The following is a 72,089-nucleotide window of genomic DNA, read 5'->3' on the forward strand; positions in this document are numbered from 1 at the left end:
AACTGCCTTGCTCACCATTGCAATTTACATTAAAACTATTAGCCTAGCTTAATCATATAACTATTAGATCTATTGTGTGCCCTAGCTCCCTGTGAATTCGATCTCTAAGTACTACAACTCGACCTCTTATTTGAGAGAGTATAAATCACTCCTTAGGGTAATTTGAGTGATATCAAATTTGGCGCCGTTGCCCGGGAGCTTTGATCGCCATTAGATCTTGTTTAGTTAGATTTAGTTTAGGTTTTACAATTGTTCGAAAAAACTCATAAATTTTTTTATTATGTTTCAGGTACATACATATGAGTACCTTATATGGACTTTTCAAGGGTCCAAGGTTCAAATCATTGTAGTATTTTAGATGTCAATCCATTTCTAAGTGTTTCAATTCAATGAGAATATATGTTCATAGTTAAGCTAAGTGCATTCAATGTAGCGAAGTGATTAGATCAAACTAATAAGACTAACACAATTAACTAGCAAACTTTCAAGCAAATGGATAAAGGAGGAATCATGGGTATAGGAATTTGATTTCAAATGACTAAGATTCAATCTAAAAAGGCAAGGTTTCAATCAACACATTTCCCTAAGTCTAGATAACAATCCTAAGCAAGTTCTTTGCCAAGACAAATGCTCATTTACTCTTATTGATCAAACATCAAATGTCTTTTGTTTGTGTCAATCAAGCAATCATTAAGAACATATCATTCAACTATCAAAACTCCCCTAACATCAAATGTCTTTGGTAGGGAAAGTTAAGAGCATGTTGAGTTGACTCAGACATTTCATCGAACGCCTCTCGGGCAATGAAATGTCTAGATTTTTAATCTAAAATGGGCAACTCTAGATTAGCATTAAGATCACTCAATCAAGCAAGAAAACATATTAATCTACTCTAAACATTCTAGATCATCACTTAATCATCTTAATCATCCTAACCCATGAACCCAAAGATGACTACTCACTCATTATCATGGTAGACACTAAATCATTAGTTGATCTAACTATAAACATGATTAATTATCAAAGCAATCAAGCAATCACAAAAGATAATGATCAAGATTAGATCTTTCACTCCAAAGTGGTTTTTGATTTGATAGATAATAAGATAAGTCACAACTTTGGGATAACAATGGTATTTATACAATCCCTGGAAAACCTAATGGTTTCTATTAAAAAGTCTAAAAAGCCTTTTAAAAACACTAAAATTCGACCAAGAGAAAAAATGCCACGGGTAGAGGTCGGGTCGCCCAACCCGCGGAGGTCTACCTGCGCTGGGTCGTCCTGGGTCGTCCGCACGGGTCGTCCAACCCGCGCTGGTCTACCTACGCTGAGCTTCTGCCGTCCAGCCTTCTTCGCCCGTGTGGGTAAGGAAACCCGCGGCCTCGACCCCGCGTCAGCTTCTGTCGTCCAGCCTTCTTCGCCCGCGCGGGTAAGGGGACCCGCGGTGGTCTACCCGGGTTCGACCCGGGTTGATATGCCTCTAGTAAATCGATAATAACTCCTCCAGTACAGCTTTAAATGATTTTAAACCACTTCCATTAGAAAGCTAACTCAATTTACTATGTCTTCCCAAAATAATAGCAACAGAAGATATCTTTAAGACTTCCATCCATGTTCATCTTTCACCCTTTTGCACCAGAAATGTCTCTAAACACCTCCAAGAACTCCATAGCACATTCCAGCCCCTAATAAAGACTCATGTATGCAAAATGCAACCTAAATATGACTAAATTCTAGTCTATATGATCAAAATGTACAAGGATAAATGGCTAAAATCATGCAAATTCATAAGATATCAATTCCCCCACACTAGTCATTTACTTGTCCTCAAGTAAACTTTTCAAAAACTCAAGAAGGAGAGATATAAAGATGGGAGCTTATAACCAAAAGAAACACTTTCTAGCACTCAACTTGACATCCTAAAGAAACATAGCAAAAAGCATGAGCAAACTCTCTTATTGTACTCTAGCTTCTCTAGGCCTATCAATACTCTTAAACCTCTACACAAGTTGCAATGCTTATCAACCAACAAATATTTTTTAACCAACCCTCACATTGATTCACACACACACACAAGGTGAATTCTCACAAATGGGCTCATGATCTCAATCATTTGTCTAGGTAAACAAATGGTCTAATGTGAATGAAGAGAAGGGTTCAAATGCATCATTTCAAGGTGGTTATCACTCAAGAACAAGGAGCTTGATCATTATGCAGAATTTATCTAAGACTATAATAAATTCATGCATATATAGATCCATTCTCATCATTCTACCATTTTCCTAAGTGATTACAAGCTCTACCCTTTTCATCCCCATCCCAAAACCAAAATAGCACCCACTCACATCACTCACCCAATGAACAACTCTCTTTTTCTTTTGACTCAACCAACTAGGGACTTTTACTCACTTTTTACAACACTTAGTTCTAACTCTTTCTCATTTCCCTTCCCACCTTGTCATTGATTCTCTTTTTTTTTTTTTTTTTTTTTTTATAAGGGGGAAAGGATCCTTTGTACACAATGTAGAGCTTTATTCTTTTCTTTTGTTCCTAGGGTTTTTCTTTTCTCATGACACTCTTTTGTTCATCTTTCTCATCTTTCTCACACCCCAAACCCAAGATATTAACATTTAGAACACACAAACCCACTCACCATCTCAAATGCTAGCTCAAATGAAGTTATTATGCTAGCAAGAGATGAGAACAAATCTATGTCGCCTCCAATACTCTCAAAATTTTGCACATGACAAGCTATCAAAAGAGACCTCACTCATGGATATCAATGTTTGGTCTCCAAGAATGGCTAGGGTTCAAAGGTGGAAGTGACATCTGGGTTAACAAGGATAATGAATGGAAGAGATAACCCAAATGTGTATGAGATCCATGATCAAGTATGCAAGTGCCCATATGCAAGAGAGATTAAGTTCATTCAAGTCTAGATTCAGGTTGGAGCTGATTTCAAAAACAATGCCAATATCAAGCAGGCAAACATGTTTCAAGAAGAGTTTTCAAGGCTCGAAGCATGCAAAGCTTTCAAGAGATGTTTAAGCTACTTGATATGTTTAGCTAGGGTGTCAATTTCAGTGCAAGACAAATGTTCTTTACAAGGCATTTTCAACTGTTGTTCCATATGCAAGTGAATGCAACCTATGCTCTAGATTCAATCCTAAGAATGCAAGTGATGCAACTACATGCTTCTTTTTGTGTTTTTCAATTTTTTTTTTTTTTGGTTTTTCTAATCAAATATGTATGTACAATGCTAGACTCAATGCAATATCATCAAAGCAAACATGATAAAATACTTGGTACCTCCCCCAAACTTAGTTCACACAGTCTCTGTGTTAGTAAGTTGAAAGAGATACCCAAAAGAAAGAATAAATGCAAAGAAAAACTGGTATATACAATGGAAAGGTTGGAGTGGTATCTCAAGCGGAGAGTGGAGAAGGAGGATCCTTCCCACTTTCAAGAGTGATGGTGAGGACCTGAGAGAGGAGCTCTTGAAGCTTGAGTGGATCATCTTGGAGCTGAGAAGTTATGATGGCCCTTGCACCTGAGAATGACTTAGACCTTCCCTTGCACCTGATCTTGTACTGAATCACTCCATCTTTGAACTTTATTGGGTGAAGAGTGAGAATGTGTGAAGATTTCTCAACAGAAGTAGGGTGAGGTTCTTTCATCATCTTCTTCTTGTCATGAGCAGCCAAGTGCTCATCACACATCTCTTTAGAGGACTCTCCATCAAGACTTTCTTTTCCACTAACAACCACTTCATCCTTGATCTTTTCAATGGAAGGTTCTCCACAAGTGATGGTTCCACAATACCCAACATTCATGATTGGAGACTTGATTGGGTAGGAGACAGCTTTGTTCACATTGTGGAGTGTGACCTTCTTGTTGGCAAAGTCAATGCAAGCTCCTACTGTTGTGAGAAATGGTGTTCCAAGGATCAATGGGACTCTCTTCCCAGTTGCCATCTTCAAAACAGTGAGGTCAATAGGAATGGTGCAAGCTCCAATCTTCAAAGGAAAGTCCTTGATGAGACCAATTGGGGTTGTAGAAAAAGAATCCCCAAACATTAGTGAAGATGTGTCTGGCTCCATGTTCTCAATCCCAAGACTCTTCACCATCTCCATGGAAATCACATTCACACTTGCACCAGAATCAACAAGAGAATCATCAAAAGTGAAGTTACCAAGTGAGCAAGACAAGGTGAATTTCCCTTTGGTTTCTAGTTTTGGAATAGACTTTGGTTTGACAGGTGGATCAAGCTGCAAAGTAGAGATGTCAAGAAGCTCTGCTATTTCTTCTTTGTGAGCTAGAATGTCCTTGATGAGCATCATTTGGACATGAGCATCACGCATATGTTAGATCTCTCGAAGCTTTACTCCTACAGCACTCATGTCCTTTCTGAACTTGGAGATCACCTTCTTTTGAACTTTGGTGAGGACCCTGTGTGGAAATGAGAGCTTATCATAAGGTGACTGCTCAACCTCAGTGGTTTCTTCAAACTTAACTTCCTTTAGCCTCTGCACAGCCTTTCTTTCAACTTGCTTCTCAGCCATGTGCTCATCTCTCTTCAGAATCTCTGCTGCAACCTTCAGTTCAGCTTGTGCCTTAACCCTCTCCATAGCCTTGTGTTCAGTCTTATCCACAATTTGTGCTGCAGCTTGGGAAACAAATTATGTTCCATACAAGAGGCTTTCAATCTTATCCACCTTTTTCTCATGATCATGCAAATCAATCTAAGAAGAAGTAGTAGAGAGGATAACATTGCAATACTCTTTGAAATTCTGGTCTGATTTCCCTGGTAGAGATCCCATTGGGCGCTTGGAGGTTGAAGGCATAGAGGCAAACTGATTCTCCAAAGCCTTGAATAGGAACTTGTTGTTGAGGTCATTGTAGTTCCCATCAATCTTGGTGTGGAGAATCTTCAATTCATCTCCAATGTTCTTTGCAGTGTTATTCTGAGACTCCAAGATTTGCTATAACATAGTGTTGGTGCTACCTCTTGAGGGGCAGAAGTGGAAGACCCAGCTTGGCCATGTGTAGACTGGTAACCACCTTGTTGGTTGTTGTAGAAGGGCTTTTGCTGGTAGTTGTTGTGGTACTGAAATTTAGGCTCCTTCTTGTACCATGTCCCATTAGCATTCACAAAGCACAACTCTTCTTGACCTTCTAGACCATCAACTTCATCAACCACAACAATCCCCTCTTGTTTCTGCTCACCAATAGAGTTCACCTTCTCTTGGTTAGCTCTATCTAAGAGAAGCTTATCCAACTTGTCTTGTAGAGCCTTCAACTCTTTCCTTGTGTTCTGATCATCTCCTCCACTGCCTCTGTTGCTTCTATCATGCTTATCATTGTAGACTGAATCACTCTGAGCCATGTTATCTACAAGTTTTTCAGCATCTTCTTCAGTTCTCCCCAAGAAGAACCCATTGCTAGCAGTATCCAGTTGGCTTCTGAACTTAGGTAAAACTCCTCTATAGAAGGTACTGAGCAGACTCTCCTTGGTGAAACCATAATGTGGACATTGAGACCAGTAGCTTCTGAACCATTCCCATGCTTCACTAAAACCTTCAAGATTCCTCTGTTGAAACCAAGAGATCTCATTCCTAAGCTTGGCAGTCCTTGGGCTAGAGAAGAATTTGTTGAGGAAGGCTGTTTTGCATTCATTCCAAGTGGTGATAGAGTCACTTGGAAGGTTCTTCTCCCATGTGTGAGCTTTGTCTCCCAAAGAGAATGGAAACAATCTCAGCTTGAAGGCATCTTCAGAGACTCCATTTGTTTTTGACAAGCCACAGTACTGGTCAAATTGATCCAGGTGATCAAGTGGATCCTCCAAAGCAAGACCATGATACTTGTTGTTCTCTATCATGTTGATCAACTCTAGATTAGCATTAAGATCACTCAATCAAGCAAGGAAACATATTAATCTACTCTAAACATTCTAGATCATCACTTAATCATCCTAATCATCCTAACCCATGAACCCAAAGATGACTACTCACTCATTATCATGGTAGAATCTAAGTATAAACATGATTAATGATCAAAGCAATCAAGCAATCACAAAAGATAATGATTGAGATTAGATCTTTCACTCCAAAGTGGTCTTTGATTTGATAGATAATAAGATAAGTCCCAACTTTGGGATAACAAAGGTATTTATACAATCCCTGGAAAACCTAATGGTTTCCATTAAAAAGTCTAGAAAGACTTTTAAAAACACTAAAATTCGACCCAGAGAAAAAACGCCCCGGGTAGAGGTCGGGTCGCCCAACCCGCGGTGGTCTACCCGCGCTGGGTCGCCCTGGGTCGTCCGCGCGGGTCGTCCAACCCGCGCTGGTCTACCCGCGCTGAGCTTATGTCGTCCAGCCTTCTTCGCCCGCGCGGATAAGAAACCCGTGGCCTCGACCCCGCGTCAGCTTCTGTCGTCCAGCCTTCTTCGCCTGCGCGGGTAAGGGAACCCGCGGTGGTCTACCCGGGTTCGACCATGGTTGATATGCCTCTAGTAAATCGATCATAACTCATCCAGTACAGCTTCAAATCACTTGAAACCCCTTCCATTAGAAAGCTAACTCAATTTACTATTTTTTCCCGAAATATTAGCAACATAAGATATCTTTAAGACTTACATCCATGTTCATCTTTCACCCTTTTGCACCAGAAATGTCTCTAAACACCTCCAAGAACTCCATAGCACATTCCAGCCCCTAATAAAGACTCATGTATGCAAAATGCAACCTAAAGATGACTAAATCCTAGTCTATATGATCAAAATGTACAAGGATGAATGGCTAAAATCATGCAAATTCATAAGATATCAGTACCAAAAGCAGCAAGGGAATAGGGTTCTTACTAATAGAGCCACTGGATTTGGACACTATTCATCCCGCGTCGATCGACATTATTCATCCCGCGTCGATCGATACTATTCACCCGACGTCGATCGGTACTGTTTATCTTGCGTCGATCGACACTGTTCATCCAGGTAATGTTGACCTCAACACTGTTCATCCGGGTACTGATGCCTCAATGTTGTTCATCAACCGTCGATCGACACTGCCCATCCACCGTCGATCGACACTGCCCATCCACCGTCGATCGACATTGTCCATCTACTATCGATCGACATTGTTCATCCGATGTCGATCGACAGTGTTCATCGCGACATTGTTCATTGTGACACTGTTCATCGCGATACTGTTCATCCAGACACTATTTATCGAGAAACTGTTAACTGCGGCATTGTTCATCATGGTACTGTTCATCATGTTATTGTTCATCCGATGACCGACACCACTTATGTGAAAACATAGATGGTCGAAGTGCATATACTTAAGGTCGATGAAGATGAGAGACAAAGAAGGTCGCCCTCGCAACAGAGCAGGACAATTGATTATTGCAGAGGGTTCTGTAATCCCTGATGTGATTAATGTTTCTGGGACAAACGACTTTGATCTGAACCACGAATGGTATGATTGGGGAAGTGAGGATCTTCCTCTTGAGGATCCCAAAGACCTTATCAAAGAACTTGAGGAGATAGCCTCTGCAAGCGACATCCAGACATTGACTGACCAAATGAGCAATCATAATCCAGGGCAGTTGGTTGGTTTACCTCACCAACGTCATCAGGGATTTCCGGCCTAACCTCCTCCGAGTTAGGAGACACAGGGATCGGAGACCACAGACCCCAAATCCTCCCTTCGATACATGGAATCCATGTTCGCTTTCCCATCCATGTGACGGGTCTGTTTAGCCAACTCTGTCTTGTAAGAATACTTGGGAGATTGGGTAAGATATAACCCACCAACAGCACCACGACACTTGCAATAATCGCCAACATACTTGTACGTCTTGCTGAGCTCCCCAAACTCGTTCGAAAACTCAGTAAATGATTCTTCACGATGTCAACAACCTATCTTTTCCCTTTCCGATAGGTTCTGCGAGCTTCCTTCCTGGCCAACTCCTTCTCAGGAAGGGAGTTCGCTGCAGCCTCCTCTTTCAAACGGGCAAGCTCTTTCTCCACCACCTCGGCCTTGAACAAGGCCGTACGCGCTTTCGTACTATTTGCCTTAAGAGCCTCAGTTACAAGGTGAAGTCCCTACACAAGATTTATGGTGTTAGCAAAGTCTATAAAGAGATATATATAATGGTAAAATTTTTACGAAGACAAAAACTAACCCCGTTGCGCATCCGATACGCCTTCAACTCGACAGAATCGCCTACATTCGAGGGCATCCCAAAGTCGAAAAAGCTGTTGAGATCGAGGGCGAAATTGTTGAATCCCAGGGGATCAGTTTAATCAGAGCCACTCCAGCTGGCCTGGCCATCAAGGAAGTTACAGAATAACTCATCCGACGGATACTCCAGCCTATCGACATCACCATTGTCATAGTCTTCTACAACAATTAGCTTGTTCTTACGAGATCTTGACCTCTCCCTTTCACCAGGAATGTCATAGGGAACAAACTCCTCCATATCCGTTTCCGACTCCCCATCAAACGGCAAATCGGGCTGAAGTTGAGAGCAATTGTAAGCCACTGCACGGAGAACTCGTTCGGGGGAAAAGTGGCCCCAAAAGTACGGTCCACCCCGGAGAATGTGTCGACGGTGAGTAGATCCTCGGGAAACGGAGGAAGGATGTTGGTCTCTGCAAAAGAAAGAAGAAAAATGATACAAAGTTAGATGTCTTATAAACAAAAACTAACAATCATCCGGTCAAGGTACCCTTTCGACCCCATTGACTCTGAAATAATGGGATGCAGCTCTCCTCGACGGATACACTGTCAATGCGCACAAAGAAATAGTGTTTCCGAAACGAATGCGCGTTGGAAGCGAATCCCTTGATTATCCCCATACGCGGCCGTGGGCCAAACGGCACATTCGCGACTTCAGAACTGCCACTGGCGCCAACAGAGCTTCGAGATAGTCAGCTTTAAGAGTCATTCCCCGCTCATAGCTCAGAACCAAGATCCCAACAAGGTGCTGCACACCAGTATGCGTAAGCTGGCTTATTGACAATCCAAATCGATTCAGGACTTGAACGATTATCTCCGGGATGGGGAACCACAAGTGGTAGCGCAGCATGTGAGCTTCATAACATGTGAAGTAACCATCCGGAGGAGCGTCAGCACGTTCCCCAGCCTGTGGAAGTTGAAACTCCACCGAGTCTGGAACACGGCAGAAGCGTCGAACGATTTTGAGGTACGAAGGAGAGCAATAGCTCGGACAGCCAGCAAAGCAACTCTATCGTTATTGGCTTAGGAGCAGGCCACGAATCGGTTGGGGGAATCACCTTGCCACACGTAATCATCCAGTACATGTCGGCTTCTTTAGGATCAACCGAATGCGCCACGAACTCGGTATTTATGATGGTTTGGCCATCTGGAGTTTTAAGGCTCTTAGGATCGAAGCAGAAAGGCAAAACATGGTCTGAAGCTCGCTGGTTTTGAGACATAATAAAAAATCAAAGGGAAAGAGAGGGAAAGAAAGAATTTTCTTCCTTAAGAAATTCTTGTGGAAATGAGCAAGTAAAGATTTTAAAAACTTACTCCACATACATATAGGAAAAGAAAATCTACTATTCAACCTCGGACTTTCGGCCATTGATCCCTCCTAACTTTCTTAACTTACCTAACCGCACGCAAGAATCAAGTTCGAAACTTGTGAGCTGGGAGGCTAACTGTTGGGGTCAAAATCGGTAACAAGTAAATCAATGTCGGAAAGTTCTCGAGAAACCTTTGAAAATGGAAAATAAGAATACGAAAAACTAAAACATCGTATTCCTAAGACTATTACCCGACAAGTGACCATTTAAACCATCTAACGAACAATTCCCGCGCATCGGAACTACCAAACCAGCAACTACCAAATGGCGAGTTGGACCGACCGATCTAACTCGTCGCTGGGCGAGTTGGACGAGATTCATCCAACTCTCCCAATAGCGATTTGGATCGGACAATCCAACTCGCTCAACGGCGAATTGGATCAACCAATCCAAGTCGATGTTTGGCGAGTTAGATGATCTGTCTCCAACTCGCCCATTGGCGAGTTGGATCAGTCATGTCCAGCTTCGCCTTCGCCGAGTTGGATCTATCCAGAACCACGCACTCTCATCTTTGGAATTCCCCCCTTCGGGTCTCGGTCGGACTGTCTCTTGTTTCGTCTCGATCGGAGTTACCGTTGAAACTTTACGGAAAAAAACAACAAAAGCTTATTTTCTCGTATAAGTTCGGATCGATCGGATAAAGACGATAACAGTTAAACTTAACAACATGGTTGTCTCGACTATACGATTGATTCGGACTATCTCGTAAAACCGGCGTCGTACCGAAGGTTACTTTCCAAAATGAAATCGTAAAAGCGTTTTTGTCAAAAACGGCCCGAAGGGTCTAAAAACACGGCAGAAAGCCCACTTATGATTTTTAACAAGAAATCGGCCCAAATTTGCTATGACGGTTTATCAAATATTCGCCAGAAGAGATAAATGTCAAGTTTGGAGATAAACGTTAAAATTTCAAAAGATAATCATGAAGATCGGGAAAAATGGAATTTTTCCGCCAAAGGATAAACTCAACACATAAGCAAAAAAGGAAAGCCCAAACCGACCTAGGAGGAGTATATAATGGGTGTGAAGGTGAGATACGCAAGAAGTATATAATAGGTGTGAAGGCGAGATGCGCGAGGAGAAACTTAGAACTTAGAGAAATTTAGGTAATTTTCCGTTTTTGTTATCGAGCTGCGACTCAACTAGGTTTTCAAGTCTTAGGTGGTTAGAAGTAAGATTTCGCCGACAGCTCTCACGGCCGAGGCTTTACCTTTTGTAAACGCTTATACGCTAATTCTGAATAAGATCTTCTTTGCTCTCTTTTTGATTAATCAATTTTATACTTAGCCTATTTTTCTTGTTATGATTGCTTGGCGTGTGGTTTAGCATATATCCAGGACCTATGTGAAATTTAGGGTTTCCTATTTTTCCTAATTTAACGGAAATCGACGGTGCGAATTTCGGTTCCCACATGGTTTAAGTGTTATTAGCTGTGCATTGTCCAAGAATAGAGACACTGTGAAGTATTTTAAGGCTTCGACTTCTAGGAAAATAGCGCTTTCAGAGTGTGTAGAAGGTCATGATGATGTGGTTATGTCATTGGATGTTCAACATAGATGGAACTCGCCATACTTGATGCTTGAGAAAGCCTTGAAGTACGAGCGTGGTTTAAATAAGTTTAAAGTAGTTGATAAAGCCTACAAGCATTACCTTTTTAGTCAACAATAGAAGAGGGCAAAGATTATCCATGAGATTTTGATGCCTTTTATTGTATTACCACGTCTAAATTTTATTTTGGAAATATTTGGAAGATTCAGTGTCTATTGGAAGTAAATAAGAGAAATGATGATAGTGTCATCCCATACATGATTTCTAAGATGAGAAAAAAGTTTGACAAGTATTGGAGCAATATAGTGTTATTTTTGCAATGGGTGTTGTTATGGATCCTAGGATGAAATTCAGCCTTTTGAAGCGTTGCTATGATGAACTTGATCTATTTACTTCAGAAGAAAAAATAAAACACCTCAAGAAGAAGTTTTATGATCTCTTCGAAGAATATAGGAAAAAAATTCCTTTGACTCCTGTTATGAGTTCTTCTAGAGTTGATTCCCATGTTGCAAAACGAGGAAGAGGGATCTTGGGTGTGCAAGATGTAAGTTCTTAGTTTAGTTATTGATTTAACATTTGTTTGTTGGTTAATGGTTATATACTTATATAGTAACATATCAAATTTCAAATGATGTAGGATTTGTTTGACTTAGATGATGTTCCAGATTATATAGAAGAAGGAAAGTCATCTTTAGGTATGTATCTGGAAGATCTAAAGTTAGATATGAAGAATCATCCTAATCTGAATGTTTTGCATTATTGGAAAGAAAACAGAAATCGCTTTGGTGCACTTACATACATGGCAATGGACATCCTTAGCATCCCCATAACCACTGTGGCATCTGAATCCTCATTTAGTATTGGATCTCGTGTAATAGAAAAATACCGGAGCAAGCTGTTGCCTAGTAATGTCCAAGCTCTATTGTGTACTCGTTTTTTGGATATATGATTATATGTTTGATGATGAAGGTGTACATACTTTTGTCTTATAAACTGATCATGTGTATAAAAGTGTAACACTATTGTCTTGTGAAATTGTAGATGATAATGGCGAAGGTGAGACGGTTGTTATTAGACCGGTTCCAAATGATGTGGAAGATATGATCACACGTCGACCAAAGGAGTAAGTCCTTTGATTCTTCTCAGAGTAAAGATTGACTCATTTCTTTGACTTTGCTTATTTCTGAGAAATTTGATATGCATGAGTCTTGAATATGTGATCCTCGTTGGTTTTATTGCGATTCTATGATTCTTTCTTTGGTAGTGGCTATTGTGTCTTCAATATAATTCAACAAGAAAACCAATTGTGAAAATCCTTTCTTGAAACGAGTTTCTTTTTGGATTCTTGTTATGCAAAGTGTTTTACACCTTGGATGGTAAAGGAATTGTGTAGCCAGTGATTGTTACAGTGAGTTTCATCAAGCAGAATATTCTCTATCTCTAAATTGGTTCTTTGAATGTTGTATTTCTTCTAAAAAATTCTAAGATATGAGTTTGCACTCAAATGATTGATTTTGTGTTTCAGGTGAAAACAATGGACAGGTATAACAAGAGAAGTGAACGATGAAGTGTCTCGATTGGAATTGGAGAGTTTGTGTTATGTTATCAAACAACCAGAATTCTTGTTAATGTATAATGGTGGAGGCTAGAGAGGCAATCTTGTTTTTCTTGTTTTTAATAAAGACAAAACATTTGATTTTCTATTATTTAAAATATTTTGATCAGTTCTATTATATAATTTGAAAAAAAATATATACAATTTGCTAATCTCTGATTAGCATTTTTGATTATTAAATGTTAGTAAGTTGATGGTAATTTTATTATAATATAGTAAATATTTTTAAATTACATTTTTTTGTAGTATTGTTAATGGACAACCTAATAAAACCATTAACTCATTAATTTAAATGAACTATGGTTTAACCCAATCCATTTTTTTTAAATTGAAAGTTTTCATTAACTTCCTAAATGGACATCATTACTATTACACACAAACTAAGAATTGAGCAAAATTCGGTACAACCATAAGTTTAGTAGCTTTGACTCATCGGCCACACAGACGAGTTGTGGGCACAACTCCGGAGCCTTCCATCATCACCACCTCACCAGGTTAATCTGGGAGGGACCTCTCGCATCCCACTCTCCTCTTAGCTGAAGCAATTGCAGTCTCTTAAGCTCATATAAGACAAGAACACCATACCTACAGAAGTCAGATTTGAGGTATCAGCAGCTTCAATATCTTGAATGATTCATAACCTGCACAATAAGGAACACGCAACGCCACCTCCATTTATCAAGGATAAACATCGATGATGGGATGCGTTACCCAATCATAAGGAGCCATCATCGGAGATACACGAATCGGAGACAACCCGACCTCTCAAACTCCAACGCCAAATGCCCATCTCCGAGAACCGAAAAAGAGTCCATGATGTGACAGTTAAACACAACTTTGGTGGCAAAACCGAGAAGCCATGAAGATGAAGAACCCAAATCAAGCCCTCCAACGAAAGTCGTCGCTTCCGGTAGAGAGAGAAGACAAAGAACCTCCACACATTGACATCAAACCAGAGTCACCACCACAAAGTATAAGACCAGGATCTGCACACGCCGCCGAGTTATGGAATCTCCAACGTTACCTTAAGCGGGGACGAAGAGAACTGCCCATCCAAGACGCCTCGAGACAAGCCGCTACAACATCACCCGCCGCTACACTACTCAGATCACCACCAAGATGCCTCGACTCTCAAAGAAGAGAGACAAGGAGAACACGACCGCACACAAAACCCACAAACTGAGACAGGGCTTTGCTTCCCCACTCTAGTACCAAAATATCCAAATCTGAAATAAAGAAAATAGATCTGGAAAATAAAACCTAAAAGCCAACCCCTTTCCTACTCTACTGCTGAGACAACCTCGCCTTGACTCCATGAAGAGATCTCGCCGCCGAAACAAGGGACCTCTGCAGTGGTGTAAATGAACGGCAACAAGATAAACCACCAGAAATTCACGCATATCGGAGGTCCAGAGACAGAAAAAAAAGAGTTTAAAAGGAAAACAGCTGAAAGGGAAGCGCTTCCGACGCCGGTTTAACTTGCGAACGCCAGAGCAAGAGGAACAAGCTTTTGTTTAACCCAATCCATTTAGTTAATGGGTTAGATTAACTCATGATCCATAAACTGTTCAATCCATTTGGATTTGGATTGGGTTGCATTGGTACACCTGTAGGATTGGACAACAAATTTGTGTACGCATCAAACTTCTTCTTGATTACAAAAGAAGAAGAAATATAAGACATGAAAATGTTCGGTAAGGCAAACTGGCGAGTAAAGAAAAATGATATGAGAAGAAACACGACGAAAAGTAAAAGAAAACACCAAACTACGAGTGTGATTGAAAAGCACAATGGGCGTAATTTATTACTCTTACATTTGCCAGAAGAAAACTTTTACTCTGAATTTTGCTTTTTCTTTTCCTTCATATTCCACCTAATTTTTTCACCTTTTTCCACCATTAAATACAAATAACAGCCTATAATGAAAAGAAAGGAGGAAGATGAAGATTTTGTGGTTTAAGAATCGATGAGACCAGAACTGAAACTTGTGCTTATTTACTCAATTTGTTGTTCGGAATCGATGTGGCCGAAGATATCTGGACAGTTATCCCATGATCCTCTCTCGCGGGCTTCCCAGTACCCTCCTTTGTATCGGTAAGCCTCGCTTCCTTTCTCTTTCGTGAACCACCTCGGCTTCCATCCTCTCTCCTGCATCTTTCTAGCCTGTGAAGCTCGCACACGAACCAGTTTATATAGCATATCAATTTTTTTTTGTGACTGAATCAGAACAAAACTACATATACCGAAATAAACCCAAATTGACCAATTAACAATTTTCATTAATTTAATGTTGGAAGTCAAACTTTAAAAAAAAAAAGAACAGCACATTTCATTATCCAGAAAAAATAAACCCGTAGTGAGTGAGACTTGTATTACCTGACGTTGTCGCTGTTCCAGCCGCAACTTCTCTGTGTTGGCCATTTCAAACTCACCGTTTTCCAGATACCTCTGGTCTGGTCTCAGCCTTGAATCTGTTGGTGGCAGCTTCTCCTACATCCATATCTCATTCAAGTTGGAATGTCTCACCACAATACAATTCATAGACATTATTAATTCTCTACGGCATTCACCTTCAGCCCAGGTGTTAGCTCGTTCAGCGTGATTGCGAAACGTGTTAGATTATACTTTGTTGCGTTTCCAGGGGGTTTGCTCCGTTTCCAGAGAAGTTGAGCTCCTGACATATCTTCGCTCAATTTCCCCTTCCCAGAACAATCACCCGTCACATAGTGCATGCTCTCATCCCATTTCCCAAACATCGTTGCCACTGTCTTCCCACTCTTGTCTTGAACTATACCATGAACCTGTCAAATACTCATATTCGTTATATATTGATCAGAATTAAAACCAAATGCCTACTCCTAAATTATTCATCAAGTGGTTGGTGCCATATCGAATGAACATACCTGGTGAGGATTTCGGTCAATGATCGACTGCTCTTTGAATTTAAGTTTACAAGAGTATTCAGCATTTCCTTCAATACGCATAGTACCATAGTGATCACAGTAAAGTTTACCAAGTATGAGGTTGTATATCGATGTAGTCACCTACGAGTAGAGATATGGTTATTAGTAAACAAAGAACACATACAACATCATTATCTGCTTAGTAAATTTTGACGGGTACCTTACTCCACTGAAGGATTTCTCCATCATCAAATTTCAGAGTCAACACACCAACAGGATCAAGCTGAATCGACCGACCCCAAAACTTACTCTTCAGATTGCTGTCTGCCCAGAATTTCCATCCCGTACCATCGCAATGGCATGCCACAACCATAGGATGATGACTGACCTGACACCATATAACCAGTAAGAGGTCTGAATAGCTATAGCTGATGAGTAAAATACACATAAAAATACATCTGTATGTTGTGAACCAAAACCTTTTCGGAGAAAAATCGAAGTCCTTTGTCTGGATAATCTGCCTCGTATGTTTCACCTAGCAATGGGTTAAAAGGTTTGCAGATTCTTCCTTCGGTTGATGCATACCCAGATACAGCAAAAGCAGCGACATTAAGAATCCTCATGAGGGTATTTCCCTGTTTAAAAAAGATAGGCAATGTTACCATAATGGTTTTTGAAAAATTGTAAAAGCGTCCAGATGCTTTATACCCTTTTGCCCCATTCAAATGCTCGATCAAGAAGGTATGAATATTCCAAATCCTCAAAACACTTCTGTAGGGAAGATAGTGGCTCGTTGAAGTAAACAGGTAGACAAACTTTTGTGAGATCTTTGCCTATATTGTCTTTGATCATTGACCAAAGGCTAACACTTTTCTCTTTTTCAACAGGATCAGGTAAACTCTTCCTCCTTTTGACGCGCGGATAGTTGAATCCAACAGACTTGATGGAAGGATCAATATCATCTTCTGACCCAAAGCCATCATCATCAGAAGAAAACGAAGAGGTACGAAAGCCAGAACTACTGCTCTTGAAAGAACTTGAAGAAAGAAAGTCACGTGTATCAAAAAAAGTGTGGTCTTCCTCATCCGTTTCTGCATCACCTCGTTCATTCTCATCATCAGATTCAGTGGCAGTCCCTTCTGAGATGAAACGTGAACAAAGTCTAAAAGCAGGTAGATGAAATAATTAAATGCTAAGCTAGAGAATTGTACGCTCGAGAACTCACCACTGAACTTCTCATTTCTTAAATCATTGGGACCTTCATTTTCAGTGTGTCTTTGACTCTCATCTACAACTGTGTTCTCCAGATCTACCTTTTCTGTCTGGAGATTCAAGCACAAATACAAGGAGAAACATATAAAATATCTATTACGAAAAAAACAACAGAGATAAAAAGATATACGTACCTCTAAATGTCTAAGGGTGTCAATGAGAAGCCACTGCTTCTGCTTGAGAAGCACCAACTGGCTCTGAAGTGCTGAGAACTCAGACCTCATAATTTGCTCACAGTCCTGAATAGCTAACTCACTAACTCCTTCATCAACCAACCGTTGCCGGAGCTTCTCCGTGGACATGGCCAAATTGTCGATCGGAGCCATCAATTCACTGTTAGACATCCTTGGAAACATATCTTTGATAGCTAGCAGTGCCTCAACCCATGTTGCTCGGTCCTCTCGCGTCTCTGCTCGCAAGTGGAGCCTCTTGGTGCCAGTGAATATGGAAAACCTCTTATCATCTGATCTACTCTCCCGTACCGAAGAAACCTGCACATAGCATATATCACATCCAATTCAGCTCGGCATTTACTATCAAAAAGATAAACAATTTATCACCTTGAGATGGACTTCTCCGAATGGCTTGCGACGGAGTTGTGAAGCGGCGCTGCTTCCACCATGCTTGTCGTGCCTAGAGATCATACGAGCAGACTCTTCTCCGATCACTTTGGATCCCTTTTCAGTTTCAGGACTAACAAAGATCTTATCAGGTCCATGGATTTTATAATAAGAAAGAACACCATCCTGCAAGACGAACCACCTTGGTCTCCACCCTCTACCGTAATTCACCCACTTATGCAGTATTCCAGCGATTCCATTCCCGACGATATCGTTAATCTTCACATCAACCGGCGGTTCTCTAATCGCCAACGCAGGTAGGGCTAAAACGCGTTGCCCTAACCGATTAGCGACGTCACTCTGGTGGTTGAAGGATAGACTATGGAGGACATTGCGACTGGATTGACGATTAGAACTCTGAGAAGCAGATCGACTCATAATAGGTTCGGATCGAGTCACACCGAAAGGCGGTTGTTCCGGCAACGGCATCGAAGGGGAGTGATCCGAGACGCAGCAGAAGGGGTGCATGTGGAAAGAGGTCCTAGGATGATTGGAGATCGTTTGATCCGATGAAAAAACTACCATCCATCGCGGAGCAATGAAGAGGAAGCATAGAAAGGAGGAAAGAATCGAGAGGTGGTTGTTGGAAATGGGTCAGAGAAGGCGAAAAGTTCGGTAGCACAATGAGAAAGAAAGAGTCACCTGAGAGGCGATACCACTTTTCTTCTATATTAAATTATTTTATTTATTTAATAAATTTCATTTTAGTTTTATTCAATTAGTCGAGGAAAGGGGCCAGAAAGATCGCGGTGCCGTCTTTGGAGATTATGACGTGGCGAAGAATTAAAGATGGCTCTCTTTTTTTAAGAGGTGGAAAATTTGATTCTATAACATAAAAAAAAAACAAAGTATAAAATTATTTTAAAAAACTTGTAAGATTAGTTATAAAATTTCATAAATAATTTAAATAAATTGTAATCGAAACAGTCTTAGAATCTTTAGAAAAATATGTTGGTCCATCTAAATATATAGTAAGCTTTTTATTAAACTAACCATAAATTCGTTATTAATGTTTTTCATTCTTTTTTTAAATAAAAATTACGGAATTGTCTAATGTGGTTAAAGTATATATGAAAATTAATGATTTTGAATAATAAAGATTTGAAAAAAAAATTAGTGTATCATCTATCATAATTGTTTACTTTAAATTAATAAAATAAATTAAACAACTACATTAACCATATAATAAAAATTTAAATTTTTTTGTATATGTTATATTTTGATTTTTTTTAAACGACTATAAATTACTAAAACTGTTGTTAAAAATTCTACATTCAAATTTTTGCGATCGTTTAAGGGTTACAGAGATGTAGTTGCAAGGCAAAGGTCAACTAGGTTGCTTCGCTAGGTTGCTTCGCTAGGTTGCTTCGCTAGGGACTTAAGGAGAAGTTATTTTCTGTAGCACAGAGATGACTTTAGTAAGTTGCAAGGCGAAGGCCTCAACGATTGTGGTTAATCTATCTTGGTATCTTTGTGATGAGGTATGGCTTATCTGTGCTGGGGTGTGCTTGGGGTCAAATGCTAGGGTCATGATAAAATATAAATGATTACAAAAACATATAAGTAAAAAATCTCATTAAATAAATATTAAGTGTAAAAGATATATATCAAAATTAAACTATATACCATCTAAAATATATAAATATTTTAATTTCGAAATTTGCTTTGAACAAATATTTTGGTAAATGTTATTGAACAAATATTGACAACTTAATATTTAAATTTTAAATTTAGCTTTGAATTTTTTAAAAATTACTAAAACTATTAATCACACAATGAAAATTTTGTTATCAATTATTTAAAGTTTTTCTTATAAAAAAATAAAAATGATAAAATAACCATATGAGTAGAAAACATCATTTAATATATATCAATACTAAAAATACATACTATATATATGTTAACGTCATTTAAATTTAATTATATACAATAGAAAATAGAAAAGGTAATTGTTTGGATTAATGAAATTTATTTATGTGTTCCCATTAATTTAATAATATATGTAATAGTTATTGACTTTTTAATTATTCAATATATATTTCTAATTTTATAAATATGTAAAAGAACATATACTACATAAAAATAGTATATATAATGTTCATTCCGCGCAGCTCCTAATCTAGTTTATACTATTAAAGCATGATCCTATCTATTTTTAACTCTTACGCTATCCTTTTATCTATTACATATGCCACTCATTTCCAATAGAAATCGCTAACTTCATTAAGGGCATTTCCGTTATTTTATATCTTTGCGTTTTCTCCGTTAAATTGGTTCTTGCTTATTGATGTTGGGTTTTTGAATGTAGGCCCAAACGTAGTGAAATATGACATATTGAATGTCTTTCTTCAATAGGCCCGGCTTCTTAACAAAATGTTTAACGTAAACTCACTTTCCTAACAAATTTTATTAATACGTTATATAATATATTTTACTAAATATATCGAGTGTAATCTAATGTTACTTAGTTAAAGCAAATCCCTAAAATTTGTATCTAACGATCTATCTATTATTATAAAGTAGAGTTACTCTCCTCTCCTATGCTGCTACGTCATCAATTGGTGTAAGGAGAGAGTGACGCGTGTCCATTCTCTTTTAATTTCGTTGCTTTTTGTTTGGTTTCTTTTTGGGTTTTACGGGTTTAATTGCAGAGTGGGCTTACGACATTCAATTGAAATCGATAGACACGCTCTTCGTCTTCAAGAAATCGCTAACTTCATTAAGGGCATTTCCGTTATTTTATATCTTTGCGTTTTCTCCGTTATATTGGCTCTTGCTTATTGATGTTGGGTTTTTGAATGAAGGCCCAAACGTAGTGAAATATGACATATTGAATGTCTTTCTTCAATAGGCCCGGTTTCTTAACAAAATGTTTAACGTAAACTCACTTTCCTAACAAATTTTATTAATACGTTATATAATATATTTTACTAAATATATCGAGTGTAATCTAATGTTACTTAGTTAAAGCAAATCCCTAAAATTTGTATCTAACGATCTATCTATTATTATAAAGTAGAGTTACTTTCTTCTCCTATGCTGCTACGTCATCAATTGGTGTAAGGAGAGAGTGACGCGTGTCCATTCTCTTTTAATTTCGTTGCTTTTTGTTTGGTTTCTTTTTGGGTTTTACGGGTTTAATTGCAGAGTGGGCTTACGACATTCAATTGAAATCGATAGACACTCCATTTTTAGGGTTTATATTGTTCTTCAGCCTCTAATGTGTTAAACCGATGATGGATTTTTGAGAGGGTTATGTGAGACGAATATTCACGGCCAATCTCAGGTGTGAGCTACCATTCATGTCGATTCGTATAGATTTCTTCTCGCCTGCAAAAGTAAACTGGAACCGTTACAGGGTGCATTCAAACATCATCTTTCATTCAATGCGTCTCTCCACTCCTACCACAATTCCTTATTCAATGCATCTCCTCTTTCTATTAGTCGATGAATCTCCATCTATTAAAAGGTTAGTCTTGAATCCGTGAACATCATCCTTTCATTCTTCACAACACTAAAATCTTCCTTAAAGCAAAATGCGAACTCCTCTGTCCTCCTTTCTGACTTGAAAGCCAGTCGCTGTAGCACCACCATCAGAGTCTATATACTCAGATTTTGGGAGGCCAGGAAGGTGAGCAGAGACGGCGAGCTTATGGGCGTCGATATGCTCCTCCTTGACGGAAAGGTATTTCCAGGGATTTAACAATCAAATCCTATACTTTTGCGTAGATATTTGAGCTTTGTATTGACGATAGGATAAAACATATATGTTTATATGGTTAGAAAATGAATCTATAGTGTTGCTCAAAGTTTATTGCTTTAGAGTCTTCTATAGTGTTTTACCTCTATTGGCTCTTGCAACAGCTTTTTTGTAGTTTCATCTATTATTGATGTAGTAGTTTCTTGAACGTTATTAGTCTTTAACTGCTATAGCCGACGAATGTTACACAGTACAACTAACTCTGAATCTGGTGGTTCTAATTTGCAATGCTATATTTCTGCCAGTAAATGATTTCAGATTTGTTATACAATATTGGTACGATTATGGCAAATTTGTAATGTTTAAGAATTATTAATCTTATTTGTGTGTGCAAGCAGAAGCGAAGAAGGCAGTTTCAAGAGATGATGACACGTCATTGAACAAAAGTAGCAGTAGCTTCCAGGGATCCCCTTCTCCAGCACACTCAAAAAATATATATTTCTCGGAGGGTTGGCATCATCAGTGACAGAGACTGATTTCAAGAAGTACTTTGCTCTGTTTGGGACTATCATTGATCTTGTGGTGGTGTATGACCACAAAACTCATCGTAGGAGAGGCTTTGGCTTGGTTACATACAACGAAGAGGCTGTGGACTTGCAGAAGACGTTCCATGAACTTGACGGTAAATGGTTGAGTTCAAAGTGGCTGTCTTTAAGGAAACGTCACCCAGCCCAAACCAGAATATTAGCAGCTTAAATAACTTCGAAAGCACCAGGAGAGTATGTTTTTCAACAATTACACCCATGTATTTAACATGAGTCCAAACTCAGCCCATGGTTCAAAACTTGACGTTAGGTACAGTCCATCAGTGAGCTGCCGCGCCAGCTTCTCTCCCTGTGGCCACAGTTTTGAGAAGGCTGTTTATTAGTAGAGTTAGGTACAGTCCAATGAATTTTATTGAGGGACCCATAAGCAGAGTTATATTAGTAGATCCATTGGAGTCTTTGGAAGGCTGTTTAATCCCGGAAATAATGCAAGTCATAGCAGGTACGGTTCCTAAGAAAATTGTTCTGTCAACCAAAATCAACTATGGGTGAATAATGGTGGTATAGGTTACTTATTAAAAGCTGAATTAAATGGAAGGTTCAATGGGAACTATGGAAGAGATAGCACATGAGAGAAGTCGAGAACAGTTAGTGAAAGTATTACTTATAGTAGAAGCAATGGAATGGGTCTAAGATCTACAAGAGAATGAGTTGTTCATATGAGCTGCTCGGGTTGGGGAATGTCGAGTGGAGGAGGAAAACGCCGTTTTGGATACATGAGCAACACAGAGGTAAGAACTAAAGACAGTCTTTGCTCTTGATGATTAAAACGTGTTGGATTACTAATGAACTGTATCTTTGCAGGAATTGCTTATAGCTTCAAGATTTAACGTATCTACACATAGGGACATGGAATGATTGTGGAGTGAGTCTTAGAGAGAAGTTTTATAAAGTCCCATAATTTTTAACATTTGAGCTTCTTTGGTATTTTTGTTTAGTGTCCGGTTTGGATTTTGTTTTCACTACTTTTGTCTTTGATGTAAAATGAGATATCTATCTATATATATAAAGTTGGTTTTCCCCATTCTTATGACATGTGGAATGTGGGTTTGTTGACATGTGTCCTCACCTTTTTTTTGTATTTTAAATCTTTTTTTTTTTAGATTATTGCAATTTGTTCCAACAATTTATAATTATGTACTATCTAATCTTTCTTACACTTATTAGTCCCTAAAATTCAAGAAATAAATAAAATAATAAAAATATATTTTAAATATTTAATTTATTTACAATTAAAAATAGCATAAATTTTCACCATTTTATTATTTTTACTAATTTTTATTATTTCAATTACAAATTATATATTTATTTCACTATTAATATAAGATAATCAAACTAAGAATAAGAAACTAGAGCACCAACGCAAATAACCAAGAAAGCGGGTCAGAAGGAGAATAATAATCGAAAGGCCAAAGCCACCAAGAAGCAGGAACATATATGCCTAAAGCACCGGAATCACAATCAATAGCCAAAAGATAAGAAACACCTCACAAACTAAACAAGAATATACAACACGGCAATGCAAATGAAAAACCACAAAGCTCTAGATAGAATGGACCAAAGCTCCAAGAGACTAACTCCGCACACCTATACAAAGGAAACATGGAAAGAAAAGAAACAACTCGAGGGAGAGAGAATGGAAGACAACTACCAAGAAATCAGAGACTAAACTTGAGACCAGAAATAACTCCAAGCCCATATAACATGCACGAACGAAAACATTATCCAAACCTCGAGTGGCAAACATGGTGAAAGGGAGAGCCACCAGACATGCGATGAAAGCTGCAAAGAGATGCGAGAATAGAGAGGGAAAGGGAGATGAAACGAACTCAGCAAACTATGAAGCCATCCTCGAGCTATGAAAGAGAGCATAGAAGTCAGAACACCAAAAATTAGATCTTGAAAACAAAGACGAGCAGAGACTATTGACGGTAAGCCAACGTTGAGGAATACAACATCAAAAACGACTAAACTCTGACCCAACCAAGAAGATGCAGTTCCTAACATCAGCTGAAATCTAAGGAAGAAGAGGAGCAATCAATATTGACTGGAACAACCTACAATGCCGTGAGAATCAACCGAAAAACTGAAAACTCATAAACCCGATCTACAACAAATACCATATAATAAGAAGACAAGGAAGAACAAGAGAAAGATGTAAATCTTTTTCCGGTGATGGTGAGAAGCACCGCACACCAGAAAGGTAACGAAATACATAGACGGGGATGACTCAAGGTCAAAATATAGGGAGAGGGAAAAAACATCTTACAAGTTAAAATTTTCAAAAATATGAAAAAAATATAATACAATTTTGACGCGGAACCTGCTAATCTTAGAATCAACAAAGTTATTGAAATTCAATAATCTTTTACATTAGATGCTCATTTCACTACTAACAAGTACTATACATACCACAACACATTATTCGAAAATACAAACACAAAATATATTAACATATCATCTATTACTACATAACACGCTAAAAACACCAAATAATGATCTTAACAAATAAAAACGACAACATAATTACATTATCCAAAAAATCATGTTCTTAACAATAATAAAAATAATATTCCGCACACCCTCCTAATACAGAATGAAACCAAATCAGAGAGAGTTTCGTGTCCCATTTCTTGGTATGTGTCCCATTTCTTGGTATGTGAGCACTTTGTATTTTCAATTTGGGTTGAGAAAACAGAAATAAGACATTCGAAGGAACATGGTAAAATTGAATAACTAAAGGTAGTGTTTGTTTCATTTAAATCATCTCTAATTTCAATTTTATTTTTAAGATCTGCCCAAAATGTAATTCTCCAATACCAAAACATAAAATCTAAATTTTTTATTGGTATCCTATGAAATATTAGAATTGCGTTTAATAAAATTAGTAGTATATGGAAAAAAACGTATAAAAATGCAGTATTTTTGCTGAAAAAAAGTTTAACCGAGTTTTCAAAGAATATGAAATATATAAATATAAAACATAAATAAAAATGTATTATAAACAGTGTTGATGTTATATTAGAATAAATAGACACTAATTCACGAATTATATACAAAATATCAAATTACTATATATAATTATTTTGTAATCTTTTCAGATATGATAATTTGATAATTTTATTAAAATATATTAACCTTTTGTTATTTATATGAAGGTTATGAACTAAAACTGATTGAATTTAAGTTTTTTAACATGTGAAATATTTGTGAGATATATAACTACAAGGAAAAAAATATTAAATTAAACTAATAATATTTGTGAAATATAAATTAGCTCAACGTATGAACTAATTTAAAATACAAGTGAGTTGGCATCAAATTGGCCAATATTTTTATTCTTTCTCTGATTTCTGTCCTACACGACTTCACAATGTTACTGATGATTAAGAGCTTAATTATATATAAAAATGGTGAACAAAAGAGTCGAGAAGCTTAGAAAACTCTTCCTCAAGTCTCAACACAGTCTGAAATACATTGTGATTTTTTTTTGATAAAAACACTCCATTAAGAATAATTATGTTCCATATATTTTATATCTCACATGCAGTCATGATGACATATAATGTTCTAAGAAATTAAAAAGATAGATATAACAAAAACACAATGAGAATATCCAAACATTAGAAGCAATTGTTAGATGTGAATTAGTCAAATTAAACGACCATTATACCCAAACCACAAGTAAATTAAATACCAAAACAATCCGGTGATATCCAATGACAGAAAGATTTAACAAAACTATTTAGTCTACTATAAAAATCAGTTTCGACACAAACTGAAAATAATCTAGCACGGACCGACCCTAGTAATGCATAAACTAAACCAGATCAAAACATTTCGTTAACTTCACCAAATACAATACATTAACTATAGATTATGTAATCTATACCCCCAACATACCTAAACTAAACCATAACAATAGTTTAGTGTTCGTCTCCCTAACCCTAAACCCCAACAATCCAACCCCTAAACCCTAAACTTTTTTATATCATTTACCAATTAGTAAAATTTTCACAAAATGCTACCAACAATATTTTTGAGAATATCTTATTCTTATAATATATTCCAAAATTCAGATAGTATCTGTGGTAGATGTCGATTTAAATTAGAAAAAAAATTCAATGCTTATTTTTTATTGTTTTTGACTAACAACTCGTGGATAATTTAAAAAATTCGATTCCAATGGTATATTCCAAATTTGTTACATCTGCTACATTCACTACAAAAAGAAAAAACTAAAATTTCTTTGATAATGAAAATGACATCTTCGAAAGATGTGAAACCCTTCAAAAGTGGTTGGAAAATGCATATGAAAGTGTTGCATACTTGGAACCAGTACAACGCAGTGCATGGAGACACCCTTGTGATCGTGCTATCTGATGAAAATGTGAGTTTTCTTTTTATATGTGTTACTAGATTCTGACCCGCCTTTAAAAAGGGCAAGTATATTTTTTGTTTTACATTTTAAAAAAAAAATTTAATTTTCATATTTATATTTTTCTTTATAATCATATTTATACTTTTTTTTGTAATTGTGTTTCTCTTTGTAATCCTATTTAACAAAATAAAATGGGTTTTATAAATTGTGATCCAATGTAACCACGTTACCTTTAAAACGCAAAACTAATTCTAAAATATAGAATTAGTGGGTTCGTTTACAAAAAGAAATATGGGGTTAGTGGTTTACAGTTATATTATTTACTTAATAGATAATAACTCTTTAAATAAAAAAAATAGTTGGATCCTACTTTTATTGATTGGTCATATTGTTGTTTTAATAGAATAGATAACATTTAATAAATATTTTTGATCGAATAACCTATTTCGGTCCCGTTAAACTAAATGAGTTTATATGAATGTTTATTTCTATTAAAACCGTTAAACCCTATTTTACCATCTCGTTTTTTGTTAATTGATAAACTTAATGTCTACGTAAAATATTTAAAATTTGAATAAATTAAAGTCTAGTTGAATAAATCCTAATTTTTTAGGTGAGATGTAAGTTATAATTAGTTAAAATAATTAAATATACCAAATTTTATTATTACTAAATATTATATTTTAATAGTCGGTGAAAATAATATATATCTTCTTTCATAATATTAAAGGTGAAAAAATGAAACTACAATAAGTATTTTTATTTTGTATTTCTTAACAAATATAAAGTGTCTGTGATATAAAAATTAAATTTTGTACTTTTTAACCGAGATTATAAGAAATAATTAGCATAAAATTATAAAAAGATATGTCAATAATGTAACTGTATACATAATTATATAAAATAATGTGTTCTATTAATAAAATAAAAAGTTAAAATTCTAAAAAGAAAAAGGTTTAGATTATCCAATAACACACAAATGAAAATTTTGATAGAATACTGTTGAAAGGAAGTAAGCAAACTTAGTTTTGATATAAACCCAAAAGAAAAGAATAATTATTATCATTTATATAACAGTTGCCGAATATAAATATTAGAAAGAAGTGGTGTGGCCATCGATAATTATGGAAAGGAGGTTACAAAATACATGTTTTGACCAATAGATGGTAGTTATGGAAATACAGTTTTAATTTCAATTCAGTTTAAAAGTATTATGTTTTTTTTTTTTTTAGATTTGATAACATAGAAAAACAATTATTAGACTCAACATATATCAATTGGTCATACTTGTGTTTTAATAGAATAGATTTTTTAATTAAACAATAACTTTATTCTAAATGTTGGCTCCCAAATTTTAGGTGATATGATGTGGTGGTTACAATTCTCATTGTGTAGTGGTTACATTTAAATTTCGTTTAAAAAATAAAGGCCCAACTGATTATTAAGCAAAAGAAAGGCGCAGCCGATTATTAAGGGAGAATACGTGATATAAATGAAGGGTGGTTACTGGTTACATAGCTTTATTATAAATTGATGCAGTTATACAAAAACGTAAAAAATTTAAGTTGGACCCAGTTAATATCAATTGGTCATACAGGAGTTTTAATAGAATAGATGTAAAATTTGGTATTAGAAACAAAAATTGTCTAAATTTGATATTTGCTCATCTATAAAATATGAGATATGAGATTAGCAGTCTACCTGTTTATGAGGGTCCGTTCCTCACAGCAGGACCAATGTAAACAGGTGAAAGAGACAACAGATGCTGCAGCGAAACAAGAGGCAGGAACTCTTCTGCTGCTGTTTCATTTTATAGTGACTTAACTTTTGGTATCACCATGATCTCCCTTTTGGTGATGGTAAATGTTCACTTCCTACGTGTATTTGTCTTAAATCAAATTTATCGTAGCTGTCAAATGTAAAATTCAAACACATTAATAAACTAATCATGCGATATTTATATGGAAATTAGGATTTATATTAATGTAAAAGAAGACAGTATCTAGAAGACAAAGTATCTGGAAATAACTTATCTTTTATTTTTAAAACATATTGTTCTCCATAGAAGAATGAAATCCATAATCTTTGTAGTTGGAATATGAATATTTTCTTCAAAAGTATATTATTCCTGAAAGGAAATTTTTTTAACCCTTTTTAACAAAACAAACACCTAAACACAGCTCAGTTTAGTGGAATGGGATGGGTTTGGAAGGATACAATGGAGAAGATACAGCTCATGGGGTCAAGGAACTTGCGGAGAAGAGAGACACCGCTGCACTCGGAACTGGAAGCGCTAAAGTGGGCAATGGAGAGTATGATACAACACTCGACCTGTCAGAGGTTTGGGACGGACTGCAAGGACCTGATTGCAATGATAGAACAGCCGCAAGATTGGCCCAACTTCTCAACTGAACTGGAAATCATTCAAACTCTTCGGTTATGTTTTTGGGACTTCAAGATCAGTTACTTTCCAAAGACGCAGAATGAGATTGCAGATTCGTTAGCTAGGAATGCACGTTCGTTTCATAGATCCTTATGTTTTATTGGTTGTTCTATTCCGGTCTGGCTTCCCAGACCACCTCAAGTTTGAGTAATAGAATAGCTGTTTGCCAAAAAAAAAAAACACCTAAACACAGATTCTAGAGCTGTAAATAATAACTTCAACAGTAGATAGAAATTGTCAAGAGATCTTACGCTTTCTTGCCACTGTTATTTGGCTTTTTTCCAGATTTTTTTTGAATCAATTTTAAAACAATTAGATCTTTTTTTTTTTTTTTGAACAAAAAACAATTAGATCTTTATTAACAACTATGGGTCAAAAAGAAAGATGTGAAATCAGATTTACCTTTTTGTGGTCTTTCAATTCTTCTTAGGACTTGGTCAAAGAGAGTTGAAAAGGTGAACTTCGTCAACCATCTCAAACTCATCGTTTTTCTCACGGATGCCTTCAGATCCAACATGCAAAACAAGTAAGAATTTTTTTAAGATATTTATCTCTTCTAAAATAAAAACTTAGAGAAAATCACCTAAATAAATCGTAAAAGGTGAAGTCCTCCGTGGATCTACCGAGTTTGGATCGTTAGGACGTTTTTCAGCTAATCTTAGAAAATCGGTAGTTATTTGATTTGCTACCATCGATTTTCACCTCTACAAGCAGTCGTTTCCATCTTTACCACAACAAGTAAGCCGCGGCCGTTCATATCATGAGTTCTCTAACTTCGATTAAAAGTTTCGCCATGGAAATTGTCTTCCGTAACGAAACATCGAGACAGACAATTTTGTTCTTGCCTTTTCTGTTTTTTAAAGTGAGTGGTCATCGACCACACAATTTTGTCGGTTCAGATGTTTTTACTTTGGGCCATTCGGGCCGAGATTAGTATATGTTGTATTTCCAGTTCTTATTTTTTTGAGCAGTTCGGGCCCATTTTAAATATTTTGTTTGTATTAACAAACATGATTAAACATATGATTATTAGTTTTTACTTTTCTTAATCTATGTTTAGACATTCCTAAAATATCTTAATATTACAATGAAACATGTAAATATTTATTCAAATCTTAGTATAATAGTATATTAACAAAAAAAAATTGTATTTTAAAATAACTTTAGCAAAAAAAATTCTCATCATAATAAAATTTATTGAATAGAATATACCACTTTAAATCCTTTCACAACATCAATCCAAATTTTGTAAACATCATAATTTATTAATAAAACAATAATAAAGAAAGATGATAATTTTTTGTTACAAAAATCATAAAGATAATTTTATGTTTGCTGAAAAAAATAAAAATATGAACATATTACATTTCTAATTATTTTCCAATTTTAAAAGAAAATTTTAAAAACATTTATAACTAGATTTTGAAATGCTCTTAGAAAGCGCGAGTTTATTTTTGAAATTAAATAAATTCTTCTTATATAATTTCTATATAAGATAATGTATAGGATTGATTACATTTATCCGGGTGCACAGAACCGTACCAAACTAGAAAAAAATAAGCTGAGTTTCATAAATAACCGAGCATTTTCTATATCTTTGAAACCGAAAAATAGAAACCAAATGAGTACTTAAATTTCTAAAATACAAATTATATACCTACAAATATTAATTATATTTAATTTCTAAATAACCAAATATCCTAAAAATACCATTTATAAACCAAATTATGCAAAAGAAAAATTAATGACTTGAATATTTTTTATTAAAATAATTAATAGTTAATTATTTATCCTTTATATTTTTTTTTCCAAACAATCTAAACTACCCGATTTAAAACACAATATATTTTACATTTTTGAAAATTCAATAAAACGTATCATATGCAATGTTAGAATTGTCATGTGTAAAACATGTTTGAATAATCTGTCCAATATTCATGGGGATTTATTGTTAGAATAATTATATTATTGATTATGAAACAATAATAAATTAGTTCATTTAAATTATGTAAAGTATTTATATAGTTTGTAAAATATAAGGTAAGACCAAAAAAAAAAGTAAAATCTAATAAAATGGTCCAACAACCTTGTTTAAGTAGAAATTTTAAGAATCATTCCCTTTTAATAGTATATATATAATTTTAAAACTTTTTAATCATTTACATATAAAATACTTATAACTTTTTTTTTCAAATATATTTATAAATACCTATAAACTACTTTAAATTCTTACAAATTAGTTGTAAGAGCTCAAAAACAAGGGTTTATTTATTCGCTAAAATTTTAAAATAAGGGACTTTTTTAAAAACAACCTAACATTTAAAGTAAAACTTAAAACCAATTTTTTACTTTTGTTATTGCTATTCATTCACCTATGAATTTTCCATATTCTCCCTATGTTTTTCAAATATTTACAAAATTACGAATATATTTATTTTTTTTATTATTTCAAAATTAACAAAAAAAAACAAATACACAATAAACATCATACTATTATTTGAGAACACACTTAAATAAAAACATTATAATTTGATTGGCTCACTATTTCACAATATTGACTCAGCTATTTCACATGGTGAAATGACATTAATCATTAACCTTCTTTAAATTTGTTGACATGACATGTGATTAGACAAAAGCTTTGATTTAAAATTAAAAAAATAAGAACCCACTTTCGTAGACATTCCAATATATTAGTCAAATACTATAAGTAGTCAAATCACTATGCTATTATTATATTCAATTTTATCACTATTTTTATAACATTATTAACAAACAATTTTGTACGAAAATATGATTCAATACAATTTTATCATATATATATATGCGTGTCTGTGTGTGAGAGAGAGAAATATATCAACTATATAGCTTATATCACTACAAGAAAGCATATTTTTTATGAGGGTAGTATTCGTTGTAAATTCGTCGTAAACGGGGTGTTACAACGAATTAACCTCGAAAGACGTTTCATTGTTAAACGACCGTCGTAACGGAGGTTTTGTCGTAAACGACCCGTTACGTTTATGACGAAATATATTCTTCGTAAAGCGCAGGGAAAGTATTCGTCGTAAACGACACGTAAGACTTCGGTAAAGCCCACTTAATGATTTCGATGTAAAGCACACGTAAACATTTTCGTTGTAAAGAACACATAAACATTTCGATGTAAAACCCTCGTAAATCTTTCGATGTTAATCACTCGTAAACATTCGATGTAGACTCCATGTAATGTTTACGAGGAGTTTACATCGATTCTTATTATATTATTATTAGTATATAATAAATTTGAATTTATATTTAATATTCGAAATTTAAAATATTTTAAATTTTAAAACGAAATATGAAAATGAAAAACATATTTTAAAAAAGCATTTAAAAGTCATACAATATTTAAATTCATAATACAAACAGAAATATAAAAAAACTACATATTGTCGAAGTAGTCGGTGGGGTTGCTCTGCTGTTGACGGTTTGGATCGGACTCTTCGGGATTTTGTGATGGCAACCCAAGAGCGGCTCATCTCTCACTCAACATTCTCTGCATAGTCAGGTTTCCCACCGCCATCACGTCTAGCAGATCCTCAAGAGAGTCTAAACGAACCTGCTGGCTATCCATTCGAGCTTTCATCTGAGAAGTCTCTTCATCCCGTCTCGAAGTGTATGACGAAGTTGTCCTTTCAACTTCGTTAACATAGCCTATGCCAACTATTCGTCCCTTCTTTTTAGGAGCCACCTATAAAATTAAAACATATATTAATATAGTTAGTTATGTTAAAATATTAAAAATAACGTAAACAAAAATTTTAAGTTGTACCTCTTCGAAGATTCTGTCGGCCTCTTCGGTGGTCAATGTGACCGGTAATCCATCGGGAGACTGCTGGGTTAGTTGCGTCTCCCGTTCTTCAATCCGAGCAACCACTGCATGGAAGAGTTTCTCAAATGCAGGATCCACAAAAACTCCGTCGGATGTGGCGTGAGTCATCTTGAATAGCTCAGACAGAGATGGTAAGACTCCCGTCTTCTCTAACTACAAAAAAATAATTAAATATTAAAATTAAAATTAATTGAAAATTTTAAAATAAATATTAAAAACAAAACTTACAGCTTCTAGACGGACTCCTGCATGAGGTTTTTGTCCGGTTCTGTGAACCATGGAAAAATGACCATCTTTATCCTTCGTTCTTCGAGAAGCAGAGCATGAATTGGCCTTTTTGATCGAAGAGGATAGCTTCCAATAGGCGATGAGACCATCCCACACATCCGTCGTGAGCTCAGTGGGCTTTCCCTCATACCCGTAGATCTCCCACTTGTCCTTCCACTCGGAGACTGTGTTGCAAAGGCGGGTCTTTGCCTTTGCAACGAATTCCCTCTTCACCCTCTCGGTGATTCCCAAAGACCAATGCCACCTTTACTGAAACACAAAATTTTTGAACAAATTACAATTAATAATAAATATTTTAAAATAAAAAGTAATATTTAAAAGTGATAATTTAATTAAATTTAAAAATCTTGCCGCAAAACATTTAAACCAAGTGATCTTAACGTGATTTGGTGTCATGCTCCAGTTCGAATATGCTCCGTCGTAGTAACCCTTAATCATCGCCGAAACGCTCCGGCTAACACGGTTGTTAGCCCCAAACCTGAAACAAAAAACAATTTAAATGTTAGAAAATAAAAATAATTTAAATTTTAATGTAATAAAAATTAATAACTTACCAATAAGTTCCTCGGGGTCTATCGGGGTCTAGAACTTCCAAACCCTCCCGTCCAGGCTGGGCAAGCAAATCCTCTACCGTATATCTCGCGTATGGTGCATATGAAGGCACACGCAAATCTGGATGAACTTCACCTGCTGGGGCAGGCTGAGGTGCAGCTGCTGGAGGAGGAGGAGGAGGTGGAGGAATCTGCGGTGGAGGAGGAGGACTCCAAGAAACTCTCTGAGAAGTCTGAGAGTCTGGAACTGCATCGGAAGATGATGGACCGGAAGAAGATGCACCAGAACCATCGCCAAACAACTGAGAATAAGTAGGTGCTGCTGGTTTCCTCCTAGGAGCCATCTAAAAAAAATTAAAATAAATTTAATCAATTACGACATAATTAAGAAATTATTCCGTCACCTAACTAATCATCTAAACTATTATTCTGTCACCTAACTAATCACCTAAACTAATTACCTAACTAATCACCTAAACTAATTACCTAACTAATTAATCACCTAAACTAACTTAAAAAAATAATAGAGGAGAGAGAGGGTACCTTTAGAGGGAGAGAGGAGTTTAAGAGTAATGAACGAGGCACCCTCGTTCTGGCGCGTCTCAATATATAGGGAAATACATTCGTCGTAAACTCCACGTAATATTACGACGAAGTTACCAGGCCCGTCTTTTTTCATTTACGACGAAGTTACCAGGTCCGTCTTTTTTCATTTACGACGAAGTTACCAGGCACGTCTTTTTTCATTTACGAAGAAGTTACCAGGCCCGTCTTTTTTCATTTGCGACTAAGTTATCAGGATTCGTCTTTTTCCATTTACGATGAAATTATGTGGAATCGGCCTTTTCATTCACGACGAAGTTACCAGGCCCGTGTTATTTTACAAGGATTTGACTACGCTTAACCCTAAACCCCGAGAATGAAATCCCTAAACCCCAAAGTCACATATCATCTAACATCTTCTTCTTTACTTCTTCTTACTCTTTCTCCAACTTAAACCCTAAAACTCCAAATAATTTTTTTAAATCTAAAAAAATACATATTATATAAAACAACATTTGTTACACATACATTAAGATGATATAAAAACAATATTTCTTTAAACATACATTACAATAGAGAAATACAACATTTGTTACATATATTACATCACTCTAAATCGTTTTCGTTCTCATCAATATTACATCATTCTAAATCGTTTTCGTTCTCATCACTATCATTACAATCATCATCGTCGCTTCTCTCGAACTCGTCTTCACGTGCTTCATATGTCGCATCTTCGGGAATATCTTCATATTGAAAGTTTTCCAGGTCGATCAAAAGGATTTCATCAGTTTGTTGTTCAGGTACCTCAACTTCAGTGTTAGCGTCTTCTTCTTGCAAGGGCGGTTCTTCTCCAGTGACAATGCGTCCACGAGGTGTAATTTTGATAGCAGCTAACCAGTTTATCCCGGATCAAAGCCGAGGATAAGGAATGAAGCTAACTTTCTCGGCTTGTGAAGCTAAAATGAAAGGCTCAAATTTGTTGTATCTTCTCCCAAAATTGACATCCACAACCCCAAATTTGTTATACCGAATCCCTCGGTTCACAACAGGATCGAACCATTCACATTTGAAGAGGACGCATTTTAGCTTCAATAACCCCGGAAATTCCACTTCAATAATCTCCAGCAAGATCCCGTAAAAGCCTGTTTCACCTTTCACACATATTCCATTGTTACTCGTTGCCCGATGTCTCCCATACTCGTATGTGTGAAAGGTAAATCCTCGTGTGAAATACATAGATGATGTGGTGACCATTGCAACTGGACCTTGAACCAAATCGTGAAACCATACGGGATAATATGGATCGTCATAATCAACCTGGAAAAACATATATTCTTATTTAATATTGAAGTATCAAAACACTTGCTTAATTAACCAATGTATGAGATATATTACGTACCTGTGATTTTAACCACTTGACAAAGTGCTTATCTTTCCGTATGTCCACATCAGTTGCAGATATTCCTGGTATTGCTTCTTCAACTTGAGATACAAACATGCTGAAAATTAAACAAATGATCAAGTCATATATAATTAACTTCAATTCATATAATTAACATTCACAAAAATATTTACCTTTCAAAGTAACGGGTCACTTCATCCTCGCAGTTGATCAGAATATAAGTGTGGGCACTATGTTTATCCTCTTCACATGACCACCATACTTCTTTCGTTTTACCACCAAACCGTCCAGTTTGGCAGAAAATGTCAGGAACACCATCAATTGCATATGATGTCGGTACTCCACCATCATCATATCTTATAGGAAATCTTTTTCTCGTACGAACAGTTGGAGCAAACTAGTATGATGTGAAGTTAGATGTTTCGGCTGTCAAACTCCCGCAACTATTGAACGTTCCACCTTTGCAAGATTTCTTGCTTTCCCCTTCAAATGTTTCATCTGTCGCTCATACGAATACATCCATTTGTTGTGAACAGGTCCACGAAGCAATGCTTCATACGGTAGGTGGACAACTAGATGCTCCATGACGTCAAAAAATGAAGGAGGAAATATCTTCTCCAGGTTGCACAATATGATCGGAATGTTCTGATAAAGTTGTTCGAGGACTTCTTCCTTGAACGTACGTGTGCTAAGATTTATGAAGAATGCTCTGATGGCTGTATATTGCAAAAGTAATCAAATTAATAACATTTCATAATATATGTGTATATATTATAAATTTATAATTACCTACAAGTGTTTCATGGACATTTGCTGGAAGGAGCTCGGCAAAAGCAAATGGAAGTAGTCGTTGCATAAACACATGACAATCATGACTCTTCATTCCGGAAAACTTTTGACCTCGTTCAACACATCTTGACAGATTTGAAACATAACCATCAGGAAACTTAACTTCTGATGCAACCTAGTCAAACAAAGTTGTTTTGGCTTCTGATGACAACCGGAAGATGGGAGCATGAACGTTTCCATTGCTCTTGATATGTAACTCACTTCTTGAGCAAATATCAGGTAAGTCCATCCTTGACTTTTTGTTATCTTTTGTCTTCCCAAGGACGTTAAATATTGTATTCATGATGTTCTCAAAAAAGTTCTTCTCAGTATGCATGACATCCAGATTGTGGCATAAGAGATGATCCTCCCAAAATGTACTCTTCTTATGCCAATTGTGAGAGACACCATACCCATCAGACATATTTCCAGGAACATGTCAGTTTCCTCCAACCTTAACTATTTCCGGAGCTCTGTAATAATCAATGTCCGCTTCTATCTGCTGGCCGGTGAGATATGGAGGAGGACTGTCTCTGACAACTTTTTTGTGCCGAAACAATGTCTTATTTTTTCTGTACGAATGGGAAAGTGGAAGAAATCGATGATGACAATCAAACCAACAACTCTTCCTACCATTCTTCAGTTGAAAAGCACCTGTCGATCTAAGACAATATTGACAAGATAATCTTCCATGTGTTGTCCAGCCAGACAACATCCCATAAGCAGGGAAATCACTTATCGTCCACAGCAGAAATGCTCGCATCGTAAAATTGTTTTTCAAGGAACAATCGTACGTCCTCACCCCTTCCAACCACAATTGCTTTAGCTCTTCTATCAACGGTTGAAGAAAAACATCAAGATACCGTTTTGGATGCTTCGGCCCAGGGATTAATATGGTCAAAAATAGAAATTCTTGTTCCATGCACATATCCGGCGGTAAATTGTACGGCGTAAGAATGACTGGCCACAAAGAATATTGTCTACCAGACATTCCAAATGGACTAAATCCATCGGTGCATAACCCGAGATAGATATTCTGAATATTTGTAGCAAAATCTGGGTGTACCTTGTTGAAATGTTTCCACGCTCTTGCGTCTGATGGATGTGCAACCTTGCCATCTCTCTGGACATGTTCAGCATGCCACCTCATCGACGCAGCAGTCCTCTCAGATTGATATAATCTTTTCAATCTGTCTGTAATTGGTAGGTACCACATCCTTTGGTACGGTACCCTATTCCTCCCACGGCCTTGCGGTTTGAATCATGGTTTTTTGTAGAATCGACACTCTTCTAACTTGTCATCTTCCTTCCAGTAGATCATGCAGTTGTCGATGCAAACATCAATCATCTCCGAAAATTTGTTTTCCTGATTTTTTTTTTCCGTTTGTGTGTTGTGAGGAAGAGAGTTGTGGGAAATGACATATATATAGAGAAACTTTCGAGTTTGGTAGGTGAAATATAACAACGATTTTACAAGGAATGTTTTACATGAATTTTACAAAGAATGTTTTACATGGATATAACAACGATTTTACATGAACTTACAACCACTTTACAATGAAATTAGTTAAGTTAAAGCACATAGAATACACGTTTTCACCTAAATATAATGGTAACATGTTTCGTTGTAATGTCGATGTAACGGTTACGACGAATTTATCTTTCCACGTACTTTCGTCGTAAAGTTACATTGAGTTTACGACGCAACTATTTCGTCGTAAAGTTACATTGAGTTTACGACGCAACTATTTCGTCGTAAAGTTACATTGAGTTTACGACGAATTTTGGACCCCTCGTAATTTCGTTGTAAACGCCATGTAAATTTACGAGGAAATAATTTCCTCGTAAATCTTCGTTGTTATAGAAACGTTTTCTTGTAGTGTATGAAATTATAAAGCATAATATTACTATTTTAAAAATATTTATCATATAATTATTTTTATTCTAAATTGTATATATGATTTATATATATTGTATCTATAAGTTATAGTTTTATAATTTTTAGAATATAGAAGATGATATTTGTAACATGTTTTATTGCAAGTTTGAAAAAAACTAAAAAAGTCAAAAGCTCTCTGTCTCAGTTCCCAATGGCGAACCCGTGGGCTACAGTCCGCCTCTCCTCTGTCCTGTCTCTGTCGTCCTGTTCCTCCGGTGATAAGAGAAACCTCATTCCCCAAGACCCTCCTGACCTTCAAGCCCAGCTTTCCCAGGTCCAATACCCTCGTCTCTCCCCTTCCCTTCCCTCCTCTAACCGTTCAAAAGTTTCAGTCTCCTCGACTGACTCTGCTTCCTCCCTATCCTCTTCTCCAACTGGCCAAAAGCGCTCTGCTGCTGGTCCTCTCTCAACTAATGCTGCTACTAGTAGTATTGATACTGAATGGAATTGGTGAGTGCCTCTTTGGCAGATCCAACTTCTACATCTGAGACTACTGTAGCTAGATCTACAGTCAAAGTAAGAGATAATCATTCTGAGAAATTTACAGTCAGACTAATAGAGCAAGTTCTCCCTCTCTACCAAACCTTAACCCTATCCTTCCCCTTCCATCATCTGCGACTACGAGCTCCCCTGAGCTTGAGGCTCCTTCTCAAACCCTTGTCCTCTCTGACCCTATCCCCTCCTCCTCATCCCCTCCTCCGGCCGTTAACCCTACTACCTCCTTACCAAAACCTACCCTTGTAGAAAAATCCGAAGATTTGAGGATAAGTCTCTTCAAAGACTTGCTCATGTAACTGTCTCTGCTTCTGGAAGGCCAACCGTGATGATCCCAGATGCCGTCTTTCAGAAAGGTGCTGACTTGCATAAGGATTTCATTGTTTGCATCTTTAATGGAAGACCTCCCCCCTACAGTCAAATTCAAAGTGTGTTAAACCATATGTGGGGCAAAGGAAAAAGATTAGAAATTCACAACAATCCTTCTTCTAGGAGCCTTCTAGTTCGTATTACCAGCGACTACTTAAAGCAAAAGATAATAGAAAAAGGCTATTGGTATGTTGGATACACTCTCTTCCATACTGAGCAGTGGACCTCTTCTCACTCGACTACGGTTTCTTCCTTTGAATCGATTCAAATTTGGGCTCATCTTACTGGCGTCCCGCTTTATCTTCGTCATCAGGTTGGTCTAAGCTTGGTTACTGGCCTTGTGGGTGAACCAAAAGAGACAGATGACTTCACCAAGAACCTTGTCAGTCTCTCTCTCTCTCACGTTAAAGTGGAGGTCGACCTTACTAAGCCGCTGCCTAACGTTATTGAATTCACTAGACAGTAGGGTGAGGTAGTTGAAGTTCTTGTATCTTATCCTTGGCTCCCTCCTACCTGCTCTCATTGCAAGGAGCTAGGACATATTACCTGAAACTGTCTCCTCATCCCTCTTCCTCCCAAAAACCCTGCTCGTCCTACTCCATCAAAATCCAAACCCAAAACTACTCCTGCCCCAAAATACCGCCCTAAAACCCCTTCTAAAGTCCCAATCTCTTCCAGCCCATCCACCTCAACTCCCCCCTCTGCTGCTCATGTTAACTCTATGCCTCCTTTACTCCCCATCCCTATTACCACTCTTGATGTCTTTGATTCAAACCGTCCCCTTGAACTGCCATTAATTCCACTCTTCTCTGCCTCTCCCAAAAACCGTAACTCCATCCCCAAAAGCCTCCTTTTGCCTCCCCCCTCTGACCTTGCCCCCTCTTTGCCCTCTAACCATCAATCTTTGACTGTCTCAAGCCCTACTTATAAGCATTCCCTTAAACGCTCCCGTTCCGACTCTTCCTTATCTCCTCCTAACTCCCTTAGCCTTTTTCCTAGCTCCTCTAAGCCTCCTATTTATCCTTTTTCGTCTAACCATTTCTCCCTTTTGGCTACCTTGGACTCTAACCCTCCTATGGGTGAGTCTGCCCCCTCCCCCCCCTTCCTAATGCGTACAAAACTAATTTTTTGGAATGTTCGAGGTTTAAATGACCCGAGCAAGCACACCCCTTTTTGTGACTGGATGCGTACCCATAAGCCCTCTTTTGGTGTTCTCATAGAAACCCATATTAAAGATCAGAATGTTACCAACCTTATGTCAAAACTTTGTCGAGGATGGCAGTTTTCTTCTAATCATGCCTCAGACGAAGATGGTAGAATAATTGTTGTTTGGAAAGATGATGTCAGGGTCAGACTAATGCAGCAATCTAGGCAAACTCTCACTTGTGAAGTCACTCTTCCCAATACTGCCCCCTTCATCTACACTGCTGTATACACTTCCAACTTTAGAGCTGAAAGAATAGACTTGTGGGTTGAACTCATTGACATATGTCAAACGTATCAACTTCACTCGCAACCATGGATTCTCGGTGGGGATTTCAATGAGATTCTGCATCACCCCGAGCATTCACTCTTGGAAGTCAGTACTACTACTCCTCAGATGCAAGAGTTTTGAGACAGCTTACAGCAGCTGGAAGTCTTTGATCTGCGCTTCCTTGACCCTCTCTTCACATGGAGCAATCACTGTCCTGAGGGTCCTATTGCTAAGAAGCTTGATCGCCTCCTTGTGAATTCCCATGTCATCTCGATTTTCCCTGATTGTCTAGCCACTTTCCACCCACCTCTCTTCTCTAACCATAACCCTTGTGTGACCTCGCCTACCATCTCCCCCTAGCTGGTACTAATCCTTTCCGTTTCTTCAACTACCCCACCCGTCATCCCTCTTATCACCAACTGGTTCTTGTGACATGGAGCCAAGCCGGAGATCAGGCGCTGAACCTCACAAAACTGAGCTGGAAGCAAAAGAGTGTGAAGGGAGTGTTAAAACAACTAAATCGAGAGAACTTCTCAAATATTCAAGTGAGAGTTTTAGAGGCTAACAGTTTGTTGCAATCTGTGCAGGTACATGCTCTTAATAATCCATCTAATGCCACATTTGAGGAAGAGCGCAGGGTTCATGAGAACTGGGTGTTTCTGAGAGGAATTGAAGAAAGTTATTTTAGGCAGAAGTCAAGAATTAATTGGCTGCTAGTGGGTGATAAAAATACTACTTACTTCTTCCGGATATTTCAGACTCGCTGCAGCTACAACTCGATTCGATCGTTTGTCCTTGCTTTTGGTGTCATCCTCACTGACCCAAAATTGATGAGCTTCCACGCTATCACGCACTTCTGCAGTATTCTTGGGCCTGCTATAATCTCCTCTCCGTCTATTCGCTCTGCTCCTTCTTGGTTTGCCTCGCTGATCTCCATCTCCCCACCATCAGAGATGATCACTTCTATGACTGCTATACCCACAGCGGAGGAGATTACTACTCTTCTCTTCAAGCTCAACCCTAATAAGGCTCCTGGCCCTGACGGGCTAACTTCAGCTTTCTATAAATCCTCGTGGAGCTTCTTAGGGCAGGAGGTGATTGCAGCAGTGACCCATTTCTTCCATTACTCCTTCATGCCGTCTTCAACCAACTCTACTATTCTTGCACTAGCGCCGAAGTTCCCTGGAGCGTCACGGATAACTGACTATCGGCCCATCAGCTACCTTACTACCCTATACAAGGTGGTTGCAAGGCTATTGGTTAGAAGACTCAAGCCTATTCTTTCCAACTTAATTGTCCCCAACCAAACATCGTTTGTAAAGGAAAGATTGATTGTTGAGAACACTACCTTGGCGGCTGAACTGGTGAATGGGTATCATAGAAGGCTGGGGGCTAAAAGAATCACGATCAAGGTGGATATCGCGAAGGCATTCGACACCATCTCCTGGGACTTCCTTTTCAATTGTCTCCACGGTCTCCAACTTCCTTCTCATCTCCTAGGTTGGTTGAGAGCATGTATCTGTTCCACAAACTTCACGGTTGGTTACAATGGAATGGTACATGGCTATTTCAAAGGGAACGGAGGACTGAGGCAGGGGGATCCTCTTTCTCCCTACCTGTTTGTGATTGCGATGAATGTTCTTTCCATCATGTTGAACAAAGCTGCAGCTGAACTCACGATTAAATACCATCCCAAGTGCTCTTCCTCAAAGCTCACTCACTTATGCTTTGCCGATGACCTGCTCATCTTCATGGACGGCTCTCTGGACTCTGTCCAGAATGTGCTTCAGGTTTTAAAAGAGTTTGAACTTCGATCAGGGCTTGCGGTTAGTGTTTAAGAAAGTTCATTCTTCGCCTCTGGTCTCTCTCAACAAGAAGTTGATGCCATAAAGGTCTCCACGGGAATGCCAAATGGGATTCTTCCTGTGAGGTATCTTGGTGTGCCCTTGCGTACGAAAAAGCTCACCCTCGCAAACTGTGAGGTCCTGCTCTAACAAGTAAAAGCAAAGTTTAATTCTTGGACAGTCAAAACACTATCTTTTGCTGGAAAACTTCTACTAATAAAAACAATGATCTCAGGCATAACAAACTTTTGGTGCTCTAACTTTCTCCTTCCAAAGGCGTGTATAGCGAAAATTAACTCCCGTTGTGGAATGTTTCTCTGGAATGGATCTATAGAAGGGCATCATTCTGCTAGAGTATCGTGGGAGGCAGTTACTATGGGAAAGGATGCGGGCGGATTTGGGATTAAAGTACTTGGAACAAAGCATGTTGCATAAAGCTAATATGGATGCTCTTTTTTCAAGGAGGTTCAGTTTGGGTAGCTTGGTTTAAATCAGAGATCCAACATGGTTCCCTATCTAACTACTGGACAATGAAAACAAGTGCATCTAATTCTTGGTTGGCAAACAAACTAAGAAGTGTTTACCTGGATCAAATTGCGAGTAGGAAATGGAGCTAGCTGCCGCTTCTGGATTGACAACTGGTCACCCTTGGGTTCTCTTAAAGACTACTTTGCTGCTTCCTCATCATCTAGGCAAGGAATATCTCTTGACTCTACCTTACCTGACCTTCATCGCTCAGGTAACTGGATGCTTCCTCAGGCCCGCTCTGATGCTATGGTGCTGGTTCAAACTTTCCTAACCTACATAACGCTGGAAGATGAGGTTGCGGACGCCTATGAATGGAATGTTACAGGAGCACCAACTATGAGATACAAAACTTCCTTAGTATACTGGAAACTAAAAGGGGAAGAGCAAAGAGTACCTTGGGCAAAAATTGTTTGGACATCGCGAGGTATTCCGAAACATAACTTTCTTGTCTGGCTCTTTATGTTGAATAGGTGTCCTACAAGAGATCGTCTACTTTCTTGGGGGTTGTCTGTCGATGCAAACTGCTTGCTCTGGAATCGAGAGGCTGAATCAAGAGATCACTTATTCTTTAGATGTCCCTTCTCCTGGAGAATATGGTCGGAGATTGCTCGTAGATGCTCATTTACCCCGTCTCCGATTTGGCTAGATGTAATGGACCAGTTGATTACTCTCACAGGTAACATACTGAGTAAGCACCTCATTCTGCTCTGCTGGCAAGCGGTGATCTACTCCTTGTGGCGTGAATGAAATCAGCGGCTTCACTCCCAGCGTTATCAATCTGCGGATTCCATCATTTTCTCCTTGAATCGGCTAGTCAAGGATCGATTACTGAGCTTCAGACCTTCCTCTCCTGCGTTCTCCTCCTCCCTCATGCAGCTGTGGCTCTCAACGGAGTAAACGAGAACTCCTTCATTTCCTGACTTTTCATCTAACTAGGCTGGGCTTTGCTCTCTACCATCTACCATCTTTCATTATAGTCATCTGTTGGGTGGACTATAGCTATAAGCTTGTAAAACTTTTATTTCTTTCTGCAATTAAATATGAATGCCTTTAGTCAAAAAAAAAACATGTTTTATTTGATTAATATATTATACATTTAGAATGTGATATTTATAGCATGATTTTATGATTATTTTGCTAATTCAAAAAGTTGCTGCAATATATTCTATAGATTTTTTTTTTGTTTATTTTTATATTTAATATTTAAATAACTATAGTGAGATTTATCAATCAAAAATCAGTTGCAATCAAATCACGGTTTTTTAATATCATGCATTCGATATTTAAATATTAATAGTAAGATTTTCCAATCAAAATTCTTGGGCAAGTTACTCCCGAGATATTTTTTAAAAAATTTATTAGAAAATATTCTTTTCGTGGCTTATCAAGAAAGCTAACTTCCACTGATTTACAATATAGATAAGACATTCTCAACAAAAAAACGAAGCCATTGTTTTTTTTCCTTTTTTTTTTGCTGTGAATACATTTCTTGCTTTTGATTAATAGATTTCTATTTATTTTTTTAATGTTAAGCTATTTACACATACATTTTTGGTTTGTTGATTGTGATTTTGTTTTATGTGCAGATGAACTATTATGAATCAGAATCTTTTTTTTTTTGTAGCTGGCTTACTTATATAAATGTAAAAGAAAGAAAAGATTACAAAAGCCCATAGGCTCTAGTGTTAGAGCCGAAGCCCATATAGAAACTCATATAGTAGAACCCAAACCCTTAGATAATGAACTTAGCCCACAATTGTCCTAAGCTCAGTTGAAGACAAGAAAATGACAAGAAGAATAGAGGAAACATGATGTTTCCAGTCGGTGACGATGAAGCCGGAGTAGCCGAGCAGCCAGTTAAAGGATCCAACCAAGCCTTCACCTAAACCATCGTTGCATCATCTCTGACGAACGCCAAGGGTTAGTCTCTCTGAAGCTATGAATTTTGTTTCTTATCTGGTGATCAATAATAGAGAAAATTGAGTCAACTGATCGAAATTGGTTTGCATGCAGGCGGTTGTTTCTCTCATTACAGATCCAATAGATGGTTGCCTGCCATCTGAGGAGAATCAGAGATCGCGTGGATGATGCCACTGGGAGAGATAACATCTGATTAAGGGAGTTGTCCCAGTTGCGGTGAGGCGTGATCCTACATCTTCCAGCGACACGATTCCACATGTCGAAAGCATAGTCACAGTCCCAGTAGAGATGGTCTCTCGATTCATCAGTTTAGTTACAGAGGAGATAAAGAGATGGGACTAGAAGACCCCAGGAGATCAGACGGTCGTGAGTGGAGATCCTGTTCTGCACTACCAGCCAAGCTTGAAAGCTCTACTAGGGGATACTTCTAGAACTCCAGAAGACTTTTGCCCAGTTAAATTCCTCTACCTCACCTCTAAGGTATTGATAGACTTCTCCAGTGCTGAACTTCTCACTGCGTTTTCCATTTATCTCCCATACATATTGATCTGGCTCACCATTGAAATTGATAGTAGTGATGAAAGACAAAACCTGAAGTTGATTCTCAGTCCTTGCTGCAGGAAGTCGCCAAGTTCCATTACGATATAGTGAAGCCAGAGTTGCCTTTAGCGGGATCACCAGTCTTGATCTGCCTCCTTCCAAGAAGTCATGGAGCTTCCCATATGGACTCCAATTGTCAATCCAGAATCGCCCATTCTCTCCGTTTTGGATTTGAAGGTGAATCAAGGGGTAAGCCACAGTTCTTAGCTTGAGGAGTTTGTTTCCTAACCAAGAGAAATTTTTAGAAGGGTTTGTGGTCCAAAAGTTGCTTACTGGCCCTTTTATTATTACTTCTTTGAACCAAGATACCCACACGGAGTCTGGCCTAAAGAAGAGGAGCCAGATCAGTCGCAAACAACAAGCTTTATTCCAAGTCAGGAGATCTTTTACTCTTAGTCCGCCTTCCTCCTTTGGCTTAACAACTGTGGTCCAAGCTACCCTCGCTGTGCTATGTGCCTCCAATTTCCCTTTCAACAGGAAGGCGCTACACATTGAGTTTATCTTCGCAACACAAGCTTTTGGGAGCACAAAAGAAGAACACCAAAAAGTGGTAATTCCCGCGATCACTATTTTTATAAGCATTAGTCTTCCAGAGAATGACAAAGTTTTTGTTTACCAGGAGGAGAAGCGGATCTTGATTTGATGGAGTAATGGCTCACAGTTTGCCAAGGAGAGCTTTCTCGAGTTCATTGGGACTCCAAGATATCTGAATGGTAGGTTTCCACATGGCATCCCTGTTGACGCTTGAATAGTATTGATCTCCTATTCTGTCAATCCTGATGCAAAAAAACTTGTTTTCTGCATGCTTACAGCCAATCCAGAACGATCCTCAAACTCTCTCAGAACTTGGAGCACACACTGAACTGATTCTATGTTTCCTTCAATGAAGATTACGAGATCATCAGCGAATGACAGGTGTGTCAGCTTTACTTTCTTGCAATTAGAGTGGTATCTGAGCTTAGAGATAGCTGCAGCCGCATTAAGCATATGGGATTGGCAGTTCATAGATATAACGAAAAGATAAGGGGATAAGGGATCTCCTTGTCTGAGGCCTCTTGTTCCCTTGAAGTATCCATTGACTGTACCGTTATAACTAACCATAAATCTCGTTTTGCAGATACAGGAGGTCAGCCAGTGAAGCATCTGGTTCGGAATCCCCAAGCCTTGGAGACAAGAGAAAAGAAAGTCCAACGACAGAGTGTCAAAAGCCTTAGCTATATCTACCTTGATGGTAATCTTCTTCGAGCCTTTGTTCTTATGATATCCATATATTAGTTCACTGGCTAGAATAGTATTCTCCAGAAGATGTCTTCGTTGAACAAATGTTGTTTGACTAGGTAGAATGAGTTTAGGCAGTATGAGCTTTAGTCTTTTTACAAGCAATCTAGATATGACTTTGTAGACTGTGTTTAAACATGAGATTGGCCTGAAATCTGTGATTTTTGATGCACCAGGGAACTTCGGGACGAGAGTTAGGATCGTGGCATTTGCTGATGAAGGAAGGAATCCAGTGTAGAAGAAGTGAGAGATGGACGTGATCACTTCGTCTCCTATGGTGTTCCAGGCCGCTTTAAAAAAACCTGAGGTGGGTCCTCTGGACCTGGAGCCTTGTTCGGGTTTAGCTTGAATATCATTGACCTTATTTCATCCCTAGATGGGATCTGCAGCATTTACGAGACTTGAGAAGGAGAGATTGAGAAGTCTAGGAGCCTTTGGAACCACTCCGGCGAGGATGGAACAACTGGACTCATGAAGACGGGTCCTAGTACAGAGCAGAAGTGTGAGACAGCAAGGTTACTCATCTCCAAGGGGCCAGTTAATGATATATGGTGTTTTAGACATCTTGTATATATGCTTTTCAATTGGTTTTCAAGTCTTTATCGAGTCTTGCTAGTCCTTTTCGAGTCATTACAGGTCTGGGGTTGCATTGGATTGGAGATGGACCAGCTGGAACAAAAGAGGCAGAAAAGAGTGTAATTTGGTGATTTTCACGCAGAACAGTCTTGATGGTTGTTCCCGATCGCGCGGAACACCCCGAGTGCCTGTTCCAGCGGCAGAGATTTTTAAGGAAGTTTCCAAATATTTCGGGATTTTACCTAGGGTTTCCCCCTTTTTCTCCTTGGCCGTCACAGACCTGCAAATATATCTTTTATTATTCTTTTAGACATTCTACGCTGTTTTTGGAGAGAAGAAACCAGACTTGAGCTTTTGGAGATTTGTGATTTGATACCTTGTAAAGGGAGAAGGCTCCATCTCTCTCACCATAGAGAAGAACCCCCTGAACCCTTATTCTATTTTATCTACACATGTTTTATTCAGTCTTTGTCTCTGTGTTTTCTTGCTTCATGGCTGAGTAGTTAGATTGCTTAGTCTAGGGTGTTAGGGTGTTAGATCCGTGAGCTAAACATGAATAAGTTATAAATCGATTGTCTTCATTCATTACTGTTCTTATTGCTTGCATTAAACTGGCCGCTTAATGTTAGATCCTAGGTTTAACCTGTTCATTAACCGTGTAATAGGTTGCTAGATCTGTTATGAATGAGCATTGCATCCCTAATCAGCGAAAGTAGATATTAGGGTGTTTTGTGAACATATCGGACTTGATCTCCATTGCTTGCTGTCGCGTCTTGATCCGAACGAGAGTTTAGGTATCAAGATCGATCACCACGACAGTGGACTGTTCTACTTGAGTGATCTGAGTTCTAGACTTGCTCTTAATTGAACTTGAATAATTGTTTGGCTCACACTCGCTTAACACCCGATCAAACCACCCTAGGCTAGCATTTTAATCATCTGAAATCTTTAATTAATCTGGTTACTTGCTTGTCACGAAACCCTCAAATCTTAAAACCCCCATCATTGTTTTAGCTTAATATTGAACTCATAAAGATAAAGTGTAAACTGGTCCTCTGAAATTGAATCTCAAATACTACATCTACACTGTTAGCTTGCAATAGTAAAGACACAATTTTAGTGTATCAAGTTTTGGCGCCGTTGCGACGGGGACCAGCTTTTTACCTTTATTTTTTGGTTATATATTTAGTCTAAGACCACTAACTTGCTCTATCCTTTTTGTTGCAGCTAATGTTCCAGGTGCATGACCAGTAGACATACTCAGAGAAACGCACAAGGAGAGTTAGTTACATTCAACAACCAGGAGCTAGCAAGGTTAGAAAGAACGAACCGACAACAACCAGGGCCGAACAATGCAATAATGGGCGACTACGGCAATCAAGAGCAACTCATTGCTCAGTTGCAACAGATGCAACAACAGATGCTTCAAATGCAGCAGACCATCCAAGCTCAGCAGGATGCTGCTCAACAGGCTGCTCTCGCGCAGCAAGAGCAGCAAGCGTATGATGTTCCGATTGGGGAGAGAAACCTTCCGTGTAACGTCCCTACTACACGCTCTGCCATTGTTCCTCCAGACTGCACCAGGCATGACTTTGAGATCAAGCCTGCTTTGATCGGCCTAGTGCAGAGAAAGGTGTTCTCTGGTCTCTCTACTGAAATTCCAATGAAGCATATTGAGAGCTTCGAAAAAGTCTGCAGTTTCACTCGCGAATGGTGTCCCACTAGACTACATCAAGTGCATGCTATTCCCATTCTCTCTTGATGGAAAAGATGCACGGTGGTTGAACTCCCTCCCTACCGGCTCTCTCACTTCATGGGAGCAGGTCCGATCAGCGTTCCTCAGCCATTTCTACTCTAAGGCGAGAACAGCTGCATTGAGGAACAAGATCACCTTCTTTAGACAGTTCACTGATGAGCCTTTCTGCGACGCATGGGAGCGCTTCAATGATTACCGCAGAGAATGCCCTCACCATGGATTTGATGATGATTACCTCCTGGACATTTTCTATGATGGAGTGGACTGAAAATACCAAGGTGCTCTAAACTCTTCGAGCAATGGAGACTTCATGACTCAGACCACTGATGGAGCGTTTAAGCTGATTGAGAACATGGCTGCTAGCTCAACTAATAAGAAAGAGGAGAGTGATTGCTCCAAGAAAGGAAAAAGTTCCGACATCCAGAAGATAGATGAGCTGACTGCCAAGGTTGACCAGCTACTGAAAAACAACCAAGGGCACGTTTTCAGCATGGAGCAAGCTACAGCCGAGCAGATTCAGAACCAGAACCAGCGACAACCGCAGAGCAATCGACAAGATATTCCAGCTACTGGGAACAATCAACCAGATGAGCTGAAGGGTCTGGGTATGATGATGCAACAGCTGTTGCAGGGTCAGCAGGTTCAGGCCAAGGCGTTGAATCAGATAACCACGGAAATCGACACCAGGATGGGAAACATGCTCACTGAGCTGAATACAAAGTATGATATTGTGAGCAACCACATAAAGAGGATTGATGTTCAGCTTGCTCAAACAGTTGAGAGTGTTAAGAGGCAGCAAGGGATGCTCCCTGGAAAAACTGATAATCCTAGGATTGTGTATTGTAATGCAACAAAGCTGAGATGTGAGAAAGCTGAGGGAAAAGAACCGGAGAAACCGACTGCTGAGACTACTCCAGGCGCAGAAGAGAGAACAGAGCACCCTGCTAGCTCTGAAGTGACCGCTCCCGGCGAACTTGCTGAGACTCTACCAGTTCGAATCTATGTTCATGTTGGGGAAAAATACTCAGGTATTGAATTCCTCCAGACCCCAGGCAGGACACCGGCCTCTGGATCCCCGCTGGAAGGAACCCCGATTCCCAGGATCCCCACTAGAAGGAACCCCGTTTCCCCGCTATGGAGTTTTCCAGGCCCGGTCCCAGGATCACGCCCTTCCTCCGGGAAATGGAAAACTTTCGATAAGGAGAACCTTACATATTTCCGAATATGGAAGAGTTTAACGTACTCCAACCGACTAAGGTCCGCCTTAGGAAGACTATATAAAGGGAACCTAAACCCTAAAGCAAGGGATCGACACTTCGAGACTTAGAGATTAGAGCTAGGGAGCTAGAACTAGGGTTCTTACTCAAAACGGTTGTAGTTCCAGCTCTTTGATCTAATAAAATGTCTCTTTCTACTTTCTTACTTGCAAATCAATTCAAATACTAGCCTTGTACACCGTTCCGTGGTACTCACAAATATCCTACACAAAAATCCCCTAACAGTTTGGCGCTAGAAGGAGGGGAGTAATCTAAACTACGTGATAATGGCGGTGGACGAGCATGACGAGCTACCCCAAGCTACCCAGAGAGAAGTCGAACTCCAGAGGCAAATCGACGATCTGCAAGGTCAAGTAACCGGGTTGCATCGAACTCGGGAAGAGACCAATCCTGAGCTTTCCTCGGAGTTCCCGATCCTGAAGGAAAAGCTCAACGAACACTCCAAGCAACTGGAGCAGAGCGCCGAGAAGCTCAGCCAACTCAAATCGGAGAATCTTACCCTCCGAGACGAGAACCAAGCCCTTAACGCGGCAGGCAACAAGAAGCGTCAATTCCGGACTCAGGTTTGCCCTATGCCGACTCTGGAAACACCCAACTCCGGAACAGGCGCGAACCTCCCAACTACGGCGCCGGGAGGAGACGCATCTACGCGAGAAAAGGCCAAGGATGCTCAGACCTACGACGTGGAGGACAGCGACTCTGAACCCGAGCCTGATAAGGAAGCATAAGACGGAGCAGCGAGAAAGGAGTCTCCTATGATCGCTCAGCTTCACCAAATGTTCTCCGATAGGCTCGACGCCATGCTGTCCATGGTAGAGAGACTCCCGGGGGTAGCTCCCCACATCCGGAAGAGCAACCCCGACTCCTACGCCGATACTCCTTTCACGGATGAGATCACCTTGATCGAGATGCCGAAGAAGTTCTCTTTCCCCAGCATAAAGGTGTACGGCGGCACCACTGATCCGGACAATACAGACAAAGGATGCTCGCCGTAGAACACCCAAAGGGGTCACGCGAAGCTACCATGTGCGAAGGTTCCGGCTCCACCCTAACCGGACCCGCTCTGCAGTGGTATATCAACTTACCCTCCATGTCCATAGCCTCCTTCGCGGTTCTCAGCGACAAATTCGTGGAGCAATTCGCCAGTAGCAGGGACCTGGAGAAAACCTCCGACAGCCTCTACAAAATCCTCCAGCCCCGAGCAGAACCCCTACGAGGCTACATAGCCCGATTCAATCAAGAGAAGGTGGCTATTCCCGAATGCAGAATCCCCACTGCTATCTCCGCTTTCATGAGAGGTCTGCTCCCCGACGGAGACCTCTACAAGGAGCTGACAAAATATCAGTGCAAAACCATGGAAGATGTCCTATCTCGAGCCTGGCCGCAGGTCAAATGGGAGGAAGACGTCGCCAGCCGGGCCAAAGCACAGCAAAAGCCAGATCCCAAGACGATCAGACCAGACCGAACCAAGCTAGACGAGAAACCTTCTCAAAGATCAGCTTGGGACTCCGGAAATCGAAACCGGGGCAGGTACCAGAACCGGCCGATCGAGAAGGCAGAAGGGATGGCAGTGTCCACGTTGCCAGACATCTCTCACCTCTCCGTCTCAAGGCCGGAGCTGGTCAATGTTCTGAGCCAGATGGGCCAGCAGGTCAAGTGGCCTCAGAAGATGAAAGCTCCTGACTCTTTCCGGAACCCTGGCTTCTGGTGCGACTTCCATCGAGACCACGATCACAAAACGGAGGACTGCATCACACTAAAGATCGAGGTCAACGAGCTGCTTAGGAAAGGGCACCTCAGAGAGTTCCTTTCCGATAAGGCCAAGAGCCATCTAAGCAAGGAGACAACGGGTAAGCCCACTGAAGCTGCTATGGTCTCGCCACCGCGACATGACCGAGTGATACATGTCATTTTGGGTGGTTCAGAAATTAGCGGCATAAGCCATGCATCTGCAAAGAAAAGCACTTGGAACGCCAAGCACGGCTAGAGGCAGCCAAGCCAAAATGGCTGCTCCTAGGAAAAGACAAAATAAGCTTCACGGCCAAGGAACATGAGAAAGTCCTCACTCCGCATCACGATGCCCTGGTTATCTCGCTCACTGTAGTGAACTGTCTGGTAAAAAGGAGACTAGTAGATAATGGAAGCTCCGGCAACATCATCTTCGAGGCCACATACAAGGACGTAAGGCTGGAGGAAGGCGCTCTTAAAAACCCATGGATTACGAGATCATTCTCCAGGCTCTGCGCCTCTATACAAGGAACACATGGATTACGAGATCATTCTCCAGACTCCAAGAAACCATGTTCTAAAAAAAACCCAAAGCCTCCGGGTAACATAGCTCGTCCCTCGAGATGTAACCACAACCTCAAGGTTCCTAGGCTACCTCCCGACCGGTCCATAATCTTTAGGACCAAAACAACCCCAATGCAATGGCTTGGTTTAAAGCAAGCAAGCAAAAGTCTGGATTAAAAGAAGGCCACAACAGGGCCATTGTTCGAAGAAATAATAAAGGCTACAAAGGATCAAGGTTTAAATAAACATCATTATTCAAAGAAAGGAAAAGCAGTAGACATGAGTTCAAGTCGGAGATCCTCTCGGCTTAACGGATGAATCCACATCCATATCAGAAGACGGTGGAATAGCAGGTTCGTCCTCTAAAGTGGGAAGGGGGGCACCTTTGCTCCTGGCTTCCTCTTGGACCACAGCCTTGTACTGTTCCAATGCCGTGACCAAGTCCCAGTGGGCACTCTGCTTCCTTAGCTACTCCCTCATCAACTCCCGGCGAGCAACGACCCTGGCTCCATTCACGGCCATCACCATGTCAAACTTGAAGGTCTCCGCCGCCGCCTTTAGAGCCTCGATATCTTCCTCCATCTCTTGATTCTTCTGATTCATAGCCAATGCATCAGCTGAAGAGGCCTCGGCCACCTTCTCCAGGTCTTTTACCTTCTCCTTAAGATTGCGTATCTCAAATTCCCGGGCCACACGTTGTTCCTTCTCTCCAGACACCTGGCGCTTCAAAACCTCGACCTCCTCTCGAAGGACGAGCAGGCCTTCATCAGATAGTCGCTCCCCAAGATGGTACAGCTGGGAAACAGTCTGCACAAAACGCGGATCTCGATCAAATTACCAAACCAAAAGGGAAAGCAGGCATGTAATAGAACTTACCCGGAGAAGCCCTCCTTGAAGAACCTGGATCACCTCTGAGGAATCTCCTATAGGCAAGACAGTGCCATCCTGAGGGAATACGTTCAAGTTCAGGTTGGATAATGCCGTAGCTAAACTCCCTGTAGAACGAGCTATGTCAACCGACTACTGTGCTGATCGAGTCGTCACGCCACCACTTTTGGGTCTCTTCCCCGGAAGAGAAGGAAAAGGCTCCAACTTAACCACTGGCGAACGACGGCTGCCAGTAATCATCACCTCATCTCTAGATGCACTCCCAATACTGGACCCTTTCTTCGCAGACATCACCTTTGCCGCTTCCTGGTAGGCTGCAAAAGGATCATTGGTAACGCCTCCCGACATGTCCCCTGAGTAGAAATAATCGTTAGGGATTATGAGAGAAAAGAAGATAGGGCAAGGAGACACTTACTCCAAAAGTACTACGTCGCAACACCGTCTCGCTGACCAAAAAATTCACCTGACGACGATCCGCAGGAAGCTGTCGCGCCCAGAGAACAGCTTTCTCTCCTTCCGAAGGAGCAGGATGAGTTCCGACTGCATAAAAGAACACACAGGATCAAGAAAGGTGGTCGATCAACAAAAGGATTAGACGACTCCTACCTATAAAATTCCATCGATGAGAGGATCCGGGGAACACCAAAAAAGCATATCTTTCCTGCCATTTTTTATTAAAAACCGGTACTTTCCGGTCACTCTTTGGAAGCTCCTCCACAATCGGCAGTCCGCTGCGTGGGTGAAGATGGAATCGCCCCTCTCCTCCGTTAAGGGGAACCAGGTGATACGCGAATAGGACCTCATTGATACCAAGGGATAAATACTCCAAATCGCCTAAGTTTTGGAGAGCTATGAGGATTCTCCAAGCAGGGGGATTTAGTTGCGAGGGTGAGATCTCAAAAAGATTGAACAAACCAGCAATCAGAGCAGGAATCGTTCCCCTAAGGAAGTCAAAGAAAGCCTAGTAGACAGCAATTTCCCTCGGGATGTAGCTGGAAGCGCGCTCTTCTGGGGTGGGAACTCGGAGGACGATGGAAGAAGGAAGCGAATACCTATTCCGCCAGCTCTCCCTCACCGACTAACGAGGCATGACCCACAAATGGAGGAGCCGCGTAAACACAAGCTAGAGGCAAGGGGGCCATCAGATCGCAATCAGATCCTCACTACAAGAAAACCGAGTATTAATAGCATCGAGAAAACGCTATGTAACGATACTATAGCGTTATTTGGTACGTTGTATCATCGGCCGCGATAATAGGTCCGCCAGTTAAGATAACGTTTTTTTGTTGTGCTACCGTATTGTGATAAACTATAAGGCTTTTTTATATGCAAGTGAATATTTTTTGTTTTTGCTATTATTTACACTATTATAATTATATATATTAATTGTTATTTTAGTTAATCTATTGATATTAAATAAGTGTAATTGTTTCTTTAATATTCTTTTATCGAAATAGAAATAAAAAAATAATTATTTATTAATACCTCACAAAAAATGTTGTGTAACACTAAACCAAAGCAAAAAAATTAATCTAACCAAACTAAACCAAGTAAAAAAACACTAAACCAAACCAAAGAAAAACCTAAATCTAAATCTGAGTTGAATCATCATCAGCCGCATCACGTCGTCATCTTCATCCACCGCATCACCATCACGCCATACATCCTTTGTCTTCTTCACTCTCCGGTGAGCAGAGGCGGCTAGCACCACCACCACACCGTACCTCCTCTGTCTTCAAGCTCATGACAACCATCTCTGCTCACGATCCACTTTCCTGTACCAAATCAAAAGAAAATCAGAGAGAGAGAGAGAGAGAGAGAGAGAGAGAGAGAGAGATATAGAAAGAGAGAGAAAGAAAGAGCCTGGTTCTCGTGAAGAAAGATGCAAAACGGATCCAGAGTGGCCAATGTGGAGTAGATGACGGCATAAACTCCGAGGCTTGTTGGTGGTAGAGAAGCTCGTCGCCGTCTAAATCGGTGAGTCTGAGAGCTATAAGCTATCTTCCGGCGGCTGTAGAGCTTCCGAGTTGACTCTGACGCCGTTTATCGAAGGATTCACTCTACCGGATCGAGATGAGTTCGTGACGGTTAGAGACGAGTTAGATCTGAGGGTGGGGAGATTCGCTAGAGCTTCTCCGGGAAGCCTCGTCGAAGAGAGGTGGTACTTGATAGAGAGAAGCGAAGGTTGTCCAGATTCAGAGAACTTCGACGGCGGAGGAGATATATGTCAGAGAAGTATCAGAGAGTGAAACGAGATAGAGAAATAGGAGAAAAAAGGAAGTAAGAAGCTTCGACGCCATTGATGACGTTTTTCTCGCTCTCTCGCTCTCTCTATCTTTGATAAATTGAGATTTGGAGAAGATGACAAGTCGTATAGGAGAAGATAAATGAGAAAGAGAGAGACTTAATTGTGACCCTTGGATTACAATTTATTAATGGCTAAAATACATTTCATCAATGGCTACAAATTGTGATCTTTGAGAAAAAATTTTAACCAATGAGAAATAAGGTTGAAGATAGCCAAAAGAATAATTTTGACCCTTAGATTAAAATCAATCAATAACCATTAAAAAAAATTATTTTTCATTTCTTTTTAATTGTTTGGAGTTTTGGGAGTATAAAGATTAGAGCTATTATATGAGTATTTGTGATTAAGATTAAGATATGAATTAAGTTATATGCTTAATGAAATTTAGGGAATATGGTTTATAGGTTATATAATTTTAATGTTTTGGATTAAGTTATATGTTTAATGAAATTTAGGGAATATGGTTTATAGGTTATATGTTTAATTTTTTGGATTAAGTTAATTTAATTTTGAAGATGTCAACTTTAAATATGAAACTATTAAAGGTTTAAGGTTTGTATGAAGATATGAAGTTAAATAATAAAAAGATTAAAGCTGTTAGATTTTACTTAGAGTTTAGTGTATATGATTAATTTTGGGGTATGATATATATAAGTCGGTTTGAGGTTAGATTTAATACTTGAAACTAAATTTATAAAAAAATATTAAAATTTGAATTAAAAATTAAAATATGAGATTAAGATTATTTGATTAATAAAAAGATTAGAGTTTAAAGATTTTTAATTAGAATTTAGGTTATATGATTAACTTAAGATTAGTTTTCAAGTTTGGAGTCTAGAATAAAGGTTGGAGTATAGGGTTTGAGGGTTAAAGGTTTGAGGTATTGATTTAAGATTTGAGATTAATTTTTGAAAATATTATTTTTTGAGTTTATATTTAAGATTTGAAGTTAAATTTAAGATTTGATGTTAAAATTTTAGAGTTTAAAGTTTTTGTTTAGAATTTAGGGGTTTAGGGTTTATGATTCAGGGTTTAGAGTTTATGATTTTTGGAGGGAAATAAAATAGAGGGAGAGAAAAAGTGAAACAAGGCGTGAGAGGGAAAATCAATTATTTTCCCGCTTTAATTATACATAGCGTTTCGAAAATGAAAGTGCTATGTATATTACGTTTCCAAAAAGCGTTTGCAAAATTAAATTCCGACTAACCAAACATAGCGTTTGCATTTTCACAAACGCTATGTAAAAGTAAGAGGTATGTCAAATATAGCATAATCGGAAAAAACGCTATCCTGTTATGCTATCAATACCCATATTTCTTGTAGTGAATTCGCCCGCCTCCGACGAGCTGTCCGATCGGGAAACTGGAGATTCCATCCTTCTCTTCAACCTAGCCCTATCGGCCGTCGTGGGAATAGAAGAAGAAGATCGCTTAGACATGATGCCGATGGTTCCTATCCAATGGGTCGCAGCAATGAGAAAGCTAAACCCGAGGAAACCTAATGAAAGGTCCGATCTATCTAACTAACACCCGAAGAACTAGAAGAGAGGTAAAAGAAAAAGTTACCTGAGCTCAAGATGATGACGACGAAAGAGAAAAATTAAGAAGGGAAAGAAGAAAGGCAAAGCCTATAAAGAAGGAGCCGTTGGGAAAATTCCCGAAGAAGCCGCGAGCCTATTAACTTTCAGATTTCGGGGAAGATTCAAAATTCAAAATATTTCCTTCGGTAACAGAGTTGCGATCTTAGTCAGTCTCCTATAATTAAGGAAATATGATCTTCAGAATCAGGCGAGAATCGGCGCGAGTGATTCCGGACGCCAGAAATGGTAACCTCAGGAGATCCCGAACTAAGGCCCGCTTCTGTACCAGCTCCTCCTCAGGGAACATCAGAGCTCCAGGCTCCACCGTATCCAAGACATCATTAGAAGCCCAGAGCTTCCAATCTTCGACAAGAATCAGCGGACCAAGTAGCACCAGACCCCGGTTTGATATAGGGGAAACTGATCATCCCCCGGGTTCAGAGTACGGTTCGGACCTGAGTGGAACTCGGGATCGCAGGACTACTGGAGCGATGTCCTGCCTATGGGAAGCCTGCCGAGAATGAGCAACTCCGGTTGACTTGAGTGTACATGTTATTCCCCGAGTTCGATGACGAAATCGAGCAATAAGGGGCAAACTGTTGGGAAAAAATACTCAGGTATTGAATTCCTCCAGACCCCAGACAGGAGACCGGCCTCTGGATCCCCGCTTGAGTGGGAGCAATCGTCGACATGCCTAATAAGAGAATCTCCTTCTCTAACATCAACAAGAAGGTGTTCTACAAGGTTGTCCCAACCAGATCACAAATCCGCTACGCCTCTTGCATCTCAGTGGTTAGTGGAGAACAGCAGAAAATTGTTCCTAAGAAGGAGCTTGGTAAAAAAGGTAAGATCAAAGAAGTCCTGGATGGAGATTCTCACACTGATACCAAGAAACTCAGTGGGAATGCAAAGGTGAATGAAAAAGTCCAGAAGAAAAGGGTCAAGGGTTACCCTATGATGACTTTGATACCTCACATGTGTGATGAGAACTCCATTGAGTATGAGGTAAAGTGCAAAGGTACCTCCAAACCTTTCTCTAAAGTTAAAGGTATTCTCACACGTGAGCTGAAAGAAAAGGAGAAGCTGCTGTGAAGGGGTTGCTGAGCAGAGTTCTGAAGCAGAACATGTCTGATTGTGGAGCTTGTTTTGGAACAAGCCATCATGATCAACCCGACTGATCCCTGTCACCAAGTCAAGCTAGTGACTTAAACCAAGCGCTTGGTGGGAGGCAACCCACTGGTAAGTGTAAATATAAGTTGGATTTTTTTTGTTTACTTATTTTTTGTTTTAGTTTATTGAGTCTCAGGTAAAAAAGCAAAAAAATCCGTGATACTTCAAAAATTATGGGTTGCAGCAATGGAACAGCCTACCCTCTGAAAAGAGCGGCTGTTCCAGGTGACCATCTGACGATAGAACACCCATAATTTTCATGGAGCGCCCGCTCCACTCAGGTAAGTATCTCAACAAAAAAAATGTTTATTCTTGTTTTCACCTTCTTTCTGATTTATTTTCACACCAGGGACGGTGTGAAGTAAGTCTGGGGGAGGGTTTTCCTCATTTAGTAACTTGTTTATTTCTTTTGTTTTTCTTTTGAGTCAGTTTGAGTCAATTTTTATGATCGAGTCAGTCAAAACTTTGTGGAAATTAGGACCTTATTCCGTGTTGATCACTGACCACCTCGTGCCTTAGTTATCTTATTTAGTGACCTTAGCAGTGGCGAAAAACACACTTCACTACAAGAAATATCGGCATTAGCAGCGTTGAGAAAACACTATCATATCGTTTTCGTAGCGTTTTTGTAAACGCTCTGACAGCCGCAGCTATAATAGACCCCCCATATCGTAGCGTATTTTCGTGTGCTATAATAAACATATATATTATAGCACTTTTCCATTGCTGTATTAAACCTTTTTAATAACGATGTTTTAGCGCTGGTAAATATTATTCTATGGCGTTTTATTTTTCTCATCAGAAATTTTATAATGACATTTTATTTAAGTAAGGGAATATATTTTTATAACTCTTGTTTTTCTGGATGCCTGCACCTATAATAGCATATCCTGTATGTCATTGAATAGTAAGAGGTAGTTTTTTTCTTGTGCTAGGACGTAAATTATCATAGCTTTAATTATTTTATATGTAGAAAATTGAATAATGAAATATTTGGTGGTTGATTTCCTGCTAAAATTGTTTGATTTGGAATATTGAATTGCATAAATTGTAAATTTTAAAAAAATATATATAATTAAAATTTAGATTAGAGAGACACGAATTACAAACATTCAGGAAAGAAAAACATTGTACTGAAGCAAATTAACAAAGCATACTTAAGCAAATACAACATACTGAAGCAATGGTAATTAAAATATCAGAGATTAGTAGTGACGAGAACCCATGGATTGTGAGTTGCAGGAAGATTGGGTCGATGTTTTAGCGACGACCATTGCCTCTTGAGGACCGTCCTTGTTGTGGTGGAGCAGAGTCGTAGGAACCTATTGCTCGGAGATAGTGCAGGTAGTCTGGGTCGATGTCTTCTTCAGGTTCCTCAATGCGTATCAACCGATAGCTTCTGAACTCGGCTCTAGTTATCTCATCTACATCATTTCCTCGTGAGGACTGTCCTCGTTGTGGTGGAGCTGTGTTGACTGCTTCTTGTTGTGGCTGTTCTGGTTTGAGTTGTGGTTTCACTCCGGCTGCCGGGAGTGCACATACGATGACCTTCCTTGCTTCCATTAGAGTTGCTAGACAGAAAATTTAAACAAAGTTAGATCTTTACAATAATAATAAGACAGAAAACATAACTAATTGAAGAATAAATTAGTGAAGATTAAACTGAAAAATTAACAAATATCTCAACACAAGGTAACAAATCGAACAAGATATTGGAGTTTGATATAAATCTTTGACTATCTCAACACAAGGTAACAAATCGAACAAGATATTGGAGATTCTCTAACCTGGAAATTGAGATATCTTTGAGATCTGTAAGGCTTCAAATCTTTGTGGATCTGTAAGATTTGTTACATTCATAGTCAGATAAATATAATAATGAGCTTACATTAGTAAAATCAACGGGTTAAGAGGTCGCTAACCTGTAAGGACAGAGAACTCTGTAACCTAAATGGTGGCGGTGGAGAAGGTCGGAGAGAGTTGTGATGGTATGAGATGGAATAGTGGTGGCTTACACAGATTTGTGGTGGTTTGAGATGGAAGGAGAGATTCGTGGTGGATTAAGAGATAGAATCGTGGTGGCTTAAGAGAGATTTGTGGTGGCTTGAGGGTAGGAGACAAGGCGATAAAGACAATAAAATTTACTTTGGCTCCCAAAATTAGGAAAGTTTGGCTTTCCCTCCAAAAAACTTCGTCGACCAATGAGAGACAAGGACGAGGATAACCTAAAAACTAATCTCCACCGTTGAATCATCTCGATCGAATGGATATAATTAGTCAAATTTTTTTCCTAGTTTTCTCCACTAGATATGTCGAAAATATGGTTCTAAGTAAGAACAACATGGATGTTGATCGATTTTAAGATGATTTAGGATGGTGTAAACTTGTATTTGATATATCTACATTTTAAAATGATCATATAATCAATACAAACTAAAAAAATGAAAAGAATACATCATTATGTGAACATATAAATCCTAAACACTCAAAGTATACCAATTTATACCCTAACCCCTAAAACTTCACACTAAAACGTTAACCCTCAAAGACAAAGGTGTGGTGGAAAGCTTAATTGATTCTTAATTTTGTCATTGTTTATCTTTTGGTAACCTTCAATAAACACCATAACTTTTTTTTGAATGAATCACTCAACACTGTCACTACCCTAAACCCTAAAACTAAAGCCTACACAATCGATCCTATCGTTACCCTAAACCCTAAATTGCTTTGGTATATGAAATTGTATTTGGTCATTTTAATTTTGGGCATTTGTTGTGATTAAACATTTTAATTTTGGGCTATCCTTACATTTGAAATCATAAACACATTACTTAAGATTGAAAAAGCATAGAAACATCCGAGAGGGGCAAATAACACATAGAAACGTGCACGTGCTCGGTCACTACGTAGCGACTCAGCACGCGCACCGCTCGGTTGCTACGTAGAGACCGAGCACGCGTACCGCTCGGTCGCTACGTAGCGACGGTACGATAGCGACCGAGCACGCGTACCGCTCGGTCGCTACGTAGTGACCGAGCTCAAGCCAAGCTTGGTCGCTACGTAGTGACCGAGCACGTGCACGTTTCGATCGTTACGAAGCAATCGAGCTTTCTTAAAACGTCGATACGACACGAATCTATGCATTCTCGTCTACTCTTTAATGCTATCACCCGAAGACCGTAGCAAACTCATTTCATGTTTCTCGTCATTTGAAGTCATCAATCGAACTTTACGATAAAAACCGCGGAAAGTTCGTTTTTATCAAAAGAAGGGGTAATAAACGTTTCGAGTCAAAGGACGGCCCAAAGAGACCTAAGACGTGACTCGAAACCCACTTACGATTTCTTAACCAAAACCCCATAAACCGTAGGACGGTTTATGCTTGGTTCACAAGGAAAGATAAATGTCAAGTTTCCGTGGATAAATACGAAGTTTTCGAAGATAATTACGAAGATCGGGAAAAATGGAATATCTCTATTTTTAAGCTATGACGGCTTAAGGGCAGAAGAGAAAAAGCGTAAACTGACCTAGGAGCGAGTAAATAAGGAGTCCTAGGCAAGAGGCACAAGAGAGAACTTTTTTGACAAAAACTTAGCACTTAGAGCGATTTTAGGCAATTTTCCGTTTTTGTTATTCGAGCTGCGACTCAATTAGGTTTTTGCCGTCTTAGGGTTTTAGAACTAGGAATCTCGCCGACAGCTCTCGTAGCCTAGGCACTTACCTTGTTCTAAACGCTCAAACACATATTCGGAATAAGAACTATCTTGCTCTCTTTTTCGATTTCTTATTTTATTATTGTTCTCGTTTCGGGTTCTGATTGCTTGGCGTGTGGTATTAGCAGACATCCGGGACCTCTGGGAAACTAGGGTTCTCCTACTTTCCTAATTTAAACGGAAATCGACAGTGCGAATTTTGGTTCCCACAGTTTGGCGCTAGAAGGAGGGGGGGGGGGTACGGATCAATCTAACTCTCAGCCACAAAACGCTCAACCAGACATGTCAACTGACAACACGAATAACATGCAGACTCCTCTAAACGGAGGAGCCAGCGACGACCTAAACACTCTAGCAGTGGCCGTCTCCGCGGCCAACCCAACAGCTAACGGCACGACGATCGAGGAGTTCAAAAATATGTTCTCCGCCTACGAAAAGAGGTCGGAAGAACATGACAAACTCGTGGATACCTTGACTAAAAAGGTTGAGAAACCTTATCGGCAAGGACCCGTGCAGTCCTTCCCCGCGGATCTACGAAAATCCGTGGGAGAAAACTCGACTTCGCAACCCCACTCGACAGGCCTGAAACATTGTGGGAACGTCCTTCGGGACAGAACCCTAGCGAAGCGTCCCCTGCCGAGAAGCAGAACTCTGAGAGTCCTCCACTTCCCACAAAGCACTTGGAGGTCAATGAAGTCGAGCATGTCGACTTCGATCCCTGCGACATCTCCAATGATACCGAAGAAGACGCCGACAGACATTCGAGAAGGACCAGAAGCCGATCAGCTCGGGAAAGCTCTCCGTTTGAAAAACCAATGACGGAAGAAGAGGAAATCCTCTATTGGGACGAGTAGGAAGAGCTGGCTGAAAAGCAAACCGAGGTCACTCGCAGCAAACGCCGACAAGCTCGGAAATCTGCTGACAAGAAATCGGACATTCGCGACCTTCGCGATTACATCACCAAAACTGCAGCGGAAGTAAGGGCCGTAAAATCTCAGATCCATCACGCTACCAGCGCTGCCCCTGAGATCGATAGGTTGCTCGAGGGGGCTCGGAAGACACCCTTGACCGCTCGCATCTCTGATACTAGGGTATCTGACCCGCGAAAAATCAAAGTGCCGAAGTACGATGGTACGACTGATCCTAAAGTGCACCTTCAGGCTTTCCACATCATGATGGGAAGGGCTAGACTGAAGGATAGCGAAAAGGACGCCGGCTATTGCCGCCTGTTCGTCGAGAATCTGGAAGGAGCAGCGCTCGAATGGTTCGCACGCATTAAGCGAAACTCCATCGAAAGTTTCCGACAGCTCGCATTGGAATTTCTCTAACAATACTCTATGTTCATAGATAGAAAAACGTCCGATGTCGACCTCTGGAGTCTGTCCCAGAGGGAAGACGAACCCCTCCGCGAGTTCATAAGCCGGTTCAAGCTGGTGATGTCAAGGGTTAGCGGGATAAGCGACAAAGTGGCCATTGACGCGCTCAGAAAGACGCTTTGGTACAAGTTGAAATTCAGAAAATGGATAACCCTCGACAAACCGCGGACGATCCAAGACGCCCTCCACAAGGCAACGGACTACATCATAATCGGAGAGGAAATGAAAGTCTTGTCGCAAAAGCATAAGTCGACAAAACCGTCCTCGAAAGTTGTAGACCCAAAGACGAAAAAGAAAAACTCTCGTAACGACAAGTACGTCCATCAGGAGGGAGAAGAACTCCGAAGGGTGCATAACTACGCGATCAACTCGGATCAAGGACAAACCACGGGTAATACGTGGACTCGCAATCAAGGATACGACGAAAACACCTTCTAGGAGCAAGGTTAACTACTAAGCTACTAGCTGGGGAACTCTCCGAAGTAACTAGCGTCAAAGATCTCATCCTCGAGACCGATCGCCCTCCGAGGACAGACAGGGATCCTCCCATGGAAAATGCTCCTCAAAGAAACCAATCCGGGGATAAATGCGGAAGAAGGCCGTACGACAAAGGAAACGATAACAATCGTTGCAGAGTCAACATGATCATCGGAGGATCACAGTATTGCAACGACACGGTTTCGGCCATCAAAGCTTACCAGCGGAAGGCCGAATCAAGTGCTAACTGGCCTACGTGGTCACCTCCCCGAGACGGTCAAAGCAACTCGATAACTTTCACGAGAGACGAAGCTGGCAGAATCGATCAACCTCACTGCGACCCACTCGTGATAGATCTTGTCATACGAGATCTAGAAATCGCGAGAGTCCTCATCGACACAGGAAGCACAGTTAATGTCATGTTCCACGACACTCTCAAACGGATGAACATCAAACTCGGGGAAGTCACCCCCACGCCTAAACCACTGACTAGTTTTTCGGTCGACGTATCGATGACTCTCTGTTCGATCCAACTCCTGGTCGTGGCCAAGGAGATCACAAAAATCGTCGATTTCACGGTGGTCGATCATCCTGCCATCTACAACGTAATCATGGGAACCCCATGGCTCAACGCCATGAAAGCCGTTCCGTCTACATATCACCTAGGCATCAAATTCCCAACCAAAAGCGGGATCGCAGCCATCTGGGGTTGTCAGAAACAGTCACGACTTTGCTTCCTCGCGGAGCATAAGTTAAGACAAATCATGACTACCACGACAGCAACTCGCAAGCGCACGAAGTTAGCTCGGCCTTCGGCCGAAAACACTTCGAAGAAAGACGCTTCGGTATCGTCTGCTTCAGTAAACGCTTCGGAGATCGAAACTCAGCATGATTCCGAAGTCGACACTATAACTCCTCCGGAAAACCCGAACAAAATCATTGACCCTGCCACGGTCACCATGATCAAGGCGGTCAGCACGGCGACAACCGCCGAGTAAGAATACTCGCGGCATAAAACATAACTACGAGATGGCTTGATCCTCGAAAGAGGTACGTAGGCAGCTCGTCGAAAGACGAGTTCAGCTATCCCCCTCTCTAACAAGGAGGGGGGGGGGGAGTGGGTACGTATACTCGTATACTCCCACATTTTAAAAGATGCATCATTGTAATCGAGCATTTAAAAAAAAAAAAAAAAAACTTTACTACAATACACATTTTTTGAAATCTTACGCTCCAATTAACGCAAAAAGTCTCAGGACACGCTTAAAATGTCTACGAACATTAGACTCTTCTCAACGGCCTTACCTAGCCCTAAACACAAAACCTTCAACAACTAAAACATATGTACAATCTTCGAAATAACAGCGAGACGTCGGCGAGTTAAAATCGAAACTATACAAACAACTGTCCGAACGCGACCATAAACACTCGACAAATATTTACACCCCGTTCGTCGATTGGCCCCGACGAACACGCCAACCATCTTAAACAAACGCAACCCGATCACTCTTTTGATCCTCGAACATCCAACACAAGGATAAAAGCGCGCTGCAAAAAAAATCCGAAATTTTGGTCTGGCACTTCCAGTTGGCTTAAAAATTGTCTCTGGAAAGATGCTCGATTCGTGCCACACAAGTCATATAAGCCGAGAACCTATCGCGGACTTTAAATCGGTACGAATCAGGTAGAAATCTCAACAGGAAAATCGATAGCCGCCTAGTCACCGCACAAACCTTAAAACCGAGAGTAAACCTAGGTCTTGCCCTAAACCCATTGCATTGGTCTCTAACATCTCAAGACATGATATCTAAAAACGATACGAGATCCTAAAACATGTTTCTCTGTTCATATCTAGGCGTTCCCGAAACTTTTTAAAAAATAAATAATTTTTACGAAAATTCACGTCTTGAACAAACCAAAGGATTGAACGTCTCGAAAGAATTAAATATAAGACGACAACTCATGTTTACTTCAAACACACTCAAAACAAAACAATTCAAAACAAACGCCCATTACATACACAAAAACCGCATAGCAGTAGGGATTAGAAGCCACCAACGGCCAGTCCTGATAAAAGATAAAACAGCCAAAACAGGCCCATGCAAAGTCTCAAAATAAAGGCCACACTCGGCCATATACAGATAAACGAAGGCCACACTTGGCCACAAACACAAGATAGGCGAACAACCACCTCCCGCCGAACGGTCACTTCACCTCTCAAGGATCGAAGTAAAAGTTCCCGGACAACGAAGCTCCAAACGCATCCGCGGGACGATCCACCTCCTCGCAATCGCCAGGAAACTCGGTCGTGGTCTCTACCGTATCGGGAGAAACCAGGATTGGGACCCTGAATCCCTGGATCCTCCCGTCGATCGGAGGAATAAGCACCTCAGCGTGGGCATGATCCTTCATGCCATCCTACATTTCCCTCATCTCCTTCTCGAAAACGTAGTCATCCGCCTGCGTCTTCCAAAGAGTGCCAACCGAACCGCGACACTCACGGTAATCACCCACTAAGGAATAAGCATCCCTGAGGTTCCCATACTCAGCCTGGAACTGGGAGGCACGACCTCTCATCACCTCGACCATCTCCCTCTTACCCTTCCGTTCCGCACGACGAAAAGCCCTCTCGTGATCTCGAGCGAGTTTTGAATCCCACTCCAACTTCTCGCTTTGCATACGAGCAAGATCCTTCTCCCCCTTCTTCGCTTTGAAGAGATAGACCATGGCCTCTCTATGGCTCGCCTCAAGGGCCGAGCCGAGCAAGTTCAGACCCTGCAAAATCAACTAACATGTTTAGACGAGAAAAGGAATATATAGATCTATCGGCAAAATTCCCAAAATGAGAAGCCAACCCCATTGATAATGCGAGATCCTTCCACAACGACCTTCGACCTTCCCAGTTCGTCCACAGAGGGGGGAGGGTCAAAACCCGAGGGCAAACCGGAAAAGAAATCATCAAAGCCCGGGAGTGGAGCCTCGCTCGTACCACTCCCATCACCATAGACGAGGTCCAGGACCCAGCCCGGAAGAATGGAATCGTCCACGGCAAAGTCTATGTCACCAAGGTCGATATCCTTACGCTTCGAGGACCTCAAGCTCGCCTCATCCGCGGCAACAACACAAGGATCCGGAGCGTCAGGCTTGGAATCGGTGTCTGTTTCCGCGCCCGATGCAAGGCCGGGATGTGCAAACCTCAATGCCTTTCAGACTCTCTTCGGCGAAAAAGAGGTCCAGAAAAACGGACCGTTTCTGAGAAGATCCCTCACTGCGATCGTGTCTTCAGGAAACGGAGCGATCAGATTGATGAAGGGGCGATCGTTCGGCTGACTCCGGAACAACGGGATGCAACTCTCTTCGACTGACGCGGCGCTTATACAGACAAAGAAGAAAAACTTCTTCCACGAGTTGATGTTGGAGAGAAACCCCTTGACCACCGACATGAAATTCCGAGGGACCAATCGGTACTTGTCCGTCTTCAAGATGATCTGCAACCTGAAGAGCGCTTCGAAGTGGTCGACGGTGAGGGAGATACCGTGCTCGAAGCTCAAGATCACAAGGCCAATGAGGTCGTGGATACTGATGGGGTTCAACTGACTTATCGATACCTCAAAGCGATCCAGCACGCGGACGATGACTTCGGGAATCGGAAACCACAAGCGGCAGCGCACTATGAATGCTTTGTAACAAGTAAAGTAACCCTCCGGGGGACTATCAGCACGCTCTCCGCGACGAGGAATCCGAAATTCCACCGTATCCGGAATTTTGTAAAACGACCACACAGTCCGAAGGAAGTCGCTAGTGCACCTGCTCGGCGCACCATCTTCGATCGAACGATGGTTCATGACGGGGAACGATTTCTCGTTAGGAGGCGTGATCGAACCATACCTCGCAGTCCACCACGCCTCATTCTCGGCCATGTCTACCGAGTGAGGCACAAACTCAATCTTTGGCACAAGAAGCTCTTCGTGGACATCTGCGGACGAGGAACCACGAGAGGTACCTTTTTTCGAAGTCTTCTTCTTACTTGACATTTTGTAGATTTCAAAGGAAACATGAAGAAGAAGATGGAGAGGACGGGGAAATTTGTTTTTTTTTTTTGTTTTTTTTTTTTTCAAAGAACTCCTTATGAAAATAAGCAAGTGAAAAATTATGAAGAAGTTACTTCCCTTCTTATAAGTATAAGAAGTTACTATTTGCTCGCGGACTTTTGAACATGAACTTAGCCCAAATACGCCTATCCCGTCTAACTCACCATACCACACGCTAGAATCTCGTCGGAAATCCACGATTCTACCGAGCTGGGGGGTTAACTGTTGGGAGCTTGAGCCAAGCTCGGTCGCTACGTAGCGACCGAGCACACGTACCGCTCGGTCGCTTCGTAGCAACCGAGCTCGAGCCAAGCTCGGTCGCTACGTAGCGACCGAGAACGCGTACTGCTCGGTCGCTACGCAGCGACCGAGCTCAAGCCAAGCTTGGTCGCTACGTAGTGACCGAGCACGTGCACGTTTTGATCGTTACGAAGCAATCGAGCTTTCTTAAAACGTCGATACGACACGAATCCATGCATTCTCGTCTACTCTTTAATGCTATCTCCCGAAGACCGTAGCAAACTCATTTCATGTTCTCGTCATTTGAAGTCATCAATCGAAATTTACGATAAAAACCGCGGAAAGTACGTTTTTATCAAAAGAAGCCGTAATAAACGTTTCGAGTCAAAAGATGGCCCAAAGAGACCTAAGACGTTACTCGAAACCCACTTACGATTTCTTAACCAAAACCCCATAAACCGTCCTACAGTTTATGCTTGGTTCGCAAAGAAATATAAATGTCAAGTTTCCGCGGATAAATACGAAGTTTTCGAAGATAATTACGAAGATCGGGCAGAAGAGGAAAAGCGTAAACTGACCTAGGAGCGAGTATATAAGGAGTCTTAGGCGAAAGACACAAGAGAGAAATTTTTTGACAAAAACTTAGCACTTAGAGCGATTTTAGGCAATTTTCCGTTTTTGTTATTCGAGCTGCGACTCAATTAGGTTTTTGCCGTCTTAGGGTTTTAGAACTAGGAATCTCGCCGACAGCTCTCGTAGCCCAGGCACTTACCTTGTTGTAAACGCTCAAACACAGATTCAGAATAAGAACTATCTTGCTTTCTTTTTCGATTTCTTATTTTATTACAGTTCTCGTTTCGTGTTCTGATTGCTTGGCGTGTGGTATTAGCAGATATCCAGGACCTCTGGGAAACTAGGGTTCTCCTACTTTCCTAATTTAAACGGAAATCAATAGTGCGAATTTCGGTTACCACATACATGCACCAGGCCCCAAAGGTTGAAAGTAGACAAGATGCTCAGGATTACTCGATGACCATCGTCCTTCAGAGATGACCACCTTATTTCCGGACAGGTCCAGCAGCTTGATTTTTTTATTAGGCTTGAATTTGTTACGCTGCAACCACAAACCAGACAGCAGAACCAATATTCAGGAATCACAACCAGAACCAATCAAGTAGTGCAACCACAAACCACAAAGCAGAACCAATATTGAGGAATCACAACCAGAACCAATCAAGTAGTTCAAGGAAAGAAAGTACTTCTGATCTGCGAAGAGGAGATGCTGGAATTACAGGTGACTGGACTTTCATTGTCGCAGCAGGTATCTTTGTGGGAACTGGTGGAGTCAATGGAGAATCTGCATCATTCTTAGACTGATCGCTGACACTCGTTCCAGGTTTTGCAGTAGCTTTTGCACTCAATGGAGACTTTTGATTCTTAGAAGTTGAACTTACTACTTTTGAACTTCCTGCTTTAGAACTTTCTGAGTCAAACACAACTCTATTTGCTGGTCATGCTACAAAACAGTTCTGATAATCCTCCTCCCCACAGTAGGCCTCCATATGTATGCATCAGGGTTTACTACCTCATCCACATACACTTTTATTGCATTTGGACCAAGAGGAAGTCCATTGACCAACGTTTGTGGTTCTTTCGTCTGCCATCGGCCTACAGCAACGACTTCCCCATTATGTACATAGTCCATGAGTTTGCATTTGTTATTTGAACTGCTGACAGGACTCTGCAAAACAAAACAAACAATTTTGAATAAGAAAGACTCAGTCTGAGACTCAGATTCAGCTACAGAGGAAGAGGAAAATTAACCTTTGGAGCATTGTCCTCTGGTAAACCTACCGTTGGAACAATACAATGATCGGAATGCCATGCAATCATTTCTCCTACTGCATCCTCCATTGTAAACATATTAGGTGCAGGTCTCCATAAAAAGGTTTCTGATTTTGTTGCAGTTTCAACTAAAACGTTCTCAACATTAGGCCCTAACGGAATCCCATTAACTAACTCCTCAGGTTCCGATGAAACAACCCGTCCCTCAGCAACATTAACATCGACAGCAGACCAGTCCACAAGATAACACTTCGGAAGTAACTTGGTATTTACACTCTACGTGAAATACAAAAGTTTCAAATCAATTCATATCTACAATTATAGAGATAGATTACGACAGAGGAAGTCAGTCCATACCTTGTTATTCGAGTTTTCACTGACATCAGTTTCTTGTCCCTGATTATTCATCCTGGCAATTTGCTGCTGCAAATCATAAACCTGTTTCTCCAGAGACACATGTTTTTTTTCCATGGCAGCCATGAAGTTGTTCTTAATTTGTAAACAGTTTAATTTGGTGATACTAATGCCTCGCCCATTGCTCTCAACCTGCCAGGTTGATCAGGTCCCAATATCTCAGTTATCAGATAATGCTTTGGATTCGTTGAGGTTGAATCTTCACGACCCTCAAGTTCTATCTCTGACGCCTTTCTCTGGAAACACATGCCAAATTATTATATCAACAAGCAGCCGACAATCCAACTTCATAAGATCTATGTGGTCAGATTGATTTTGACTTACTATCTTTTCAGCCGCATTCACATTGACAGGCGTTCCATCCTTCTTAGTTCTTGATTTGACCCACACTCTTAGCCTTGACACTTTTGATGGGTCTTCGCTAGCCTTAACAAGATCTTCTCTCAATCTCACCATTCCTTTACGACCGCAAGTGTGAGGAATCTGCTTCTGTCTTCTTTCCCTGTAAGTGTCACTGACAACCATGGAGGCAGAACTTGTCTTCTCTCTGACGAATTTACGCCATTCAGTTGGAGTTACATTCTTGGGTCGCAGCTCCATCCTTTCTTTCATTGTAGGAGCATTCCTCCTGATTGTGGTTACCAGACGTGATTTGGATGCTCTCCACAAACATCCCATCTGCTTAAACAAAGCATCCTTTTTGAACTCTTCGTCCACGTCAAACCTCATCTGTATTCACGTATGGGAGACACATTAGCATATAACCAAAATACATGACAAATGTATAAGTTGATTCAGCTTACCGTAATAGATTTCCATAGAACAGTTCTGATATCTTCAGTAACCTTCCTCCAGTTATCAATGACCACTGGAACATGTTCACGTACTAAGGGACCCAAGTAGGAGGATAACATTACTGACCCTGGACCACAAGGTTCTCCCAAGTCGGTGAAGTCAACATGCAGCCGTTCATTTGGATCCTTGGCAATCTGCTTCATCTTCGTTGCTCCTCGACGTCTTTTACGCTGAGTAACTGTGTCAGTATGAGTCTGCTGTTCATCAGCTTCCTCAAGTTCTGCTTCCTCCATTTGGTCATGCTCTTCTTCCTCCATTTCATTATGCTCTTCTTCCTGCATTTCATTCTGCTCTTCTTCCTCTGAAACTTCTTTGTTTGGTACTTCTTCGAGGAATTGCTCTTCTTCCTCTGAAACTGTTTTGTTTGGTAATTCTTCGAGGAATTGCTCTTCTTCCTCTATTTCAACCTCCATTTCTACCAATTCCTCCCCTTCTGTCTGCTTCTTCTTCGGTGTCCTTGACTTCTTCAGACGCTTGTTCTTACGATTCCCCATCAAGGTTCACCTGAAACATAAAAGAGTGAGTAAGTGTCAATGTCTAAAAACACAATGAAACACACAACGAAATTCTGGAAATTAAACAGACAAGACTAAGAA

At 39.9% G+C, this 72,089-nt stretch overlaps 3 protein-coding genes, 2 long non-coding RNA genes, 2 other non-coding genes and 1 pseudogene across 9 annotated transcripts; 4 read left to right on the top strand and 4 right to left on the bottom strand.

Moving 5' to 3' along the window:
• Positions 1-5,516: 5,516 nt before the first annotated feature.
• LOC125593588 lies at positions 5,517-5,623 on the top strand. Its single transcript, XR_007329490.1, has one exon. It is a non-coding gene; the product is annotated as a small nucleolar RNA R71 (small nucleolar RNA).
• Positions 5,624-14,525: 8,902 nt separating this feature from the next.
• On the bottom strand, positions 14,526-18,285 carry LOC106347251 (oxysterol-binding protein-related protein 1C). 2 transcript variants are annotated; one of them, XM_022704761.2, is made up of 11 exons: positions 17,512-18,256; positions 17,086-17,442; positions 16,905-17,001; positions 16,388-16,818; positions 16,159-16,314; positions 15,900-16,067; positions 15,680-15,820; positions 15,347-15,577; positions 15,153-15,266; positions 14,776-14,939; positions 14,526-14,692 (listed from the first exon to the last, which is right to left on the bottom strand). In XM_022704761.2, exons 1-11 carry the CDS (start codon positions 18,094-18,096, stop codon positions 14,659-14,661), a joined length of 2,478 nt encoding a protein of 825 aa, XP_022560482.1. In that variant the 5' UTR covers positions 18,097-18,256; the 3' UTR covers positions 14,526-14,658. The 2 variants fall into 2 exon arrangements, with proteins under 2 accessions (XP_022560482.1, XP_048624202.1); XM_048768245.1 differs by having other exon boundaries at positions 14,592-14,692; positions 16,388-16,815; positions 17,512-18,285.
• A 3,226-nt stretch (positions 18,286-21,511) lies between these two features.
• LOC106347253 lies at positions 21,512-24,011 on the top strand (annotated as a pseudogene).
• Positions 24,012-25,967: 1,956 nt separating this feature from the next.
• Positions 25,968-29,671, bottom strand: LOC106347254. 2 transcript variants are annotated; one of them, XR_001270670.3, is made up of 5 exons: positions 29,284-29,671; positions 29,103-29,202; positions 28,475-28,859; positions 27,959-28,385; positions 25,968-26,255 (listed from the first exon to the last, which is right to left on the bottom strand). It is a non-coding gene; the product is annotated as an uncharacterized LOC106347254 (long non-coding RNA). The 2 variants fall into 2 exon arrangements; XR_002659397.2 differs by lacking the exon at positions 25,968-26,255 and having other exon boundaries at positions 27,491-28,385; positions 29,284-29,664.
• Positions 29,672-38,279: 8,608 nt separating this feature from the next.
• Positions 38,280-38,922, top strand: LOC106350047 (putative protein TPRXL). Its single transcript, XM_013789989.1, has 2 exons — positions 38,280-38,578; positions 38,676-38,922. Exons 1-2 carry the CDS (start codon positions 38,280-38,282, stop codon positions 38,920-38,922), a joined length of 546 nt encoding a protein of 181 aa, XP_013645443.1.
• A 10,161-nt stretch (positions 38,923-49,083) lies between these two features.
• LOC125593641 lies at positions 49,084-49,190 on the bottom strand. The gene has a single exon (XR_007329541.1). It is a non-coding gene; the product is annotated as a small nucleolar RNA R71 (small nucleolar RNA).
• A 2,079-nt stretch (positions 49,191-51,269) lies between these two features.
• Positions 51,270-52,232, top strand: LOC125592616. The gene has a single exon (XM_048767934.1). The coding sequence runs from the start codon at positions 51,270-51,272 to the stop codon at positions 52,230-52,232; it is 963 nt and encodes a 320-aa protein (XP_048623891.1).
• A 7,343-nt stretch (positions 52,233-59,575) lies between these two features.
• Positions 59,576-61,032, bottom strand: LOC106352520. Its single transcript, XR_001271621.3, has 3 exons — positions 60,405-61,032; positions 60,270-60,320; positions 59,576-60,053 (listed from the first exon to the last, which is right to left on the bottom strand). It is a non-coding gene; the product is annotated as an uncharacterized LOC106352520 (long non-coding RNA).
• Between the last annotated feature and the right edge of the window lie 11,057 nt (positions 61,033-72,089).

This window comes from Brassica napus, chromosome C9 (genome assembly GCF_020379485.1).
Source record: "Brassica napus cultivar Da-Ae chromosome C9, Da-Ae, whole genome shotgun sequence".
Taxonomy (NCBI): Eukaryota; Viridiplantae; Streptophyta; class Magnoliopsida; order Brassicales; family Brassicaceae; genus Brassica; species Brassica napus.

Excerpts from the sequence above, each read along its gene's own strand:
- LOC106347251 (XM_022704761.2), bottom strand. The coding sequence starts at position 18,096 with ATGGTAGTTTTTTCATCGGATCAAACGATCTCCAATCATCCTAGGACC. Across the intron at positions 16,315-16,387 it reads CATTTGAATGGGGCAAAAGG|GGAAATACCCTCATGAGGAT; the intron begins GTATAAAGCATC and ends TTTTTTAAACAG. Across the intron at positions 15,578-15,679 it reads TTGACCGAAATCCTCACCAG|GTTCATGGTATAGTTCAAGA; the intron begins GTATGTTCATTC and ends AGTATTTGACAG.
- LOC106350047 (XM_013789989.1), top strand. The coding sequence starts at position 38,280 with ATGGCGAACCCGTGGGCTACAGTCCGCCTCTCCTCTGTCCTGTCTCTG. Across the intron at positions 38,579-38,675 it reads ATTGATACTGAATGGAATTG|TCAGACTAATAGAGCAAGTT; the intron begins GTGAGTGCCTCT and ends AGAAATTTACAG.
- LOC125592616 (XM_048767934.1), top strand. The coding sequence starts at position 51,270 with ATGTGCGAAGGTTCCGGCTCCACCCTAACCGGACCCGCTCTGCAGTGG.